A 72,089-nucleotide genomic window follows, 5' to 3' on the forward strand; every position below is an offset into this window, starting at 1 on the left:
TTTTTGTAGTGACGTTAGTGGCATGCCGCAAATGTTTATTTAAATATTCAGACAGCAGTCTTTCTGCCTCATAACTTGCACTCCCTCTAGCATTCACAATCGAGTGTAACGGTATGACAACTTCGTGGACCTTTGCAGTACCACATAGTTTTGGTGTAGTTGGTACACTGGTAAAAGTCGCTCCTCTGTAATTGTATCAGGAAACTTTTCCGTTCTGCTAAAAAACTTTGTTAGCTTCGCTAGGTATTTTGCAGTTAAATCATATCTAATTTTCGTTGTATTATTGTGCCCAAAAGAGTTCCAAATTTCCTTATGTATTGTTTCAAATTTGCTTACTACAGCTGACTCCCTTTTGTCAGGCTATACTATGAGAAGTGATGTTAGGCTAACTTACTATTAATTGATCTTAAAATGACAATGTTCAAGTTTTCATTTTCTCCTTTCGTTTGTCTCATCATTTCCTGTATAGATATAAGCTAATTAACTTTCATAGCGACTTCTAGTCATTCTGCAGTAGACGGTCGGGCACCATCTACAGTGTCCACCGAACGTCTACTACGCCGCTCGTTTACCCCTAGTGCATGTTTTTTTGTGAATCGTAGAATGAACCTTCATTGTAAAAATCTCTTTATCGTCGAATGTAATGTTCCTTAGGGTACATGATCTAGGAGCCACTGTAAATGACATTTTGTGGATTCCAGCGTCCTCACTAGCCCGTACTTTCGGCAGAGCCCTTCAAATTTCCTTTCATGTGTAAAATATAATTCCAACCTCACGTGAGATATATGAATACCCAAGTGATTGTACGCTACATAAAATTGATTACCATCAACCTGGTTGCCGAAAACCAGTTGTGTCAATTATAGTTTCCTATTAAACAAACCTTTCTTATTGTACACAGCTACTATCTGTTATTCTATATTTACTAATTGACATATGTTTACCGCATCATAGTACGCAACGCCATTTAATATATTCCTTGTTGAACCTTATATTAGCATTTGTAATCACTATTTCCTTGCTTAAATTTAGAAATGTCTAATATGCCCTCCTTATGCCGTTGCATTTTGTCACAAAGCGTTTTATACACTCATGGAAATTGAAATAAGAGCACCGTGACTTCATTGTCAAAGGAAGGGGAAACTTTATTGCCACATTCCTGGGGTCAGATACATCACATGATCACACTGACAGAACCACAGGCACATAGACACAGGCAACAGAGCATGCACAATGTCGGCACTAGTACAGTGTATATCCACCTTTCGCAGTAATGCAGGCTGCTATTCTCCCATGGAGACGATCGTATAGATGCTGGATGTAGCCCTGTGGAACGGCTTGCCATGCCATTTCCACCTGGCGCCTCAGTTGGACCAGCGTTCGTGCTGGACGTGCACACCGCGTGAGACGACGCTTCATCCAGTCCCAAACATGCTCAATGGGGGACCGATCCGGAGATCTTGCTGGCCAGGGTAGTTGACTTACACCTTCTAGAGCACGTTGGGTGACATGGGATACATGCGGACGTGCATTGTCCTGTTGGAACAGCAAGTTCCCTTGCCGGTCTAGGAATGGTAGAACGATGGGTTCGATGGTCGTTTGGATGTACCGTGCACTATTCAGTGTCCCCTCGACGATCACCAGAGGTGTACGGCCAGTGTAGGAGATCGCTCCCCACACCATGATGCCGGGTGTTGGCCCTGTGTGCCTCGGTCGTATGCAGTCCTGATTGTGGCGCTCACCTGCACGGCGCCAAACACGCATACGACCATCATTGGCACCAAGGCAGAAGCGACTCGCATCGCTGAAGACGACACGTCTCCATTCGTCCCTCCATTCACGCCTGTCGCGACACCACTGGAGGCGGGCTGCACGATGTTGGGGCGTGAGCTTAAGACGGCCTAACGGTGTGCGGGACCGTAGCCCAGCTTCATGGAGACGATTGCGAATGGTCCTCGCCGATACGCCAGGAGCAACAGTGTCCCTAATTTGCTGGGAAGTGGCGGTGCGGTCCCCTACGGCACTGCGTAGGATCCTACGGTCTTGGCGTGCATCCGTGCGTCGCTGCGGTCCGGTCCCAGGTCGACGGGCACGTGCACCTTCCGCCGACCACTGGAGACAACATCGATGTACTGTGGAGACCTGACGCCCCACGTGTTGAGCAATTCGGCGGTACGTCCACCCGGCTTCCCATATGCCCACACTATACGCCCTCGCTCAAAGTCCGTCAACTGCACTTACGGTTCACGTCGACTCTGTCGCGGCATGCTACCAATGTTAAAGACTGCGATGGAGCTCCGTATGCCACGGCAAACTGGCTGACACTGACGGCGGCGGTGCACAAATGCTAAGCAGCTAGCGCCATTCGACGGCCAACACCGTGGTTCCTGGTGTGTCCGCTGTGCCGTGCGTGTGATCATTGCTTGTACAGCCCTCTCGCAGTGTCCGGAGCATGTATGGTGGGTCTGACACACCTGTGTCAATGTGTTCTTTTTTCCATTTCCAGGAGTGTATTTTGGACATCCACAGCTACCCAAGACAAGATGATAAGAAGTATTCCACTGACAGCGGTAAAGTTTTTGTTTTATTGATGCACAACCGGTTTCGAAGCATATAGTCGCATCATCAGGAGCAACCTACAAAGTAAAAGTATTACATAATGTCCCATCACTGTGGACTATTACAATTAATTAAAATCTAAAATATGCTCACAATGTTAAAATGTCAAAGGTGTACCCATCGCTCCTTTTCAAGATATAGTAGTCAGTGCATATTGTCTACTTTACATGAGTGGTTAAGAGGTGATGCACTAACTTCCTTTGAAAATGGAGGTGAGTAGGTAATGTACATACAGGCCGTTGTTTTGATATTTACGTGCAAATAAAAGAGGAAAAAATATTTTATAGTGAGCGGAGATTAAATAAATTATTTTTAAAACACGAGATTGGCTATGAAATAGCAACTATTAACGTAATTATTTGGGTCTCAATGTAAATTACTGACTGCATGAAGACACGTCCAGAATTGACGGTGGTACAGAGTTTCGCTGTTGACCCTAGACGTAAACGAGTAAAATATATTTTGCATGAATAAACAGAAAGACCGCTTTTTGTATGATTACACTTTCGCTGAACTGGGAAGCAGTCACAGACGATTAGAACAGCCACGAAGCAGGTGGCGTACAGAAACCTCCTTCGACTGGTACTGGGGAATTGCTAGTGAGTGTGGGGCTCATAATAAACATAGCCGACAAATAAAATGACGAAGAGCCAAAGAAGATCAGCCCGTTTCGTCACAGGTTCGTTTAGTAATCTTGCGGAGGTGTCCCGGAAATGCTGTTGCAAGCGTTGTGCGATAACATGTGGTTTAGTGTTTAAATTTCCGATTGCTCAAGCTGCTAGAAGAGTCAACCAATATATTGCCCCATCGCCAATATACCGTATTGTTATAACTGAAGTGAGCTACTCACGGACTTCAGTGTGGACTGTAATTATTGTATGGCAGCGAAGCTCGGTTGATGTGAAGTAACACGTTAAAGCGGAACCGATTTACTTTGGAAATAACTTCCAATAGTAGCCACCAGGTGCAAATGTTTCGCCGTACACTGTCTGAATGACGGTAAGTCATCCACTTTCACCTTTGGCAAGCCATAAAGTCGTTGAAGGCTATCGAGAGGAGAGACCGTGCGCTCTTAACGAGACTGTTTTATGTCAACAACAGCAATTATAGTGCTGCGCTGGAAGAGTATCGTCAAGTGAAAGGTCTGAGGAAAGGTTCACTGTCATTAAATAGTTAAAAAATGATAAAGAAATTCGAAGATACGGGTGAACTAGGTGTGGAACCGGAAGAGAAAGGCGTCGTATCACGTTGGAACTGACTGATAGGTTGCCGCTAGCTGTAGCTGATCACGCAGCATATTTCCCGGGTAGCGCTAGTGCACACGCGGTGCCACGAGAATTTTCAACCCTGTGCTCAACAGTACGGATAGTTTTGAGGTTGCAGCAACTGAAACTCCGTGATCCACAGGAACGTTATGAATTTGCTCTTCAGTTGCTAGCACGGAAGAAAGATGACATGTGGCACGGCAATGTTCTATGGAGTGACGAGGCACATACTACACTGCAGGATGAGGAAAAACAAAGAACTGCCGAATTTGATGTACTGTTAAAATGCCTGTTGAGCAGGAAGAGCCGTTTCGCTCGCCATAAGTGAGTGTGTGGCAACGAATCACTAGCACCTTTATTCACGGTCCGTTCTTCTTTGAAGAGAGGGCCTGTCAGGTGCAACGTGACGTCTGCATGTTATCGAGATCTCCTTGTACAGCTTATGATTCCTGTCTTGGTAGCACGCAACTGTTTGGAAACAACTGTTTTCATGCAAAGTGGGGCAACACCTCATGCCGCCCGCCCAGTGAAAGATCTGCTTAATGCAACCTTCCACGAACATGTTTTCTCCAGCGGTTTTACAGATGCGTGGCATACAAGACCAACTAATCTGAATTAAATTGCGATGAAATGCAGACCTTTAGCTGCTTACTGACGTTGATAAATATCAACGGATACAGTTGAAAATGTGTGCCCCGACCGGGACTCGAACCGAGGAACTTATGCGTGCATGGCAGACGCTCTAGCCATCTGAGCCACCGAGGGCACTGAGGATTTATCCCTTGCGCGCTCCCCGTGAGACCCACATTTCCAACTGAATGTCCATACCCTACATTTGAAGTGCCACTGCCCATTACACTCATTACTCGCGGCAGACAATCTTACAGAAATACCGAAGAGTTCGGCCAATGGGTGTGCCTCTAACACAGAAGCAGAAGGATAATAACCGGTTAAACTCAACTATATGAAGACGGTATCTGTTGTTTCGGACATTTCCGAAAGAACAGATACCATCTTAACACATTACATTTCTAGTGCCCCGCCCACCATACTCATTACTCCCGGCTGTATATCTACCGATTCCCGTAAGAGTTTGGGCAATGTTTGTGCATCCACACTGAAGAAGATCAGTGGCCGGTAAGACTTGTCTATATGGGGATGACATGTCTGGAAGAACGGGTACCATCTTCATATATTCATATAACTAATCTGAATGTTCCGTCTGTAACACTTTCTTCGGATTCCACCGGAACTGATGAAAGCAACTGTTGACCTCTTTGCTTTACGGATGCAGCATCTTGTCAAGGTCCCCGATGCCTCTACTGAACGCACTGTGTAAGCGCTAGTTGATAATTAAATCAATATTATTCCCATCTCACTTGTTTTACATTTTGTTCTTATGTCGCGTTCCTTATCCACTATACATGTAAACACTTCTACTGGCCTTTCTTGCGTTCACGGCGCTGGATTTGCATGTAGTGGCCGATACTGGAACTAATTTCTTCCAGCATAAATTGCCAAACGATAATTACAACGTATACTGAACCTCTGCGAGTTGCTGCACTACATAGACATGGCAGTAGACATGAGAATGACACCTTAACTTCGTATGGGGAATGCACATCACAACGTTAGTATAGATGTAAATTAGGTTCACACTTGGTAGTGATAGACATCTCACGAAAATTACGCGTTCCCTTTTCAGAATATACTAGTCTGCAAACCTAGAAAAATTTCTAAAGAAACAATTCCTCTTACCGGAAAGCCATTGTTATAAATGACGTCACTGATTCACAATGGACTACACAGAACAAATGAAAACTTCTAACAACATTAAGCACAGATCTCATTTTTCTTCCCATATAGTCAAACGAATTTCGGTTCAACAGTTTACAGCTAGAGGAGCTTGTCAAAACATTGCTTCATTCCGAAGAACTCAGTTAGCTGGGATCATAGAAAACCTTATAGTACCCTTAAACGTCTAAAGGACCACATCTTTTGCACAGAGAGGAAACAGTGACATGGAGATGCTGTTGGCTCCGACGGGGCAACCAGCAGCTGGAGCTGTAGAAGAGGTCAGCGAGCTGGGCTACCTGCAGAACTTTCTCCACTGGTCTGGCACGCTGCGCCACCCCAATGCTGGTCCCTGGTCCAGCCGCGTGCACTGCCTGGTCCACGTCTTCACCATTGTAGCCATGCTGCTGTTCATCTGCTCAGAGGTCGTCCTGCTTTGGCGCGATGGAGCGACAGACCTCGACGAGCTCACTCTTACGCTTTGTGTCCTCAACACGACAATCACCTTTATATTCCGCCTGAGACACATAGCGGCGTGGGAGTCTGAGTTCCAAAGGCTTGCTCCACAGGTTAGTAGTTTTGGGATTGAATTGATTTTTCGCTCACTTTAATGTTTTCGGTACACTGATCAATGCGCTGTATAGCACTGCTAAGTAGTGTTTGGTAGCGATATCCTTGAATGAATGCTTCTCACATTCCTTGCATGTCTGAGTTTCATGCAGTCTGAAGTTGTCAACAACTTCCTCCATTACGATCGTAACGAGCAGCGTGCAGGCCATGTAGTATTTTAAGTAGTTCGCTGTAGTGTGTCATGGAGACTTCATGAAGTCCTGAAACTCCCATTTACTATCAGTGATTATGTTAGTGTCTGTAGTGGAAAATAATGATATCATTAGATGGTGAATGATAAGTTATTTCTCTGTTGCTTTTAAGCATTAAGCTCCTGTTTTCATGCACCTCAGCAGTATTTTATAGTTACTTTTTTCCGCAGTGTCGGAGACATAGTTGTGCTGCTGATTTCCTGCTGTTGCTTGTGAATTCAAAAATTCAAGACTTTTGAAGATGGTATATTTAAAAATGCTTACGACGGAATAAAGTAGTAAAAGGGTTTTGCTACTTGGGGAGCAAAATAACTGATGACGGTCGAAGTAGAGAGGATATAAAATGTAGACTGGCAATGGCAAGGAAAGCGTTTCTGAAGAAGATAAATTTGTTAACATCAAGTATAGATTTAAGTGACAGGAAGTCGTTTCTGAAAGTATTTGCATGGAGTGTAGCCATGTACGGAAGTGAAACATGGACAAGAAATAGTTTAGACAAGAAGAGAATAGAAGCTTTTCAAATATGGTGCTACAGAAGAATGCTGAAGATTATATGGGTAGATCACATAACTAATGAGGAGGTACTGAATAGGATTGGGGAGAAGAGGAGTTTGTGGCACAACTTGACTAGAAGCAGGGATAGGTTGGTAGGACATGTTCTGAGACATCGAGGGATCACCAATTTAGTATTGGAGGGCTGCGTAGTGAGTAAAAATCGTAGAGGGAGACCGAGAGATGAGTACACTAAGCAGATTCAAAAGGATGTAGGTTGCAGTAGGTACTGGGAGATGAAGAAGCACAGGATAGAGTAGCATGGATAGCTGCATTAAACCAGACTCAGGACTGAAGACCACAACAACAACAACAATGACGGAATATTTAAGAATAGAGAATGGTGCTAATAGGAAGTTAATGTACGCATTATGGCAGGAAATCAGGAATAAATATAAAAATTTGAGATATCGAAGTTGGTAGAACTAGCCCAGTCATGGTTTGTAGCGCATCTCTTAAACCATGCCTCCTCTTCCCTTTTCTCCAATCAGAGCATAGTATTTTAGCCGCAAAAATGTCGAAAACTGTAAGGGTTGTATTTTAGTGGCCATTGACATTAAACAGGCAACCACAATGGAGCTCTATACCACGCATTTCAGCTGTGTTTAGAAGAACTTAAACGCACTAAAATGACATTACAGTCAATATTCGAATAATTTTTAAAAAACCTCCATTTGCATTATTTCCACACGTAAAATGTGACATCAGAATACAGACAGACAGACACACACACACACACACACACACACACACACACACACACATACAGAGTCTTGCAACACACTTAAATATTCAGAGTTCATAATCTGTATTAGAATCGCATAAAATCGGATATGTCAATAATATATTACCAATTACGTTTGTTAATGTACTATGTCTAAAGAAACAGCAGTGAAATTCATCACAAGCTATAGAGCATTTCATATGGAATATGACAACACATATAAAACATACTCTCCATAATAAGTTACAAGCCTACATTCGCTTATGCAATATAATTATCGTATTAAAATTATGTAGTTGTGCAAGACGAATTTTGTTTTGAGTACTATACCTAAAACTTAAAAAGGTGAAGTAAAATCCACTCCTGCTTTATGCTCACAATGGTATTTTTCACACATGTAACCAACAAACTGGTGTGTAAAACATGACAGTGAACTCTAGGGTAAGGACATAAACGCTGTACCCACATCAACATAGTTCACAAAAAAATGCTAAACAGACAAACGTAGCATAAAAGATCGATGTCAACATGACCAGATAAAATACATGTTACCTAAAAATTACACTAATGAGGCAAACACACAGATAAATAGACAGTCCGAATTACTGGAAGAATGTAACTACAAAAGTGTACCTGTGGATTAAGGCACAAAGCATATTCAAATTTCCTGTCATCCAAAATAGCACCACGACTTTCCCCATGACTGGAGGTGAAATCTTGAACTATGCCAAAAGCCCCTATAGAAATTCTACTGTGGTGAATGGAAACGAGAGGTTGGTGCTGAACGGCAACAGCGAAATAAGCTCTCATGTCCCATCTAAATATTTCAACATTATTACTTACACAAGGCCTACACCAATATATCGACATTCAAATTGTCTCAAATGTACTGTAGGTGGTGTTGTGGTATCTAAATATGTAGAGGAAAGTAAAGTCCCATTCTAATTTTGTGGTATATAATATATTGTCATCAACTAACATGCTTACAGTTCATTCCATAATTTTTCGATTTCAGTTTGTGAGGAGCAAAGATAATGTTTTACTAAAAACATAATCGACATCATTAACACCAAAGAAATAACTTTCAGTGAAAGCAAAAACATTTAAAAATTGTAAGCACAGAGCCAAAATCCTTGGAACTGAACTTCCTATAATCGGCTACTAAAAAATACCAGTACCTAATAAAAATATTTCATGTAGAAACAACACACATAACAATACACCATCTTAGGAAGGAAGGCAGAAGTATTTTTCTTGTTGTTTCCAATTTAAACTATGAAACAAAACAAGAATATATGTTTTTGTTACAGTTATCACCATCAAAAACAGAGACAAAAATCAAACACTACCAGCAACGATGTTTGAAACAGGACATAGTCGATATCTCAAACATAACGTTATTTATCTAAGAACATGCACATCGATGCAAGCATAACTACAGCTCTCGAAAATTTTAGAAAATTAAGAGTGTATTAACTGTCAGATTTCAAAGGCAAAACATATTTTCTAAGCACAGTAGACATTGAAATTAAATATTTTAACATACAACTTGTCTGATTATTTTATTAAAATTCATGTAGTTCACTCGTTGACACTATGATCAAAACTTACAGGTTAAGCAGTACTTATTAACATCCAACGTTCTCTTGCCGTACCAAAATAACCTATAAATGTATTATTTACTGAAGTACAGGCAGTTTACTTATTGAAAATAGTGAAATGAAATATAGGTTAGTAGATGTATGTATTTTGTACTATATTTCTTAGTATACATAAAGACTTATTGCTAAACACACAGGAGAATTACTGCCAACCTAATTTATATACTAAAGTGACTTGTTGATTGGAGTTAGCTAATTAAACAATGTTATTCCTGTACCAACAACTTACCTGATACAAAGTTAATCAAAAATGTTGTTATTCTTTGCTAAGATATTAATTTCATCTTGCAGTAGAAAACCTTTCTCATCCTCCGATACAGCACAGTGGAGACAACATAACACTTCATGCCTCCATACATCGCCACCTTACAGGGTAACTGCAACTACTTACCTCAAAATTATAATAAGCTGTCTCAAGCTACAGCTAAGCTCTGAGGAACTGCTCTCCATGTCACAGCTAAATTGTAAAAATTATGAAGAAAAGCCTGATTGAATTGACCTCCCTGTTACAGAAAAACTTTAACAAATTATACACATTACACCAAACATGTAACTACTTTTCCTCCATGTCACATATTGTCTCATGTTACATATAAACAGTCACACACTTCACTCCGTGGCACAGTAGAAATTTAACAGATTGCGCTTGTTACAGTAAAACTGTGATCACTGCCTGCACCTAAAAGCATGTGACCCACTACATACTGCTTTGTTACCCTTTAATACAAATATATGTAGCTTTGCCTTACTGCGACTTATGACTGTTGATTGGAATTACAAACTACTGTAAGCCCTCCATTTGTTTTGCAGAGTTAACCTTCCCTTTTCATGTGGAATTGTGTCAGTTAGTGAAGTATGTACGTATTGGAAGTAAAACTTGTCAATAACCTATGGGAGTGTCTGGTAGCACAAAATAAAATACAAGAAACAATACCCACACACGAAAAGAGCCCAGCTGTGGATGCATAACAGTAGTATTATTTCGTTAAACAGTTTATGGCTTAAAAGGCTATCAGCAGACTTCTACCAACTACCTTCATCAAAAGGTATAATATACAGATGAATAACATTGAAACACAAAACAATGTTTGTGCGTGTGTGTGTCTTTTGGTGTTCAACCTTAAGATTTTCTTAGTTTGATCACCTTATATTTATTTGCATTTTCAATCACATTTTATTTATACAGTCAAAGATGAGATTTCTCTTTTGTTTGAAGATATAGCACTGCTTTAACGATTTTCATTACATTTCTGTGATGCCTTTCTATCTCTTCCTTTGCATCATTTGTCCCATACTAAATTCAGTGGTCACATAACGCGCAGCCTTCTACTTGAGACGAGAAATACTATAATTATAGTATTAGTTAAACAGTCTTCTGTGGAAAGCGTCCTGGGAACAAAAAATACTTTTATTCATTACTAATACAAGACTTAATCAGTATGATTAACAGCTGCCAAGCGGTACTGAAAAATGTCGTATCACTGCCATCACAATCCAAGATGGCAAGCACTTGATCATGAAAAATGCAAGCGGTACTGTGAGTTGCTTACATACAGTGGCAATCTTATTAGTGACATACTTATCCTTATTAGTTATGTCAGCTTGTCATCGGCCTGCCCCATCTACCCCTGGCGAATCACAGTGTACAGGATTGAGACATTCCATGTCAGCTTAGTATTCTAGTACTATTTAAAGGAAAAAGCTATTACAATGTAGCCACCTAGATCATGTACACAATTATTTGCTCTTCTTTATTTCTTGCACTGTGCTTAAAATCATGTAAGCTTCCCCACCTATATTTCAATTAATGACACTCTAACATTCTCACATGCCTAAATTCCATTACACTACAGTATTTCCACATAAAAAAGTGTTGTAAGATTTTTAATAGAAATTGGCATAGTGTTCAAAATAAAATATTGTTACCATTACAACATTATTTCCAAAAAAGTAATATAGCATCATCAGCAAATTACATTGCTTTTATGCTATACTCGTTTCCATACTTACTGTTTATGTCAGTTAAGATTGCATCATATCAAAATTTCATCTCTCTCTCTCTCTCTGTCTACATATTTCAGTAATGTTCATGTGAAAATACAGTGATATTCCATCTTCGGTTGCAGTGCCTGATCATAAATAACTTTAACCTATGCATATGTAATACAGAGGGAATAGGAACGGTGAAATTTAAAAAAATCTAAATATAATTTTTTTGTAAAGAGAAGGTTACCTGCCAAAGAACGTTAGTTGCCACTTGGTTGACTGTGCATGTTTATCTACAGCTAATTTTTGCATCTGATTTCTTACATTATTTCACACATGTAATAATGTTTACATTTCTCAAAACCGTAAAAATGCTTTAATATCCATGGTGCAGCACTCAACCAGTTAGTTATACTGGAAGAGAAGCACATTTTATGCTATATGACATAGTGCAAATCGCTTGAATTTAGTATATATGCTACTGCATCTTCAACAGAATATCATTTGTTGCAAGCATTAGATTGTTATAATGTGTTGAAATATTTGAGACACATCCACTAGCTAATCTTGACATCTATAAATGCCTTAACAAAATTGAAATGGCACTGAATTGCATTATGGGCCAATTTTTACACTATTAATTATATGTCGTTAATGAAACAATCAATGAATTTGTAATACTGAAACAGACTCACTTAAGTATTATAAACAAATTTATAGTTATCTCACAATTCTAAGTATGAAGTCTTATGAACGTATATAGTATTCCTGTTTGAGCAACTACATTATGTCAACGTTCACTTCTGATGAAGCATTTAGATTTGAACCAAATGGAATGCTTATTGTGTGAGAACTAAACGCACACACAGCTCCAGAACAATCTAATTTCAAACAGCAGACGTTAAAATCACTTATAATTCTAATGTGTGATGCCTAATGAACCTTGCACTCTTTCAGATAAATCAGAATTTCTGTTCAAAATTTGCTGTTGACTCAACTTTCTCTTAAGGTTGGCTGCCGTTCGCCCTTCTTGAATGCTGAAAGTTTCTCGATGTATATTGTGCTTCCCCCATCACCCATGTGCTCAATATTCTGTAATAGGGAAGTAGATGAATCCCTGTTCTCTTGATTTATAACATGTAATTGACAATAAAAATGCAATTTTTTATGTCAGTAGTTTTACACTTTTTTTTTTTTTTTTTTTGTAATTCTGTGATGTACACACAGGGAATGCGTTAACAGCAACACCAGTAGCTATAGCACCAGTATTAACGTAGCTAATGCCTAATGCCCACAAACTGTTGTCTCATATTCATACACAATTTTGTACTACGCCAGGAGTTAGCTATATTTTTCCACAAGGAACAAAGTGCTTAGCCACTTGGTCGGTAGATTTTGGAATCACCAAGTATCTTTTATTTCACTAAGTTGAAATGTCATGAGAAGAAGACTATTGCTAAATGCATAGTGCGCAGGTTACTGCTAGCACCTGACTAATTGGCCTCTGCGTCATATTACAGTAATCTGTGAGTCAATTGCATTTGTGTCCATCATCTGTCTGTGGTGCACAATAAATTACCTTACATTTTTGCATTTTCACACTACGCTGTAGTTACAGTTAACTTTCTCTATCAAAACAGATTGTTTGGTAGATTATGATGCCACATTATTATTCATCCTCAAAAATGTCTAGAATATCAGCTGTTACAGTCAGTACGTTGTTACATGAACACATGTGCGACTGCTATGTTCTCACCTTCCGTGACCACTAAGTTGTAATACTGGCACTACAATTGCGACTATACGCTCAATTCTTCACTGTAATCTACTCCAATAATCCAATGTGTGCCGTTTGATACTTTGAATCCCAAACAAAACTATTGTGAAATGCTTCCAAATCCTTATACGTGGCAAAATGCGCGATTTGTAGATGTCTTTCAAATGATGGGACATCGCATACGCAACTTACCATTCGGTAATTGAGTCTTTCTTTTAGTGTTTATCTGTCTTCTTTCGAAACAGCAATCCCAATCTGCGTAGCGTTTAAGAAATGGGTTTATATAAATGTTCCAGTATAGATTCGGCTTCAGCTTGCCTTTCTTGCAACAGTGCCAGTTACTTGCGGACATTTCGTCGAGATTTCCACAAATTGAGGCGAGGTTTTCCTGTATCTAACTTCAGGCACAGCTGGATCTGAGATGGGAAAGACACAATATCTAATGAATATCTGTACTCATAATGGTAAGAGTTATATAAAAATTGCTCTTTTACACATTGACTCCCTATGTTTGGATATAGATCTTATGAGAGAGAATGCAGAGCGCTAAGTCCACCTCTGGCGCGCTGCTAAAATTGCGTTAGATAGTTGGCGGGTTGCGTGGGCCGCCTTTGTAGGCGCAACATGCTGTTACATCCTTGAGCCCCCGGTTCTAGATATACCCTTGTCCGGTTAATGGCTGACGCTACAGATCAGTTTGCAAATAAACAATTTATTTATGAAAACATACAGTACAATCACCAACAAACTTTACATATTCACATACACCTTTACCTTTTACACAAATGATTACAGACTCCTTTAGAGATATTTTCCTCTTATTACGAGTATATAAAGACAAAGAAGAAGGCGAGATATATGCTGATTTACCAACGTCTTTAGTAGCGAGTTCTGCCATATGATAGGTACGATAAGCAATAATGTCTCTTTCAACAAAACTTTCAAGTCCACCAAAACTACGCCTCTGGAATCACCTCTTCAAACACACTCTACCTTCATGTGGTTTCAAGTGGTATGCACACTTCCTTCAAGAAGAATGTAATAATTTCAGTTCCAAGGAAATCAGCTGCTAACATGAGTGAATACCAAACTATCAGTTTTATGTCACAGTTACAAAACATTGATAGGAATTCTTTACAGATGAATCCAAAAATCTTATAGAAACAGACCTCGGGGTGGATCAATTTGAATTACGGAGAGACAGTGGAACACACAAGGCTTTCTTGACCATAAGACTTCTGTTGGCAGATGGGTTAAGGAAAGGCAAACCTACTTTTACAGCATTTGTAGACTTAGACAGAGTTTATGATAACGTTAATTTGAATACTGTTTCTGAAACCCTGAATGTAGCAGAGGTAAATACAGGGAGCAAAGGGCTATTTGTAACATGTACAAAAACCGGATTTCAGTTATAAGACTCGAGAGGCATGAAAGGAAAGTAGTGTTGATAAGGTAGTGCATGTTGTAGCCTAGGCCCCATCTTATTCAACCTGTGCACTGAGCAAGCGCTAAAGGAAAACAAAGAAAATATTGGAGTAGAAGTTAAAGTTCAAGGAGAAGATACAAACAGATGACACTGTAATTCTGTCAGAGACAGTAAAGGGTCTGGAAGAGCAGATAAACGGAATCGGCAGTGTCTTGAAAGGAGGATTTAAGATGAACATCAACAAAAGCAAAACAAGGATAGTGGAATGTAGTTCAGTTAAATGAGATGATATCAAGGGAATTCGATTAGGGAATGAGCACCTGAAAGTAGTAGTTGAGTTTTGCTAGTTGGACAGCAAAATTACTGGTGATGTGCGAAGAAGAGAAAATATAAACTGTAGACTGGCTATGGCAAGAAAAGAGTTACTGAAGAAGAGAAAATTGTAAACATCGAATATAGATTTAAATAACAGGAAGTTGTTTTTAAAAGCATTTGCCTGGAGTATAGCAATGTAAGGAAGAGAAATGCGAATGAAAAGCAGCCTTTTTGAAATGTGGTGCTACACAAGAATGCTGAAGAACAGATGGATGGATGAGTTAATTAAGGGAGTCGCACTGTACAGAAATGAGGAGAAAAGAAATTAGAGTGGCAACTTGAGTAAAAGAGGGGATCTGTTGAAAGGACACATCGTGAGTCGGGATCATTAGTTTAGTATTGGAGGCAAATGATGGGGAAGGGTGGTTAAATATCGTAGAGGGAGACCAAGAGATGGAAACACTGAGCAGATTCAAAAGAATGTAAGTTGCCCTAGTTACTCGGAGATGAAGGGTCTTGCACAGGATAGAGTACCATGGAAACCTGTCTTCAAAATGAAGACCAGATCAATGAGATGTACACTCAGAAATTGATGGTTCAAATGGCTCTGGGCACTATGGGACTTAACAGCTGAGGTCATCAGTCCCCTAGAACGTAGAACTACTTAAACCTAACTAACCTAAGGACATCACACACATCTATGCCCGAGGCAGGATTCGAACCTGCGACCGTAGCAGTCGCGTGGTTCCACACTGAAGCGCCGAGGACCGCTCGGCCACCACGGCCGGCTCAGAAATTGTGCTATACATAAATTCATATGGTATAAATTTTCTGTAGTGCTGAGTTATATATAAATGCTGTTCCTGATAGAAACAAAATCTTAAACGTTCATACTCCTATGTAAGACAATGACACAAAGCGACGTTTCGTAACGTCGTGCTAATTTGATGTAATGTTCCTCACTGCAGTGTTCCACACTAATGTTCACTGGTCTGTATATGCACTTGATCTGGAGGGCCGAGCTCTTGATTCCGGCGGATTAGCGGGATTCGCCGGTTATCGGGAGGAACCTGCCAGTCAGAGTCTCGAGCAGTGACGTCATATTAATTCCGCAATCTCTGGTGGCGTTTGTGCTTGGTGCCACCAGACGGAGAACATCAAGCGATGGGTAGTGATGGAGGCTCCAAACTGCCGTCTCTTGCGTAGAACTCATCGGAGCGCGGAGCGTAGTTGCCGTCTTTACTGCAGTAACAATTTTGTAAATGTTTATGTCATCTTACGTATACAAAGGGATCACTATAATCAACTCCGAAAAATGTTTCCAATGAACATACTTCTGCAAACAGGTAATATGTAAGACGACTTCATTAGGAGTCTCCACTTTATTAGAACCGCGCGTGCTCGTCAGCAGCTTTGAAACGAGCAAGCTGTGGAGGAAGGTACAGCTACGATTACGCCAGACACACACGCCGCCTGCCGCCACGTAGCTGGCTGTCCCGTTCGGAATTGTCTGAATTTTGCGTCATGTTCAAAAGGATTCAAACTATGTAAATTTGGCGTCAGTAAGCACTACATTCGGAAGTTTCCCTAATGATTTGTTGGATGTTTTCACAGCGCTCCATTATTTGTCGAAGCCAACAATCATACTGTGGATACAAGTTAATTACATATGGTCCGCTGACACTAACGTGACCAACGCCTATGTTTAAAGTCAACGTGCAATACCAACTCACAGACGACAGATGGCAGCAGTAGCAGCAGACGGTGTATAAAATGTGTTTGGGGGAACGCGGAAAGCAGTGCAGTCGCTGTCGTAGAGCGGAAACGAAGCGATTTATCTGCTCCACAGGAAAGCATGTTCATTGACAATAGGGCAACGACGGAAGTACAAGGGCATTTCGAAAAGTAAAGATACAATGGCTCGCAGTCCTTAAGTAGAACATTTATTTAGGAAACGTCAGTTACATCTTATTAATTGAATTATTTCTTAAGTTTCGACATAATCACTCCCGCTATCTAAAGATTTGTTAAGTCGAAGCACAAGTTTTTGTATCCCACAGTCATAGAAGGTTGCCGCCTGTTATCGGAACCACATTTCAACTTCATCTTTGATCTCTTCATCGTCGTGGAATGATTTTCCACCAAGATGTGACTTCAGGTAACGGAAGACATGGAAGTCGATGGGCGCAAGGTCCGGGCTGTATGGCGAATTGTGCAATACGTGCTTTTTGAATTGTTTGAGTAGTGCTTTGATTACGAGCGCTGTGTGAGGCCGAGCGTTGTCATGAAGCAAGCGGACTCTTGTCAGCAGTCTCCTGCGTTTGTTTTGAATTGCCCTTCGAAATCGGTTCAAAGTCTAGCAACATACAGCAGCATTAATTGTCGTTCCAGGAGGCATATATTCCAACAGAAGAATGCCTTGTCTGTCCCAAAAAACAGAAGCCATGATTTTCTTCGCTGAAATCGACGCTTTGCATTTCTTGGCTTTTGGTGAATTCGAATGGCGCCATTTCATTGATTGTTGCTTGGATTCAGGTGTATGGTGATAAACCGACGTCTCGTCACCTGTCGCAATGTGATCAAGTAACTCATGACCTGCTTCGGCATAGCGCAGGGCCGGCCAAACGATGCACAGTGTGCAGACGTGCGGAAGTGCTGCACATGTGCGACAGCGACCGACAGCGACATCTGTTATTAGACATGTTTCCTAAATGAACGGTGACGGCTCCCTTTCCCTGTGATAGAAGCAAGAGCGCAACATATCCAGTGTCGTTTAGCCCTGCTGACCGTAACCTTGACAGAGAAGTACGGAGAAATGGTAAGTACTGTGAAAAAGCAAAGGACGGAAGATCTATGTTCCCAATCATTTAAAAATGACTGGGAACTGCAATTCTTTTTTGTAGCCGTTGGTGAAAACTCACAGTGTTTGCTGTGCCGCCGAATAATAGGCGTCCAGCGCAAGTTTTCAATTGAAAGACATTACAATACATATCACAAAGACGAGTGTAGTGTACTCAACAGTGAAGAACGGCAAGCAAAATTAAATGTCCTGCAGAAAATGGATGAGACACATGAACTCGATTTTACTGTACTGCAAAGTAACTGATACTTCTTGAACTCTTAGTTTCTTGTGTTACATTTATGTCTGTTTTACTGTACGCTGTACAATGTACTGTTTTCAATTTTCCAGAATGACAACCACACTAAATCTTCACAGCGAGCAAATTATAAAATCGCATTAAGAATTGCACAATCTGGGAAATCCTTTTCAAAAGGGGAGTTTGTGAAACAGTGTCTGATTGATGCTGCGGTACTTGTGTGTTCCACGAACGTTAGCAGGTACCAAGAAGTCAGTCTATCCAAACAAACACTGACAAGACGTATCACTGCTATGGCTAGCGATCTGCACAGGCAGCTAATAAATAAGGCTAAATGCTTTGTTGCTTTCTCTGTTGCGCTCGATGAAGAAACAGATCTTACAGATTCAGCCCAAGTTGTGATATACATACGAGGTGTCGATAACGCACTTTGTGTAACAGAGGAGCGACATCTGTGAATAGAAACATGCACTACACGAACGCTAACGGCTGCGGCGTGCACGCTGTACCCGAAAGTTGCACATGTGCAGGAGCACCGCACTCGTGCAGAATTTCTGGCCGGCCCTGGCATAGCGTGTGAGGAAGTCGAGTGCAAAACCCATCCTTTTATTTTTGTGTTCTTCCGTTTACAGTTTTGGAACCCAACGCTCAGACAGTTTGTTGTACCCTAACTTGACAGTCACAACGTCATAAAAGAGTGTGATCTGAAGCCATTCTTTCAATGTGGGACGTCTATTCGCACGAATTGCTTCCTCCATTCTCCGAAGAAGGGCATCAGAGATCACAGATGGCTTACCTGTTCTTTGTTCGTCATGAACATCGGTCCTACTTTCAGAAAAATGACGACACCATTTAGTTACATTTTGTCGATTCATAATGTTCCCATAAACAGAAACAATTTCTTTGTGAATATCCGCTGACCTTTTGCACGAAGAAAGCGTATGACGGAGCGCACTTCGCATTTGGCGGGATTATGAATCGGCGCAGCCATTTTAAACATGACCTACTCCAACCAGAAGCAACGTTCAACTGCCGAACGACCGCCAGGAGAAATCTAACGGTTCAAGGTTAACACCAGTGTTACCAACTTGCTCGCCAAAACTCTTCTGTTCCTCTGGTGTACGGTGTATCTTTACTTTCCGAAATGCCCTCGTATTTCTGAAACGGCCAAGTTTGCAAACTGATCACTAGCCACCGTGGTTAATGTATACCGCAAATGGGAAAATGGGGCAACCCAAAACCAACGCCGAGCTAGCTGTGGTGCACTGCGAGCAGTAGGTGACAGGGATGAACGACAGCTGCGGAGTTGTGTAGGGGCGAATAGGCGTGCCACTGTTGAACAACTGATTGCTCAGATCATCCGAGGGGCTACCAACAGCGGCTCCTGAAAGACCATTCAGCGAAAGTTGTTCCGTATCGGCCTCCACCGCCGGCGCCCTGTTCACGCACCCATGACCACTGCTGTTCATCGGAAACGAAGGCTGGAACCTTAGCTGGCCAACAGAGCAGCTTGACGTCCACTGAGTCGCTACAATTGGGCTTTTCAGAAGAACCACTTTTTAAGCTCCATTGGACAGTTGGCCATTGACATTTACAGCGTGGAACGTCTAAAAGCAATCACCCTGAGACAATCTTCTGAAGGGTACACCCTAGTGAAGGGTGATTCATAGCCTGATAAATCATTTTGGTGGGACTGCCTACGAGATCTAATTCTCGAGGGTACAATAAAACGACACAAGTATACATCTATCTTTGGGGACCTTGTACACCAGTTTGCTTTTTATCTACCCAGTGACATCCACCGGCACGACGGGGCAACAGGATGAGTTTAACCTACTCCCCCGGCCACCAAACTCTCGTATTGAAACCCAGTTGATAATCTGCGGAACTACCGCGACAGACTTTTCTGGCCACAAATGAGAAACCTGGCGGAGCTGGAGTGCCCCGCAGCGGACCACGCTGCAGAAGCTGGTCAGTCAGGCTTTTGACAGGCGGCCACATTAAGGTGACAATTGATGCATAACGAAATCATGCTTGATGTCACTGTATGCTATTTTAATAGGAATTTAGGGGCCCGCGTTCTTTTCTCCAATGAATTTGGCTTTTAGCTAGGCATAATACGATAAACACATACCGATTAGGCTTCTGTTAGGCTGAACACGGACTACGTGTTTTGCAACACTCGGCTCCCCTGAGAAAAGTCCCAATGTAGTCCAGTCAGCGATATATGATATAAACTTGGATGCTGCGAAAGTATTGACTCGTTGACTAAAAACTTGTGCTGGTCCGTATTTCCCGTCAGGGAGAGCATGATTATAAGTAACATACTACTAGTAGTAAAATTGTAAGGGTCTGGTGATGCTGCTGTCCTCTGTGCGTATCAGTGTAATATACATTATGATTATTAAAAAAAATTATAATTATCCTACCAGTTACTTCTCATAAATCAAGAAAGTCGTTTTCTGTAGCGTGACATTTCGTTCATTGTTATGTTTTTTCAGAAACATGATTGCCAGCAAGGTCTATATACATGATTGCCCGGTACAGACAATCGATTTGTTCTAAAGAAACTAAGATCTCGGATGTTGAGTGGTGCTCCAGTTAGCATTGCTCCTTCTGGCTTCATTTTGGATTGAACAAGGTCGTCGGACATAACTTCGGAAAATGCTTAATAGAAAATCACTCCGTCACAGTATGCGCTCATCAAGTTTGTGGCTGGAGACTGCGTTTGATGGTATACATTTACTTAACCCGTTTGAGTCACGTGACGGGTTTCGAGAAAGGGAAGTGGATTAAAGTCCTCTTGCTATTATGAGACGCGCTGGATATTGAGGACAAGGGATGCTCCTCACTTACTGTGCACCAAGCGGAATTGTCTGTTGACAAACATGAACTACTCAGTTCAATGTGTAGTTGTGGTGACATGATTGTCAGTAACGAGATTTTTAAGATGATGTCAATCAGCGGAATGAAACTTGTTTTTTGTACAGAAATGTGATGTTTCCTAGTAATAAAAAATATATGCGCTCTACCTAAAAATGTGTGACAAGATATCCATGATTTGGGTGGATTTGTGAACCTGTGTCGGACTATAATCAAAATTTATACCTAGAATATTTGTGTTCAGGTATTTTTCCCTGCCATATATCTTTTTAATATGATATGAATAACTCATTCAAGCATCGACACACACCTATATATATATATATATATATATATATATATATATATATATATATATATATATATATACAGGTGGAGAGAGAGAGAGAGAGAGAGAGAGGGAGAGAGCGAGATGAATGTATTTCGCTACGCATTTCAGTGGAGTATAAAGCATATAACGTAGAGAATTTTATTGATGGATTATTATACGTGCTTCTGTGCTTTGATAAGTAACAAAAATGTGGAAACAGTTATTTGTGATGCCATGTGGGTGTTATGTGTGTGTGTGTGTGTGTGTGTGTGTGTGTGTGTGTGTAGGTGTATGTATATGTGTGTTTCTGTGTGCGTACGAAGGAAAGGAAAGGAAAATAAACCTTTTTGCACATCAGTGTTTTACTATGTAGGAGAAATAACGTGTGCACAATAGTATCGAATTTTACGCATGAAATACAAAGGTATGTGAATGAGTGTGTATGCAGTTTAGGTGAGGAAGGTTACGTAATTTGTATTTAAAAAGAATAGAATTGACGAATCTCGTGAACATGGAGCTAATTCAACTGAATGTTGCGTATTTTTCGACATGGAATGTACTACAGTAATGGCATATATCTCTGAATATGACATCATTTTTACGCAACTCAGTTGCATGTTGACAGATACAATGCAATGGCTACCTCATTTTAATACCATTGTAGCTTTTACAGTGTGGACTAATAATAATGTGCACTATATTTCCTTGGCTATAATGATAAAATATACATTAAATTATATTCATACACGTTACGCTGTGTGTAATAGTGGAAGTCAGTTAACGGTGGACAAGATTCCAAAAGGTGGCTTCCTGCTCTCAGTAACGAACTCTAGCTAACAACCTTGCCATCGCGTCCATCTTATAATCGAGAGAGACAAAACAATTCGCTGAGATTAATGCAAATTTTTGCCTTATTAGCACAGTTGGTAAAATCTATTTAATGTTTATGTATCAATATGACATGTTGCTACGTTGCGGGCAGAAAAAGATACAGATATACTACAAACCTTACTGTCTGTACTAAAAAGTTTTTTCATGTGGGTCACCTCTATTGTATTTTCTTCGACGGTGATAGTCGGTTGAATACTAATCTAAACCAAGAACAACTTAAAGAAATAAAGTAATATTACTGAAAACCACAATTCTCTGGTTTTCATTTATAATAATAAAGCTATTCTACCAGAAGCCACGGAAAAATCAGTTAGGGTGGGATCACACTATTTTAGATCAATTTTCAGCTATTGTGTCTTAGATCAACAATAATAATAAAAATGTTATATAAATATTCCACTGTTACTAACAGATTTTTTTTTCATGTTAGCTGCTTGCGTTAGCTCCTAATACGCCACCTTTTCTTGATTTAGTGTATACAAGGTATAAGTGACGTAGCGTTTGTTCCGAAAACGACAAAAAATACCATATACTAATATTTATATTTATGATAATGCGATCAAAAGCTGTGTGATCAAAAACCACCACATAACTTTGAACTTTGGAGTGATACAGCCTTTTTTCTTCCTCTTCCGCTACCGGAGAGCGCTACAGGTTACCCAAAAGCCATACATACAACATATACATCCACATTAACTGACATAAGTTCACCTGATTACCTGATTGTAGAGGTTTAAACCTCTGGAATGCATAGCAGAAATTAAATACATTGTAACTTGTAGTTCATCTGATATTCAATAGGTTCTGTGACACATTGCTGCAGCATTCCCTCCAGTACCGTTTACGTATGCAGACGGTACATTATTATTTGCAGGAGCGACGCGACTTTGGCGAGTTTCTGAGCACAGACGACATACAGCTACTTCGCGTCAGGAGCCGATCCATGCGGCGAGTCGTGTTCACCTACCTGTTGTCGGGCGTGATCTCCTCCATCGTGTACGTCGCCACACCCATCAATGCTGACGGACTGCCATTGCGACTGGCGCTGCCATACGACTCTTCGCGCCCCCTCGCCTTCGCGGCCACGTGGCTCTACTCTGCCTACATCGTCTTCTGTATAGTCATAGTGACTATGGCTGCTGACTCCTTCAACATCAGCCTAATGGTTCAGCTGCGGGACCAACTCGATTTGCTCAACAGAAATCTTCGCTGCCTAAACGACAGAACCTCTCGCATGAAATCTTCTTCGCTCCAGACTCTCTCTACGACAGATGTAGAACACACAGATGACCTAATCCACGACGTTCACTATCGGCTCCGAAAAAGCATCATTCATCATCAAGCAATCATAAGGTATGAATAAATATGTATCTAAGACAATTAGAAACCCAGTAAAGAAAAATTTCAGGAATTCATGCATGTTGCAGCTTAGATTTTTCTTACACGGTACTTCCACGTATCCCACTGCTCTAGAATTTGGTATTATCTACTGCAATTTCAGCGTTACGCCGCTCTCAAGCATAAATATTCGAAGCCACGGCATGGTATACATATAATTTAAGATTTAAAGGTATCATTGTCCGGTTCTGTTGCACTTACGAGGGTCAGTCCAAAAGAAATGCACACTATTTTTGTAAAAATACAGTTTTCTTTCTGCATGTGTGAAAGTTTTACAGTGTGTAGATGCATCCTTCCCACTCGTTTTCGAACTTAGTTCAACCTGTTGCCGTGACTGGCGCCGTCACAGCATGTCTTCAAGATGGCTGCTGCACCTGACGTTCGTCAGAAGCAACGTGCTCTCCGAGAATTCCTGAGCTGTGAAAACGAGACAGTGGGAAACATCCACAAGAGGTAGAAAAAGACGTATGGAGATTAAAAAAATATTCAAATGTGTGTTAAATCTTATTGGACCTAACTGCTAAGGTCATCAGTCTCTAAGCTTACACACCACTTAACCTAAATCATCCCAAGGTCAAACACACCCACCCATGCCCGAGACAGGGCTCGAACCTCCGACGGGACCAGCCACACAGTCCATGACTGCAGCGTATGGACATCCTGCTGTCGATCGCAGTATGGTTAGTCGCTGGGCAAGCAGGTTACGTGATCGAAGCGGGCACTGCAATATTGAGGACTGTCCTAGCAGCGGCAGGCCTCGTACTGCACACACTCCAGAAAATGTGCAGAGAGTTAACGAATTGGTGACAGCTGACAGACGCATCACAATGAACGAATTGTCACGATACATTGGGTTAGGGGAACAAAGTGTTTGCAGAATACTGAAAGTGTTGGCGTTAAAAAAGGTTTGTGCTAGGTGGGTTCCCCAGGATGTTGACAGTGGCTCACAAAGAAACAAGAAAAACGATATATAGCCAAGTTTTGGAAGAGTACGAGAATGGTGGAGATGAATTTCTTGGAAGAATTGTAACAGCTGATGAAACATGGCCCCATTAGTTTTCACCAGAGACGAAGAGGCAATCAATGCAGTGGCATCATGCAAATTCACCCAAGGAAAAAAAATTCAAAACTACACCTTCTGTTATTGTCTCAGATGTCTTGTTGGTTACTTGTTTTGCGCTGTTTCAACTCATAGAATACAGCATCATTTTCAGTAATCCATCGAGTGTAGACAGCTTCTTCGTGAATGGCAAATAATCTCCAGAGGTATACAACTCTGCTTTTGTCCATTTATATATAGCTTCAACCATCGCATAACGAAGGACATAAAACGGTTCACTTTTATATGTATGCCGGTATTAAATTCAATCTCAATCCATCTTCAGAACTTTTGTGTGTAAATAAAATCTCCTTCAGTAACATACATCGGTTCTTTGCAAACGAACTATGACAACTTACACAGTGCATGTGTGATCGAAATTCACATGGCCCGACCTCATCGTTGCATACACTGCTGCACAGAAAATGAATAAGCGAAACAAGTGAAACTCAATTGTTACAGGTCTTGTTAAAAGTCTGTGCTCAGCAAATTCTGCATTACTGATAATATCCGAATTTCAGGATTAAAATATCAAGGAACTACATGTACGGAACCTATTATTCGACATTAGCAGTATGCAAGGTGAGTCGCGTAAGACGTAACACCCCCACTATTCCGTTGGCGATTGCACGTATCGGCAAGCGGTGTTCGGCGAATCATAGCCGACTAGGGGCACATACTTTGGTACATCCACAATAAAATGGCTCAAAAGGCCCTGAGCACTATGGGACTTCTGAGGTCATCGGTCCCCTAGAACTTAGGACTACTTGAACCTAACTAATCTAAGGACATCACACACATCCATGCCCAAGGCAGGATTCGAACCTGTGACCGTAGCTACCATGCGCTTCCAGACTGTAGCACCTAGAACCGCTGGGCCACCGCGGCCGCCCATGCACAATAATCACAACGTTTATACTGACCGAGATAATGAGGCAAGTACATGTTTTTAAATGGGACGCTATACTTATCTTACCATCATTCGAGCGCTCTGGAAAAGACGCGATAGTGATGTAACGCATTTTGCTATTGTGATTCAAACTTCGCTTAAAAGGCGCTGGCAAATATTGTACAATCGAAGGTCAAGTCGGTCGGAAGCGGCTGCAGACCGTTAACGCGCCTCGCGCGACCCGCAGGCCGAGTTGCCGCGCTCACCGCCACAGACCGTCAGGTGGCTTGCGGAGTATGGATGTAGATGTAGATGCACGGCCTACGCTACGTAGGTACATCCTCATCCGCAACATGTGTTACATCACTATATGCGATTTTCCTGAGGGTTCGAACGATGGTTAAAAAAGTACAGCGTCCCATGTTCTTATCTCATTATCTCGCTCAATATAAACGTCGTGATTATTGTGCATGTACCAACGTATCTGCCCCATAGTCCGCTATGATTCGCTGAAAACCGCATGCCGATACGTGCAATCGCCCCCGCAATAAAGGGGTGTTACGTCTTACTTAACTCACCCTGTATAGAAAGACGTGATATAATAATTCGCGAGTAACTTTGACCACTTACTCAGCGATGTGAAATGTCTAACAGACGACGAAGTTAACTTCAAATACTAACCAAAGTTTTATCTCCTTGACAATCCATTCCACTACACACAACAACATCTGAATTTTTAACGCTAAAATGGACCTGTATATGTGACAGCGAACGGTAGTGCAACGGAGGGGGAACTGACATGAAGAGAAGAATGAATCAGAACATGTAAGCAAAAGCTTAAATTTCATTAAAAAAGAAACTAATATAAGTAAATTGATTTGTCCCGCATCGAAACAAGAGATCGCATGTAATATGCAAATAACCAACTAGTTAACTAACACCTGTCTACGGAATCTGATCCTAGTTGTTCCGATTCTACTCGGATTGAAATACAACACGTAAATCCTCATCTATGTTCTCTGGAAATCAATAAATGCATTTCTGTTCCATCACACACACACACACACACACACACACACACACACACACACACACACACACACACACACAGTCACATATACGAATTCACACAGACATATACACTGATTTCATGTAATTCGTGCAGTATAATCTGATGCCAGATTAGACACTCGCAGATCGCCTATTTGTTTCCCATCCTAATTTCAGGCACTTGCGCTTGACTAGTAACCTATCGCTGCAGATGGCATTCCTTTGAAAGTAATAATGTTCACACGTTTTAACAAAGGCTACAGCCTTGGACGAGATATCTTTAACATACATTGGTTTTTGAATATTAGACCTCTCATCGGCCTGATGTTCTCAGGCTTGCCCGTGCGTTTCATCGTCTCCATGTAAGCGGAGACATGAGACGAAAACAGTCGTCTGTATTCCCAAGGCTGTTGAATAATTTACTCATTTTCGGCGCCCTTTCGTCGTAATCTCTTGATATGGGCTTCGTTCTTTGAATACACGTAATATATATTTTCCAGAATGTCTGTTTCGTCGTAGTTGGTTAAACAGCTTCATTATGTATTTTATACTCTTCACTAATAAGAGCATACTCGAAAGCTAATCGTTGTTTTTGGCATGTTGGCAGGAATGTTGCGCTACTAGAGCAGTGCTTGGGCCGGATGTTATTGGGACAAAGCCTCTCCCTTGGGACATCTTTCTGCTTGCAGTTGTTCCAGGCCGCAAAGGTAAATTGTGTATCTATAGTTCAGTCGACATAATATACCATCTACTAGGCTCATACATTTCCCGGTAAACCTCCGAACCGATCTGTTTTGTCCACTGACCTCGTCGTCAAGGGAACCGTGGGGCTACGCATTCTTCTTCACAATCGAGAACAGCTCGTCTTTAATATTCTCTGGGTTTCATTATTTAAGTGTGGCCACAGAAATTGTATTTCTTGTTAGGATGCTACGTGGATGCCTGCAGATATATTTGCGTCAGATATTGAGAGTTCATATGGTTCTACGACTTTACTGTACCAGACCCTCATACGAAATTTGCCAGATTTGGTACTTTAGCATGCAGACATCGTCTGAAAGCTACAGCGTGGACAACATTTCACTTGATTGCTAAACGGATCTAGACTGTCCAATTACTATGAAGACAAGACATATGATAAAGTACCGAGGTTGCAGACGACGAAATTATGGAAGCGGCTCAGTATGTGCTGTATTAGCTTCGCCAGGAAGGAGTTTCGACGTGAAATGCACATGTGAATATGAAGCACATAATATAGCAATTGTTGGATTTTAGGGAAAATGAGAGTTTGCCTGTAGAATGAAATTACAGAAATGTGAACAAGGCATCACTTGAGGCTTGGTTGGTTTTGTTTTTAAAGGGACCAAACATCACTTGACGGTCTTCGTGTTTTTTCTTTACAGATATTTATCTGGATCGATGTCTAGTGAGTGCTCACTTATACCGGAAGTAACATTGTTTTTTCTATGTAGCCCTGTGTTATCAGCATAAGATCGGTAATCCCACTATAGGAAGTAACTTTCCGAAAGATATGTATCAGTTAATGCGTTACATTTATCTCTATGTGTAGTTGTTTGTGTGTTGTATATTCGATGGAGAAATGAGATAAATGCTGGCATTTTCGTATCACGCCGTGTAAAACGGTTAGAAACCAAACGCAGGATAGGTAAAGTAATGTGGCAATGGGCCCTACGCTTGCCATATGCTTATGCACCCATTTCGGAGAAAGAAATGACAGATAGAATACGGAAAAACGTGAGGCATGTAAGCTATGGATAAAAATTATAAAGATAAATTAATAATAAAGCTCTGATACTCTGCTTTCAAGATGTACATTTATTAACACAGCTACGTCATCAGTGCTTCAGTTTCTTTCTGAAGGGCGTTCACTGTCATGTACTGTCATGTCCATGCCCCAAATACGAATAGATGTGGGAGAATGTGTTCCATTCGTAACTGAATTTTGAGAAGTTTGCAGGAAAGTGTGTGCAAATTTTCTTGAAACTTACAACAGTCCTGATCATTTTTTTTTTTATTTTACGTCGTATTTACCATCGAAATATAGTAACATTCATAGGTCGTTTAGAATTATATATGAACATACATATTCTTCAAAGATTACACACCAGGTTTCCAGGAATTTTACAAAATGAGTTGATATTCAGGATGACGAGTGAAGTATCATGCTTTGAGAATTGTTTACATAATTTGTAATAAACAAACATATCAATGTTCTAATGTTTACATCAATCATCAGCACGTGTAACTCAGCGAGTGTTCAATTCACGTTAGCTATGTGGAACTCGTTGACATACCACCTCTTCGATACGTACTGCGATGTTTCCGACCACTCCGCAAAACAAGTCATGCGTGATTCTGTGGAGAACTGTTGTGAGAGTCACGTGCAGTAGCATTAGATCACGTGGACTGTCGCGGTAGGCGTCTCCTTCGAAGGCCCTACAGGAAATAATCGCAGAGATTAATATCCGGGATGTATAACGGCCACATTAAACGCCTTGAAAACGTTCAGGATACCGACGGTTATCACACGGGGCCCGAATGTTCGTGCAGTAATTTTAGAATAACATTATTTGTATGAGGGTGAGGTCCATGTCGCATAGGTAACGTTGTTGCTTAACGGTGCGGAAGTTATCGTTATGCAACATGTCGATGTAGCGCACATTGTTAACCGGGCCGTCGAAGGAGATATGTCAAATGATTCCATGCCAGGAAATGGCACTCCATACACTCACTATAGATTTTTTACCCCATGTACATCAGGAGTTTCACCTGCCCTAAATTTGCTATTTTGTCTTCTGCTCTTGCCGTCCACATGATCGTACACGGTATCAGAGAACTATTCGTTGTTGTGAATCACGGCATCACCATTTACTGGAGCTGCTGAAGTCGAAAAATGTTATCGCACTGCCCTGTCATTTTCCGTCAGTTTGTGCAAATATTATAATTTTGTCTGGCAATAATTTCAAGTCAGCATGAAGTTCTCTCTGAAGAGAACGACGTGTAATGACATTTCGTATGAAGCTCGCCTCATGGATGTCATGGGACTTTGTGTCAAAGCCACTCTCATAGCATCGCTATTCTCTGGAGCGCGGAGCGTGTTGGAAAGAAGCCATTTTTACTCTAAAATATTGCCGTCATCTTCATATTTTATGGTTGGTAGATAAATTGTGTGTGTGCAGCGGACCCTGCTCGTACGAAAATGAACACCAAAATATAGCTGAATTTCTGCCGCACTCTTCGGTTCCACGTGAAACAGATCAATCTTTACTTTCTGTTCTAGCGTCAACCGGTCTTTGTTCACCATTTTACTGTTTTGAAGCGGTGGGAACACGCATGCATGATCCTTACAAGTGTTGTGTCCTGATGAACCATAAGTGAACTACGGCTTCTTTCCGATGAACCATGCAGAATCTACGGCCAAATGACCAACCATTCCAACACTGGCAACTTGAAAATGAAGTTATTATTAGGCAATGTCAGTTAATGACATTTTTAGCAAAACAGGTTACACATATTTAACAGCGTATGAGTCATTCCTTCCGCCCTTATTGCCTGGTAAAATTTGGAAAACTGAACTTATAACAAACTGCTTTACTGTTTACAGCTGTACATTTAGTTAACAACAATTGAGCTCGAATTACACTTTTGTACGTAGCTGCTTGTTCGCTCCTTTTTGTGTGAGTACCTGTAAATGAAATGTGTCTGAATGAGAGCGTAAGAGATGCTTATCTTAGGCTTGAGAATTTCTTCTATATTCATATTTATTCAAATTTTAAAAAATTCTGTTTTAAAGGAGTACGTGCTTCGAGATACAAATGTTTCTTCCAAACCTACTCCTGTATTAAGTGTATATATTTTTCGTAAAATCTGTGACCTCTGTCAGGCGTGAATCACAGGATTATTTCAAATGCTTTGCAGTAAAGGCATGTCATTTTCTCTCAGACTGTCTTCCATTTCCTCTATATGCATTACGACAGACACGGTAGACTTTTCTTCTAATTTAGTGTGACATATGTTAAATTCCATATCTTTACGTTTTCAGATAACATAACAAAGTAAAGTTAAGGTGAAAGAGTGGTCGGAAACATAGCTCTCCCACACATACATTCATTGTTCTCTATTATTCATGTTGCTTTAAATTACTATTTCACTATTGAATGAGTAAATAATTTTTAACATATTACAACTCATCTGAGCATTTCTTAATCACCTGCATCATTATACGAATAAAAAGCATGAATATTTAGGTCTCTTTTTAGTATCATGGTAGAACATTTACATTTTACATTGTTGTTGATTACGTACACGGGAGACGAGCATTAGGGGAAGTAAAATGTAATGATTTACATGTTTTGTTGTTTATGAAGGGAATGGAGGCATTAATAATGGATTTACATTATTTTCAGAGGGCTAAGGGTGTGCAAGAAGTTGGTAAGGCTGGTAGCTACCTGATGCTAGTATTCTCAGTGCTGTTTATGTACTGCTGGTTCGGGGACGATCTTATTTCGGAGGTAGGTACCAGTTTTGATAAATGATAAAAAATAAATGGATTAATGTAGCGAGAATTCTTTCTGTTTAGTATTAAATTTTACTTTTCTTTTTGATTGTAGTTTGGTACAAATGTTTCAACTGGCCTTTTTTTGGTGCTTGAGTCAGATGATTGGTGACATAGAATCGGCCACTGTAACTAGTGCTTCTCTAGTGTAATGCTCACTCAGTGTTGTTGATTATGTTGGTGGGAAAACGGATAAGATGAATCTTGTTATCGTTATATGACCTATTCCTGACGTACAGCACCAAGTGTGTCAACCACCTGAATGTTCCAATTGACAAATGGCTCTCTGTAAATATTCGTCATACATTGTTAACTGTGCCAGCTGAAAGATGGGTAACGCTAAGCAGACAGTGGACCGTACAATCTGACCACAGCATGATACATCGTTCTCTGTATGTTTGTAAGCATCATATGTCCAAAAGAATCTTCTTCGGGCACCGTCTCTGAGATATACGAGTAAAGCATCGTGAATCGAACAGCATCTGCCTACGGCACCGTCGCTCTAAGGAAACTGGTTGAAAATTCCTTCAATAGTTTCAAAGGCCTTCTGTTGAGTGAAATGGAAACTAATAGGAGACAATTTGTCGACTTATGCGTACAGTACTTCTTCCACAACTCTACTGTTGTACCCCGTAGAGATTCGGAAGTAAAGTACTAGAACCCAAAAACAGTATAATTAAGCTGGTATCCTTGGATTTTTCATGAATCGATATTTCATGACACTTTAAGTGACATTTTTAATAGTGTATGGAGAAAAATTAGCGAAATATTTTGGAGAAATAGAATAGAAAGAAATATTGGAAAAGATAAAATATATCTCCGGAACTGGATAAATGGGTTCTGTATGATCAGCTGGCTTACCTGGATACTAGAGATGGGAAAAACTGTTCTTTTCAGGGATCAGATTAGAACTGGTCACTCACTGGTTAGCTTCCTACTTCTGCAGAGTAGATATGGATGGAGGAGGAATTGCCACATTCATTGAAAACTGCCATACATTCAAGTACATTGACATTAATAAATTATATTTAGAGCAGCATTTAGAAGCATGTGCAACAGAAGTAGAGTTCCATAACAGGTTCTATATAATAGTAACTATTTACCGAGCACCTGCAGTAAATTATAATCTATTCATAAATCATCTAGAAGCTCTTTTGGGTTATTTAACAGTAAGAAACGAAGAAATTTGGATTGCTGGTGACTTTAATACAGATTTTCTAATTCAATCTTCCAGTAAACATTTACTCCAGTTAGTAATATTGTCTTTCAATCTAACTCACACTGTAAACTTTCCAACTAGGATCACTAAATCCTCAAGGACAGCCATTGATAACATTTTTATAGACAAATCAAAGGAACAAAGTCATATAATAAAACCTGTAATAAATGGACTAACAGATCACGACATGCAGCTCCGTGTTTTAGATGTAAATTCTATGCAGATTATCAAGACTGCTAAATCAGAGTACAGGAGAGTATACTATCAACCAAAAATTGAGTGTTTTAGAAAACTGCTGAAAGATATGAACTGGAAAGATGTTTATAGTGCTTATGACATGAATGAAAAATATAACACATTAATGAACAACGTCAGTACCATGTTTGAAAACTGTTTTCCCATAAAATTTCCTCAAATTAAACACAAGTCTATAATAAAACCATGGATCACACAAGAAATAAAGATTTCCTGTAAGACAAAAAGGAAAATGTATCTGTCGAACAACAATAGCTCCAATGCTGATGATTTAGCTAAATACAAGGAATACTGTAAAATATTAAAAAAAGTAATTGAGACATCTAAATAAATACACTACGAGAAGAAGATAGCAATGTCAGGGAACAAAATAAAAACAATATGAGATATAGTGAAAGAAGAGACTGGTAGAACCAGAAAGGAACAGGAGCAAATAGCACTAAGGGTAGATGACACATTAGTAACCGATGGGCATAGTGTGGCAAATCTATTTAACAAGTACTTTATATCCGTTACTGATAGAATGGGATTGTCATGATCAGTAAATAATGCCCTTGAATATCTGAAACTAGCCTTTACAAATAGCTTCAGGTACATGATTATGTCACTCACTTCACAAAAAGAAATAACTTCCATAATAAACTCTTTAAAAACAAAACATTTTAGTGGTTATGATGAAATATCAACAAAGTTAATTAAGGCATGTCCTTGTGAGTTTAGTACAATTATAAGTTACTTGTGTAACCAGTCAATTATAATGGGGACATTTCCTGACAGGCTGAAATATGCAGGTGTTAAGCCTCTATTCAAGAAAGCAGATAAAGAGATGCCATCAAACTACAGATCGATTTCACTTTTGCCAGCATTCTCAAAAATTTTAGAAAAAGTAATGTACAGGCAGCTTCTCAACCATCTGACCACAAATAACAATTATCAAGAACACAGTTTGGATTTCTGAAGGGTTCTGATATCGAAAAGGCTATTTACACCTACAGTGAAAATGTACTTAATTCATTAAATAACAAGTTACAAGCAGCAGGTATTTTCTGTGATTTGTCAAAGCCATTCGATTGTGTAAACCGCTACATCCTTTTAAATAAATTAGAATTCTATGGTGTCATGGGCATTGCTGCAAAATGGTTCAAGTCATTCCTTGCTAATAGGAAACAAAGGGTGTCAGTGCAAAGGACTAATCAATTAAGTCATCAGTCATCATCAGAATGGGAAGAAATTACATGTGGTCTCCCACAAGGATTCCTCTTAGGGCCACAGCTTTTTCTTGTGTACATTAATGATCTCTCATCAGTTACACTGCCAGAATCAGAGTTCGTTTTGTTGGCAGATGACACAAGTATTGCAATAAATAATATGTCCAGTGTAGTTCTAGAAAGATCAGCTAATGATATTTTCATGGATATTAATAAATGGTTTAAAGCCAACTCACTGACATTAAACTTCGAAAAGACTCACTATACGCAATTCAGTACTTGTAAGAGGTTTCCACCCAGCATATGCATAAAGTACGAAGAAGAGCAGATAGAAGAGGTTGACAGTCTAAAATTCCTGTGATTATAACTTGATAATAAATTCAGTTGAGAGGAGCACACCACAGTACTGCAGAAACGCCTTAACAAATCTGTATTTGCAATTCGAGTGTTAGCAGACATAGGCGACATGAAAGTGAAAATGCTTGCATACTTTGCCTACTTTGATTCCATAATGTCATATGATATAATATTTTGGGATAACTCTTCAAGTCAAACAAAAGTTTTCAGAGTCCGAAAGCGTGTAATACGGATTATTTGTGGAGTGAACTCACGGACGTCTTGTAGAAACCTCTTTAAAGAATTGTATATACTAACTACTGCCTGTCAGTATATTTACTCCTTAATGGAATTTGTCCTAAATAATATATCTCTTTTTTCAACAAACTGCTCAGTTCATACATACAATACCAGGAACAGAAATGATCTGCACAAGGACATAAAAGCACTTACTTTAGTTCAAAAAGGGGTCCACTACTCTGGAACACTCATCTTCAATAATTTGTCAGCAAACATAAAAAATTTAGTTACAAATAAAGATCAGTTTAAAAGGAGCCTGAAAGACTTACTTGTGGCCAACTCCTTCTACTCCATTGACGAATTTTTTAATAAAAATAAATGATGTGTTGCATATATTCATACTATTAGTATTGTTATTTCAGCTTTAAAAAAAAAGTGTTATGATCCACATCCACGAGGATCTCCTCAACACAGATCTATGGAACGAAAAACTAATCTAATCTAATCTAAAATAATCTAATCTAATCTTCTGGAATGATCTACTTCTTTTTTATGAGTCCCCACTCACTACAAAGTAAGTAAAAGGAAGACACGTTGATAATTTAATTCAGGTCAATAAGCCTGCTTTTTTTCTTTGATTTGGTCCTATCTTGACAGAACGTATAAAGAGATTTTGTGTTATGTCTCTAGAAAATTTGACACATAAAATTATTAAACATTGCCTGCCGCAAAAATTGTAAATATTTCAAGCAGATTCAAAAATATTTTTATGAAGTGATAAGATTTTAAGAGTGAATACTGATTCTTGTTACATTTTGACACTTTTATTGGACAAAATGATATGTACAAATTATAACAAAAATGTAATTCCAGTGCATCAGCAGCCATAAGTTACAGTCATTACCATATATGTACCAAAAAGGAAAAATTAATCAGCATTGTCGTATATAAATTAAATTCGACCCGTTTCAATCTATGTGAGTCTGCTTCTCTTCTCAATGTATATTTGTCATCCTTTTGAAAATATTCATTCACCGAGTGCTCTTGTTTTTGAGATACATAATACTTTTACAACCAATTGATACAGCTTGTCCACAGAAATTTTCTTGTTTCTGACCAGTTTAAGGGATCGCTGTTTCTAGGCACATATCCTTAGGCTAAATACTTGTCCAATTCGACAATTGCCATACTTTTTGCGTCGTGACTGGCTCGAGGCTGACCCATAATTCCGTAAAATTTCTCCCACATTGAAGAAGTTTCGTGAATTACGGTGGTAACTTTTTGAGAAATGAGCTGTGTTCTTTCTTGTTCAAAACCACGCAATAGCCTACATATAACAGTCCTGAAATGTTCTATCTGCTGAAAATGTTTGCCTTTTGAATTTGGGGCCCAGCAACGTTGCCTGACCAATCAGTTCGGTCCTGGAGATAAACCCAAACCGCTCTGATAACTCTTTAACCAAATTATAAACCAATGAATCTTTATTTTTTTTCTGTAGAGGATTTTACTTACAATTCTATTAATATCGGCAAGATTTTCATTTTAGAAAGCGATACTATTTTCTCTGAGAACACGTCTGTGGTTACCTCATCGAAAACGTTCAAAATCTGTTAAGCCTGTTGCATTTTCTCCAAGTCTGTATCTTTTAGGTTTAAGGTGATCAATATTCCATCTAACTAGCGAGGCAAGAAATTATGTCATCTTTATTTACAGTAACACTATGCAGCATTTCTTTAGTAAAGTTCCATTTAGTTGGGACATCTTGTTTCAGTTTCAGAAGGCATTTCTTTTTAATTGTGTTACATTTCAGCAAGTTTCTTTAAAGCAAAGGGTCTCTCCTTGAAAAACCCTTTTGACTCGTCAACGGTTTTTTGTATGAACTTCTGTATTTCGTGTTCCACAGTGAGATTTAAAGACTATGCAAAACATGGGATACTTGGAAGTTTGATATGCATGACAGTTAATTTCATATTTAACGCATTATTTGTTATTATGGAAGTGGTTGTAAACTACCAACTTCCGTACACAGTGCCGACGCTCTTACACACATCCTTTCTGTTGGAGACCGTACCGCATGAACCAGAATTAATATATTTTGTTCAACGTACTTAAGTTGCTCGTCCTCTGATTCTACTTCTGACCCACTAAATCCGTCATATATTTGTTTTTGTGAACTCTCAGACTCTGATGGCAATCGCGAAACTATCACCATTCCCTTTGCACTGTCACTAAGTTCCGTTCGATACTATTTCTTGTACATCAATCTCTACCCTGTGAACATCTTCAGTTTGCCCAGTCTGCGATAATCTGCATTCCTCCGCCATCTCCGATTGTCTATGTCTTTCTCGAACTGCTCGAGCGTGAGCTCTTACGTCATAATCAAGTTATATGACCTTACACGTTTGCAGAATATCATAGAAACTTTCTTAGACTACTTACACGTCATTTGCAACGCCGTTCACTGTTTGTAGAATTTTAAACCATCCCAACAGCGCCGTGAATAACTTTACATGCCCCAACAAGGGAATGCACAAGCTACTTTTACACAAACATTACCTTATTTAGTAACGAAAATTTTGTACGCTTTGGATCACACATTTTGCGTATTCTGACCACTATGCATACACATACATTGGCTAATCTCGTCACAAAAACAGCAAAACCAAAATTCTGTAAAGTTTTGGGGACAGAACAATGACCATGTAAGCTGTAAATATTTTTGGTGTAATGTTGCAATCGTTTCACAGAAACATAAGAATTTATAGTTTACATTGTGACATTGTTACTACAGTTGTCAAACTATCGCATCTCGTCCTCAGAAAGTGAAATAATCCTAAACACAACAATGGTAAATTTTAACTAGATGTTCCTTTACAAAATTTTTCTTATGCCTACGTCATGATGTTGGTAAGTATTACGATAAATCATCCGATTCCAGTTCAAAGTTCGGTACTATTTGGGATGACAATCATGTCTATGGAGGACGGTTAGTTTCGTGACAAGTTGAGGAAAAGATTACCCAAGGTCGCTCGAGTTTACAGTGGACACAAGCTGGTCAACCTACAAGTTTACCCCTCTACTCACGGTATTTACCGTAGCTGTAATGAGCTTTCGTCTGCATGGCTGCTCTCGACCTCTAAAATTCCTGTAAAACTAACTGAGACTTTGCTGAATTTTGTAGCAGAAACTCTCTATACGTTTCTCGTTATGTGAGAAAACATGTACTCATCCCTAGTCTTGGAATATGGCGATATGCTTGCGAATGGCTGGAGCACCCTGCATATTAGCAGCCTGCATACTAAAATGCCCTCTCAGTCCTCGCAAGAACAATTAACTAACTGGCTGGTTCGTTTCTACACAGTTGGAGCACAACGAGGCTACAGCTAATATCTAGCTGAATGTCAGCCACAGTGAACGCAGTGTTCACACAAATTTCGCATCTGTGTCGTACAGAATGTTATGTGTCCCATTCTGCGCATGACGCCAGGTCAGAGAAGAGTCCACCAAAATTTCGCTCTTGCGTTTCTCGTAGTCGAACTGTCCCCCCACTTGGGTTCTTTGGTTCTCCACGTCACGGCTTTTTTCGACCAACAGGAGAGAGCCTCTTATTTTTGGGGAAACTCTCCCTGCCAATCGCAAGCTCCCTACTATTAAACTGCGTTGAAATCTCTACACTTTACTCGTTCCTAGTTCGTTTCCACCAATCGGACATTTTGTGCCCACTCCAGACGCCTAAGAGTTACATGTGTACATCACATGTGCCCCATTCGCTGTTAACATGATCAAATGTATGACTGGTTTTGTTCGTATCCATTTGGAATTCCGAAACGAAGTTTTCCTACGTTTCTCTCTGTCCTACTTCTGGTGGCCTGTTACTACCTCTCCAGTGTGCGTCACCTGTCCGGTCGCTGACTCCCACCATGGGACGCCCCTAAGTGGTTTTCGTGGTGCCTCCCATGGTGAGGCCTCTGCTTCTGCCCTCTTCCACACAAAACGTTACCTCCCACTACTTGTTTCACCTTCTGTTCATTGACATGCATTATACAGGTGCGGTGTGTTAATACTGCGATTGAGTTTCATCCCTTTTGTTTAAATATTTATAGGCAAATCTGCTCATTATCGCTGAAGTAAGTTAGGTGTCATATTCGCCGTCTATTCAATATTATATGAATTTTCTAAAACCTCACTATTTAGTGAGTTGTACACTTCAGGTCTACAATATTTGGGTACATATCTCAATGGTCTTATTGAGTGCAAAGAATGTAGTCAGGGCTTCGCTAAAATACATAATGATGAAAGAGTGAGCAGAAGAAAATACTCATTTGCTTAGCATGTAACATTGGCGACTGCAGCATAGTGTAGTGTATGTTTAAAAATATTTTGCGACATTTTAGCAGTGTCATCAAAAAGAGTGTCAACAGTTAGCGGTGACAGGGAAGAGCTTAATATTAGTGACGACGTAGCTGGTGGTGAATATACAGATGAACTTAAAACGTTACATGTTGATATGCAACATAAAGATACAGACTCAAAACATGCTGTTGCATTAAATGTATTACATTTAATATTACTGAAACAAGTGCTGTGCAATTTGAGAAGCAAAAACACATAATCTTTTCTCAACACTTCTGTTCCGAAATCCCAGAGTGGCACAGCATGGAACTCTTTCAGAAAATTCCAGGTAATAGCCCCAAAACTCCTTCAGGATATACGACTACTCTATCCACACAGAACTATATCTGCCCTGAAGTTGAAATATCTCAGAACTCTACAGCCATGTATTCCTCCAGCTTTCCGTGGGTTTAGCAAAAACTGAAATCCATAGGAAGATTGCACAGTGAAGGTAATCTGGATGAGACATGCTGTGGTTTCATTTGACTTATAATCTGATGATAGTATTTACACTCAGACAACACAACTTCAATCACATCAAAACTATCTGATATGTGGTATGTTTTAATTGTTGTAAGAATTATAGCATACAATGCCACAATCAGTGCCATTTACATTAAAATCTTTCCTTTTGCATAATTTACACAACAGTAAATTAAGAAGACGGTAGTTATCCCTTAAGTAGTTGCAGAGCGAAAGCTGGATACTCCATTCACAGACAGAAAAGGTATCCATAGGTCAACAGAATTGTTGCAGACACACCCAAAAGTTACAAAGATAATTCCAGAGATTATGACTCTGTCAAGATCCACTGTTACTGGTAAAAAACAAACGAGTAACATAATGACCAAACAATGCGTATTAGGAAGATTAAGATATTGTAGGAGCTTGATTTAAAAACATGCAGAGTGAGCTAAGAATTCTAATAAATAAATAATAATCCTTTTTTTATTGAAGTATATGTATACATAAAAAAATTGACAACAAATGTTGCTTTATTAAATTCACATCCTGCCTCCATGTTGGAAGAATAAACCACATGTACTAATTACTTTAAGGATAGTGTATGGAACTATGTCTTCTGCAACCATGCCAATGTATGGTGTAATTCGTACAATTTTGCTGTAACATGACGATGTATATTTGTTACTAATTTTCTGTAACTGAGGGGAAATATGGTACAGCTGTCCTGTAACATGATGATGTATAACGCAACTTTTTGCAGTTTTTGTGTAACACAGGCATTTTTGCTATAATATGGTCAAGTATAAAGGTCTAAACGTCTTGTAGTCTCCAGCTTTTCCTGGTGGAAGTTGACTTTTTCGTGCACGTTGTAGTAAATATCCTACCATGGAATTGCCATAGTGTTAGTGTGACTTTGAAAAGTAGTCATAAGCGCATCAACTATTGTTTCTTACGTATAGGAATGTGTAGCATTACTGTTTATTGCGCTGTCCGATGAATGCGCCATGTAGGCTCCACTGGGTGCTGGCACAGGTTAACATTATCAGGAGAATATCACAAACATTCAGTACTGCAGCATGATGTTCATGCCTTAGCAAGAGTGTCACTGTAAGGTTTCGCTAACATCGATGTCGGCTTAAGGCAAACTAAGTCAAGTATGTGTCAAATAACAAAGAGATTTTGGGCTTCGGAATAACATTGTTTACTTTGGTACAATGACCAAACATTTCTAATCAATAACTGCACTTTACTCTCTACATTAGATGAGCAGTAGTTCACATGCGTGTTTTGCTATGTTACAGGAAAATGTTGCTGCATTTGAATAAATAATGCAGAAATGTTAATTTTTTAATTCAAGGTACAGAGATCGAATTACGTTCATCAACAAGTGCAGCTTAGCCTGTAAGATTTATGTGTTGCACTGTTGTATAAACCATGCGTATTTCTCTTAATATCACAGACCAGTAGCATTATAATGGTGGCGCCACATATGTTTTGTAGTTAAAATGTTATGTATTGCAATAAATAATGTTATTTTTGTACATAATCGAATGTGCATTCATTATCAGAAATCTGTAATTGCACATGCATATTAGAATAAGGAACCTGTTTTGGTTCTTATAAATAATTCCACTTTGGTGCAAAGGTTATATTTACAAGATATCACACTTCCATCTCATTGTGAAAGCTTGATCTGTCATAGTCTTTGACCATGGTTACATAATGTAAGTAGTGTACAAACACGAAAATATATAGTGTCATTTACACAAAGTGAGACGTGGGACATTCGCTCAAGAATATGTCTACTCAATAAAGACAAGGCAATAATTACCAATAAAACACAAACTATGGCTTGTAATTTCCAACAGATTTTTTTTAACAATTTCGTGACAACAATAAACTGCTGTTACCCATAATAATACACATAATTACCCTAGAATTTGTAACATTCCAAAACAGACAAAATGTCTACGGGTGTCGAAGCCCACCTTACACAAATTATTTTAAGACCCTCTTTACGTAGATCTTACAACGGCCTTGCCGCAGTGGATACACCGGTTCCCGTGAGATCACCGAAGTTAAGCGCTGTCGGGCGTGGCCGGCACTTGGACGGGTGACGATTCAACCGCCATGCGCTGTTGCTATTTTTCGGGGTGCACTCAGCCTCGTGATGCCAATTAAGGAGCTACTCGACAGAATAGTAGCGGCTCCAGTCAAACAAAACCACCATAATGACTGGGAGAGCGGTGTGCTGAACACACGCCCCTCCTATCCGCGTCCTCAACGGAGGATGACACGGCGGTCGGATGGTCCCGATGGGCCACTTGTGGCCTGAAGACGGAGTGCTTTTTACATAGATCTTAAGAACCATACAGACAATATATTGTTTACTAAGAGAAACTCCGACAGAAACAGGACACCTTTTAAGATGTAACAGCAGATGCAACTCACAATTCCTCTCTGTGAATAAGATATTAAAAACAGAGCATAATGAAAGGCATCTTTCAGGTGTTACCAAATTTCAGTGTCAAGTAATGGACATCAGAGGTGCGCGGAAATTACAACTCAGATCGAGCCTGAAGGGAAGCTGAAAGGAACGGCGAAGGAAGAAAGACGGACGCCTCGGCGTCGCCAGGAACAAATAATAAAATACTGAACTTAAATTCGCCGAAGGATTGGAGTCTATTGATAAACACAGCGACCGCGCTATCTGTTACAACTTAAACTGGCCACCGCCAAGGTGTCGTCCCCCAGTTAAACTACCAGCTACAACGGACGACGCGCACCGCTAATTGTACCAATGAAGCAACAACATAAAACCAAACGGCAACTGGTCCGTAAACAGAATAACACAAGGCTTAAAAAGTTAGAAAAATTTCAAAACAGGTATACGGCCGCAAGGGACCAACAAGCCATCAAATTCAAAATTAAAAACTTTATATATCTGCACTACATGGTCTTTAATAATATGTGCCGACAGGCTTGTTACTGCCAGAGGAGGAAGTGATAATATACTCAAATATATAAGAAGTTGGTCACAGTGCTAAATCACGCACGCGTACCTTACCTCATAACGTAACCCCAGAGCCGATTAACTATATTATATATATGTTCCATAAACACACACTTAGTAATTACCATACGAGAGGACTCTAGCACAGAAATTTTTCATCAATAAGCCCCTGCTTTTTACCTCTGGAAACATTACCTAAATACCAGAAAACAGCCAGATAATCAAACCTGTACGTATTTCTGAGTGCACAGACACGCACTTAGAAGTGCACTCCTTGCCCGTTTCTCAAGTACTTCCGAAACATACGAGCCTCATTCCGACAGGTAACCACTGTTCAATAAGTTGTGCACCATAGCTCAATACGAAAGAGCCCCACTACACAAGCGACACAAAGAGGCAGAGCACGCACAAAGAGTGACCACCGACAACCAGACTGCCCACCGAAGCTCCAACCAACCGACCCAAGAACCAGCCCTCTCCGCACAGCGTCGTGTGTTTAAACAGCCGAAAAGGCTCCAAAGTGGAAACCCGCAGCCACACGATACAGAGTCGATCGCAGGGACCTCAAATGAATACAGAGAAGCGACTGGCGCCAACGGCACCACGTAGCAAGGAGCATTAGTTACGTTGTCAAAATAAATTTTCAGTATTGTTTGTTGCGCTAACGCTGAGGAAAAATATCACATCAGTGAGTGGAACATGAATGGTACCTAACTGAAAGATACACTCAGGATGGAGACTAATTAAAGAAGCAATTTTAATTCGGCAATAATATCAATTATACCCTTCTAAGTAGAACAAGTTGCATTATTCTCTTCTTCTAAAAAGTTGCCTGGTGGGATTAAACACTACCTAGATCCTCTAAAAACACCAGTTGATGGCAGTTCGTGTTTTCAACAACCAGTAACGTAGCCTCAGAACGAAATGCCAATGCTTTTACGTATATTTAAAAATTTTAAATGCAAACTAAACATGGAAATAGCGTTGTGATGCTTAAGAGCCCACAGTCAATGTCAAGCGTTAGACTTGATGAGGTAATACCACTGTGTTGCTTGACATATTTCTTGACATATATTTTAGATGTGCATACTCCCTGCATCACAGCTTCGATCAGATAATGTTTCAGCTTTCGGCAAATGTTCGTTTTTGTATCACGAATGGAACACAACCTCTACTACGCCTAAAATCGAAACAAATAAAAATCTATGTCAGCTCACACTAACGTTGCTTATATTTTTGTAATGTAGAACATGATGCATTCTCTTTTTCCCCCTTAGAGATTCCTTGTTGAGATGAAGCACCACTGAAACATTCTAAAAACTTCAGTTTTTGGAAGTAAGATGTACCATCAGTATCATAGATTTAAGTAAGGCTAACATAGAAATGCAGACACACTGTACGTGCTTTGACAGATAATGTAGAGGTAAAAATAACACTGTAAAGCTCTACGTAAACATTGTGTGTGTGTGTATGTGTGTGTGTGTGTGTGTGTGTGTGTGTGGGCTATTGACGAATTTTTGGCATTCCCTTTTGGGGATGGAAGTACTGTAAGTTACACATTCTATGTACTTTGATGGACACTTTAAACTTGAAAACAACATTGTGAACCTTTACATAGACATTGTGTGTGCTGTTATGTTCTTCTCCCTAAACCGACGCTTGGTCAAGTTCATTTTTGGGTAAAGTCTCACTTACGCCTAACGTGAAACATCTTGCTTAGTATATTACTATTTCGTTTAGCGAGTTACATCAGCAGAGCACGTGTGTCCTACCTTGTTATAGGGCTATTTATACATGGGATTAGCCATCTCGCAAGTTTTGTTGGAGGAGTCAAGTGTAGGGTACACATTGTTTGCGCTGTTCCAGTAGCTGAGGCTTAGTGATCTGTAATAGATACTACCTATTTGTGCCAGCTACCACTGTTTGCCTGATTAGCATACATTTTTTTTCTAGCATGTTTTGCTGTTTGATCGTGTACAGCCTCATTTACTCCTCAAATAAAATATCAAACAAAACTGCATGGCTGTCTTCAGTTGTTTTGTACAGTTATAAAACATATTTAACTTGTTAACGACAGTGAGTAACTTATCTTGAGAGTCCAAATACATGTTGTAGGTATCGGTTTTGACGAATACGTATTTTTTAGTACGGAAATGTTAAACTGTGCCTTACTCTGAGTGTGCTACAAAGATCGAAAGATGCGCGTCCACAAGTCCTGCTCAGCCTGCAAGCTGTAGATACTGTAATTTAACGTGTATTTTGGTAAATAATACGGTCAGCTTAGACCTGGAAATATTTATTTTTTTCATTGTATCTTCCACCAAGTATGGTACATTAATCGAACTATGCTAACAATTGCGACTTACTATTCAAGTCAGGTAACCTTATGTACGAGTAAGTTTGCTGCAATTATCGTTAAACGTTTTGGTATGTAATTGGATATATTATGAACGCGACACCAAATTCAGATTTTTAAGATATTTTTGTATATGGCCAGGATGGGTGCTCTGGGGCTACATTGTGATTAGCTGTTAGGTATCTGTTAAAATATTGGGATGAAGATGTTCGTTTCATTTTAATGAGTGGTAAAATCCTAGACTGTGATTATCTCCTTGAATTTCCCACCACTGAAACTCCATGGAGATGTGATATACGGATGTGTCAGGGGGCGTGGCTTGTGATATTATGTGTAATGTCATGCATTTGCCACTGGCATGTAGACAACCCGAAGGTTAAAAATCAAATAGATCGCCGAATAGCTATTGACTTCCCATTATTTACGTATCCGTAAACGTTAACATTAAACTTGCGTTAGAGAAGCTCTTCGCCATTTAGCTACAGTTTCTCCTGTCTTTTAATCTAGAAACCGTTATTTGATTGTAACAGTAGAGTGGTGTAACAATTATTATTGGACAATAAATGTATGGTATTGAGAAGGCGATGTTATCGGTTGATTTATTGGTAATGTCTGTTGTTTCTTCTAGAGTGAAAAAGTGGCGCTCTCCGCGTACGACGCAGTTCCATCACTAGAGGAATGCCCCACGTCCACCAAACGGTCCCTGCTGATTCTAATGCACAGAGCCCAGCAGCCACTACGTGTAACTGCTGGTGGCTTCTTCTCTCTCTCCAGGGAGTCCTTGGTGTCGGTGAGGATTTTTTTTTTCAGGCGCAATCATTATACTTTACAATAGTTGGTACCAGTGTTAACTATGGTGCTATAAGTGAGAAACGTTCCAATAATTGAAAAGCAGAACGATTTTATTACGTCAATGCTACTTACGTCCACCCTCCACTGTTATCAGAGCTGTTAATCTCCTGTGAAGCTGGGATACGATCAGACAGTTTTAGTCGTGATAATTCTCCACCTTGTCTTGCCTCTGTTAAGACTCCTCGAAAACCAGTTCATCAATAACTAGTTATGCATATTTCTTGGAATAATATTTCTTAGTGACTAGATCAAAATCGACTGATAGCAACTTCGGCTTTTAATCCCAAATACATTTAGCTCAGTGTTTCGTCTTCCAGATGCACATGCTAATTGAGAGTATGGCTTCGAACGGTCTGATCTGCGTTCTACTTCCTATGCGTTTCGTTATTTGTTAATTTTGTAAAGAAACATCAAACGTGAGAACCTTAAGACAAAGCTTAAAAATTTCTACTATTTAGAATTAGAATATTTGTGTTCGTACGATTATGAATCAGTTTTATGCCCTGAAATATACTCCAAAAAATGAGCATGAAATAAAATCTGACTGCCAGTATGAATTTGCTGGGAGTGCAAAACTTTCCCACAACGCTACAAAATAGGGGGGTTGCTCGGAACCTATACAGCAAAATTTAATTCTGAAAACTGATAGTCCAATCATAACACAATAATTTTTCAATAGAATATGTTGATCTTAAAAGGTTTAAATTGGGCTGGACCAGTTTGTCATTTATGACCTATACTGCCTGACAACTTGTGGAAGATAAAAACAATGATGACACCGCCCCTACCGCCGAGTGTCTCAAACTTTTGCATTTACGTCGCCTTACCGAAAATGCTGTTCTTACGGAAGGTGATTGCAAGTGCTGTGCAGTCACGATCCTACATTGTTACAATAACTGCAAGAGAAGTCAAATTCGTAAGTATTCAGGTACATAGATTAGGGACACATGACGAAATTGGAGAACAATTGAAGAGATGCAATGTAATAAATTTGAGAAGTCCAAATGTATGAAAGTTGCAATATAATCATCCCATGTAGGCTTTCACGGCCGGCGTCTTCTACAGTAAACACTCACCTCGGAAGATGTTCTCCGTAGTTGAGAACGAAACGTCAGGGAGAAGAAGTTCTACAGATCGACCACGGCAATTTAGCCCGGAACTGTTTACTGATGTTGCAACATAATGTTTGTAAAGAACTATATACGTGAGGTCATTCGATATAGGCAGATACAAGTATACATCAAACTGTTTCTCATACCCATTGGACATCAAAGAAAAAAGACATAGATTAGAAATTTTCGAAACTAAATCAGAAACATTACTGAAACTGTGAGTCATTTCAATTTGCGGATTACTAGCCCAAAAATGGATAACGATCATGACTTTTCCTGATGAGATAGAAAGCAAGAATAAAATTATATCGTTTTCCAAGGCATGTTGGAAGGCCAAATGCTACGCAAATGGTCACAACACTGCGATAGGTGGATTCCAACTGCCAGCTGAATACTCAGCCTCAGCATACTGCTACAAGTTATCGGTTCAGTCTGGCTATCTGTAAAACAATACACCTCTTGCATCCATAGTGCTGCCAGGATCCAGAGTGACTTGTGTGTAAACTGCTAAATGAATCTCGGCCAGAATAAAAGCTCACAGTACCAGATACCGATTGTTGATAGGTTATCAGTGTATATTCAGTTGTTTCATATAAGCTTCCTTCTGGCTATGTGGATATGGATTTATTTACCCTTACGCTAGAAGTCTTTTGTGTATACTTAACTAAAGATGAAATAACAAATCTCACTGCACCAACAAAGCGAGTTAACTGTTTCCCTTAAACCTATAGCAGGTAGAGATAATATACTCTTGCTTATTACCACTTTAGACAGGAAAATGCAATATTCTCTGATAATTATTGGAATAAAGGTAGGTGTATCGTTGCTATAATAATTCGCACAGTGAAGAAAAGTACTATTCGTTAGTGAACTGAAATTTATTCTGCAACCTGCGTGCCTTGTTGTGTATTACGAAGTCGAGACTGTAGATCCATTTCACCATGTCTTTTTCTTTAACAATCTGTTTACCTTCCTTCTTAGCAGTCTAATCTGATGACAGTACTGTTTTGCTGATCACAACACGATCTGGTCTAATCGTAATATGAGGCAAATCACTAGATGACTGGTGCCGATATGTGTTTGTAAGTAATGCGTGGTTCAAAAATGTTACTGTGGCTTAAATTTCGTTTTCTGGGACGCTTGTAGTGATTCGCCTCTCATAAACTGAGAAATTGCGCTGCCATAATCAAGAGCATTAATCTGGCGGTGTGCAACCACTATCAACATATTTTCGTCATTGTACATTGCAACATAGCTTGACATCAGATTCCCTACACATTCTCTCATGTTCTGAGGTCGTGGCATGATGATTTCTGTACCAGTACTTCCCTCATAGTTCAGTCCCAATAGTATCCTTTCATGAACCAATGACATTCAGCAAAATCTTCATTTCAGGACTATGGTGTTCTTGGAAATGTAATTGTTTTCTAGTTGCTAAGAATTAGTAGGTGGTTGCTCATAGCTCGCTAGTATTTGTTGGTATAAGATGTACACCAAGATGCTTGAAAGATTATTAAGTCTGATGAGGAAATGAGTTGGGGTCTAGCAAAGTATATTAAAATCTGTAGGATGCTCACGAAATCCAGTATGCACTCTTGTTGCACTATTACATGGGAATTACTCCTGCATTGATGAAACTTTTCGTGCTTACATTGCTTCCATGTAGGAACACCGGTGTTTCATTAACAGCTTGTTCCCAAGAAATAAGTAGGATTCTTAGGCACATATGAAATAGCTCTCTGAAGCAGGGTATATTTCCAGATACACAGAAGTATGCCATTGTTAAACCACTGCATAAAAAAGGGGATACGTCAGATGTCAACAACTACCACCCAATCTCTCTGCTGTGTGCCTTATCCCAAATTCTTGAAATAGTAATGTATTTTAGAGTAGATTCACACATTTGTAAAAAACAATGTTTTAACAAATGTCATTTTTATTTTTAGAAGGGTTTTTCAACGGAAAATGCTATATTTATTTTCACTAATGAAATATTAAATGCTCTGAGAAACCGGAACTCACCTATTAAGATTTTTTTGTGATCTATCAAAGGCTTTTGATTTTGTAAATCATGGAATACTTCTAGATAAGCTCAAGTACTGTGGTGTTAATGGGACAGTGCTCAAATGGTTTAAATAATACCTAAATGGAAAAGTGCAGAAAGTTGAAATAAACAGTTCATATAATATGCAAAAACTGGTGATTTCTCAAACTGGTGAAAGACCAAGAATGGGGTGCCGCAAGGTTCGGTCTTGGGTCATGTGCTGTTCTTAATATATATTAATGACTTGCCATTCTATATTCACGAAGATGTAAAGCCGGTACTTTTTGCCGATGATACAAGTATAGCTATCACACCCAAAAGTCAAGAGTTAACTGGTGAAATTGTAAGTGATGTTTTTCAGAAAATCATTAAGTGGTTCTCTGCAAATGGGCTCTCATTAAACTTTGACAAAACACACTATATACAGTTCCAGACAATAAATGGAATGACACCATTAATAAATATAGACATCGATCAGAAATCGGTAGCTAAGGTAGAATATTCAAATTCTCTAGGTGTTTGCATTGATAAGGGATTTAACTGCAAAACACACATAGGATCTTCTGAAACGTCTGAGTTCAGCTACTTATGCTATTAGGGTCATGACAAATTTTGGCGATATACATCTGAGTAAATCAGCTTACAATTCCTATTTTCATTCTCTGCTTTCGTATGGCATCATATTCTGGAGTAACTCATCATTGAGTAAAAGAGTGTTCATTGCACAAAAGCGTGTAATCAGAATAATTGCTGAAGCTCATGCAAGATCATCCTGCAGACACTTAATTAAGGAGCTAGAAATCTTCACTGTAGCCTCACAATATATATACATATATTCACTTAAGAAATATGTTGTTAACAATCTGAAAGAATTCAAAAGTAATAGCAGTGTAGACGGCAGCAACACTAGGAAAAAGGATGATCTTCACTACTCAAGGTTAAATTTAACTATAGCCCAGAAGGGAGTAAATTATGCTGTCACAAAAGTCTTTGGTCATTTACGTAATTGCATCAAAACTCTTACAGATAGCCATATAGTATTTAACAGGAAATTAAAATAATTTCTTAATGGCAACTCCTTCTACTCATTAGATGAAAATTAAAAATACTAAGTGTCATGTAATATTTTGTGTAATGCAATATCTTGTATAGACACCTTTTATTAACCTGACACGTTCCACATCATTACGAAGTGTCGTATTCAAGCAGCGCAAGCGGCTAACATTACTGCACACTGGTTCACCATAAAGTGAACCCTGCTGTACTGGTGAGAGGTGCTTTAGACTCAGCTGTTCTGATGCACGACAGAAATCCACTTCACACTGCTCATAAGATCGCTCAGTTACTCCCTAACGCATCTGAAGAAAACCGAATCTCTGGTCAATCATTTCTAAGTGTTTGGCCACTAAGATCTCCGGATTTGAATCCGTTTGATTTCTGGCTGTCGGATTACCTCAAGGACAGGATTTATCAACGGGAAGCTAATACACAATGGAAGTTGACGATGAACATAGCGAGACAGGTTGCCGCCTTCCCACCTGAGATGTTTCAGGCAGCAATAGAGCAATCTCTAGTGCGGCTCCTGGCTGTTGTTGATGCAGATGGTCGTCACATTGAGCAGCGTTTGTAACCAGGAGCGTACGCTTCGTTCATAATTAAGCAATGTTACCCTCTCAAGTGAAAATTAAAATGTGTTTCTTTCAATCGATTATCCGTTATCTCTCTTCCGTGTGTCCTTAAAAATGTTTTCAGAAATTCTCATTGTCCTAATATCATCAGGTTTTAGTAGGATCTTTCTCAAATAGCGAAAGTTTAATTGTAAACACCCTGTATATAGCGTGCTGCGGCCGGGAATCGAACCCGGGCCTTCTTGCTTGCTAGGCAGAAATGCTGACCATTACACCACCACAGCACGATGGTCAACGCAGCTGCCCGAGTTTGAGTCCTGGCTTCAACACAAATTTTAATCCATTTCTTCTGCTTCAAACGTTAACGTAGATAAACGAAGAGACTAAATATCTCAGGTAAGCATTTAATTACACTATCTATAAAATGATCTATGGTACAGGACTTCCCATTACGTCCAATTCTGCGGTGCTGTTCCAATGTCGGAGAGCCCTGGCAACAGTAACAATGTAAGGGAAAATAAGCAGAAGATATGAGCGTTGGGGAGGACACTCAAGTTAAATAATTCGTTCAGCAATATTGTCCATCGTGCTGTGGTGGTGTAATGGTTTGCATTTCTGCCTCACAAGCAAGAACATCCCGGTTCGAGACCCAGCTGCAGTACAAATTTTAATTCATTTTTTCTGCTTTGATCGTTATTTCAGCCACATACGTTCCCCTCGAGATACATTGCAAGCAACTGGCTGCGCAATACCACTCTTAGATTACTTACACCATCAGGTAATCGTTGCTTAAGCTACAAATAATTTACTGGAAAATAAATTTGTTCCAATGATCTACTTATTCGAATAATTATAGATGTGGAATACGTTATGCGTTTCTTCTCGTAACAAACGTCGTTTAATGTAATGATAAAACACTTTTCTGTCGCTTTACCAGCTTTATGCACTGCGGATCATAAGTTCACTTACACAGATGTTGGAGCATACGGAAATTATAGCGACTCATCTATTTTCATGCAGTCAGTTTCGCATGAATATCTCGGTAGTAAAAATTTAGAAATACTGGGGGAAATCCCCATATGAAACAAGGGAGTACCAATGCCATGTGTCATTGTCCAATACGCGATATTTGGTACATCTGGAAATTTTATGCGTCCAAATGAAGGAATTACTTGTGGTTCAAATGGCTCTGACCACTATGGGACTTAACATGTGAGGTCATCAGTCCCCTACAACTTAGAACTACTTAAATCTACATAACCTAAGAACATCACACACATCCATGCCCGAGTCAGGATTCCAACCTGCGCACGGTTCCAGACTGAAGCGCCTAGAACCGCTCGGCCACACAGGCCGGCGGAATTACTTAAAGAAACAATAAAAGAGCCTTTGAAAACAGACTCTCTTGGACTAAGTCGTGTATAGAATAAACCCTGGGAACATCTTGAAACTGCGTAGCAGGTTAACACTGTTTTATGAATCAAAACTCGAATTCGGGAGCTTTGCCATTCACTGACAAGTACTCTACCGACTGAGCTACCCAGACACGGCTCGCAGCTTCAATTCGTCGCCTATCTTAAGAACTTTACACAAGCTCTCCTGCGAAACTGGAAAGAAATGCGCTTGGAGAAGAAATGATATTGCGAAAGTTTGGCATAGACACAGTGTTGAGAGGGTGCGTGATGTTCCCTGAATGAAATTTTTTCTTTCGCTCTGCAGTGAAGTGTGCGCTGTTATGAAACTTCCTGGCGGATTAAAACTGTGTACTGGACCGAGTCTCGAATCTGGGTCCTTTGTCTTTCGTGGGGAGATGCTCTAGCGACTGGGCTTGCCAACCACAACTCAGAACCCGTCCTCATCTTTTCTGAAAGCGACAATAAGGACTGCATTTTTTCCGCCCCCCCCCCCCCCCCAAGCCAAACAAAGCAGCATTTATTGCCGTAATTAATCATGTTTCATAGCTGCATTGTCAACACATATTCACCCAATATTTGGCTTCACTCCCGCAGATGGTTGGACTCCGTGCCTTTGGTGAAAGTCTTGTGTGTCATACTGTTATTACTGGAAGTAAGGCATGTAATAGTTGGCACTTGGGCTGAAATAATGTTTTTGAAAATTCACATAAATTTTCGAAATGAAACCTCTCTGGATGCATTACCAAGGGCACGAGGACATCGCTCTTGCAAAAGTTGAATATACACACAATTATCCATTGCATATTATCAGGCAGTATTGAACCATTCTTCTTATTCTGTTTTTGAACAGTATTCTTAGATTATCAGCTAGAACAAAATCCTTGTCAAGACGATGTTTTGCCTCTCCATTCATTCACAGAACGATATAACTGCATCATCACGCAAGAGGTGTAGTAGAGGTACAAACAAGACACAGAGATGTCTTACACCAGCATTTAATTTATTTCTTTAAACTCTTACGCATTGATAGGTTTACTCCCATGATCAAATAAGACTGCTATTCTGTTCCTACATCTAGAGTGTTAAGGTCTTATAAATTACCATGGATTCACATATAACACTTGTTGAAGTATTGAAATACAGGTTTGTTCAGAGAGATCTGTGTCTGTTGTCACAGTGCTCCTTAGATTTTCATAATATCAATATGTATTCGACTGCCAGCTCAATCTTTGATAGAGTGTGTACTGTAGGTTATTACTAGCCCGAATTAAATTTTTAAATGTGTTCTCCTGCATGTAACTTTCTTCTATTTCACTAAATAGTTTGTTCATGGGAATTCAGGTGCATTGATCTTACGATCAACTAGTAAAGATGTAGGTGTCTTAATACATTGAGCAAACATATCCACAATAGCCACTGAGTTATCCCTTAATGGACATGCATTGATCTTACGATCAACTAATAAAGATGTAGGTGTCTTAATACATTGAGCAAACATATCCACAATACCCACTGAGTTATCCCTTAATGGAAATGCATTGATCTTACGATCAACTAGTAAAGATGTAGGTGTCTCAATACATTGAGCAAACATATCCACAATAGCCACTGAGTTCTCCCTTAATGGGCACGACTGTGTAGAGGATAATAACACTTTACAATATGAAGAATTTTCAAAAATCTCATCTGCGTAGAATTCGTGGTATGACATAAGTCGAACGCTAACATGTTTACTTTGGCTGGAATTTAGAGTACATGATATGTGCTCTTTTGTGGCATTTTCATCAGCTGTCACGCTAACACGTTACCTGGATATTAAAAAAATTAGTGGACACGTCAGAACACTACTCTCTCTCTCTCCCTCTCTCTCTCTCTCTCTCTCTCTCTCTCTCTCTACACACGCACCACACACACACACACACACACACACACACACATACATATATACAAACAGACAGGCAAGCAAACTCATGTTTACTGTCCTGATGCGAGCGCTTCATAGTCGAGATGCTAACTCTTCGATCTATTACTACTAACTGAAATAGTTCTCTATTTCCAATACATAAATCTGTAGTATATTTGCCTTGCAAAGTGAGTAACTTCTAAAAAACATTTGTGTGGTCAATGTGATACAGTAATTTGTTGCATGTACTGCTTGAACCTTTGCTTTGAATCTGTTACTACAGTTACTGCTGGATACACCACACTGATCACCTGTCTTTATCAAATTATAGCCCATTTCACTACTGGGTGGTTATTGTTACCACACCTCTAGGTTTTATAACTACACTAGTATCTAAGAGTCTGGCGATGGACTTGTCTTTGTTGGTTTTGTGTGAATCTCTGGGAAAACGAAGGTGTTGGATATAATTCGAAAACCCACTAAGTACTTTATTTCACTCATAGGCAGTTAATAATGGAGAAAATGTGTTATTGCGCTGTGAACAGCGACCATACGAAGAATCGGGGAAAAGAGGTCAGCAATGGAATATGGAACACGATCGGACACACCCACAGAGGCTTCAGGCTGTGGGGTAGAAAATGTTTTAGCATTCTAATATTAGCTACAAATTGAATGGCATCACAGAGTGATTCTATCTGTTGGAACGTGCTATAAACAACAGGAAAAGTAGATAATAAACAATATGTGTGTCCGCTCCTAAATGGGAACGCTATAAATGCCCTGCAAGTCTTGACAGAACGGCAGCTGGAATCTTAGTGGCTGAGCATTTTTGTATGTCAGGATGTGTCAGGCAGCAGTCGGCAACATACATCAGGATCGGGCAATCATCACTGTGATTTCACATGGATGGACTACTGTGTTGGAGGTATGCTCCAAAACTGGCGATACAGTGAGCTGTCAGCGTGCACACATCAACTAGTGTACAGATATATCTGTCACTGTTCAGGAATAGTGAGGCGTTTAGCTCAACTGACTGACTGCTCAGGATGTGTGCAACTAGACACAGCCTCAGTGATATGCAGACTGGGATGTGGGTTGTGAGGGTGACGGTGGGGCTCTGTTCTGAATTCTTTTAAGTAAAAACACAATCTTGCCTAACCTATCCAAATGGTGATGACAATCCTTATAACAGCATCAGTTGGCTCGTTAGGGGGATGGGGCAAATTGGTTTTAGCACAAGTGTATTTGTACTTAGAGAAACTGGATATTTTAATAATCCACCATTGTAAACTTAATACAAATTTCTGTACTTAACACTACTGTCCTGTACCACTAAATGGCTACACTAACGTCTATCATTTAGGATTCCCTACCATGTCACTTTACCTGAGGCCTGCCAATTGGACTGTTGGATCATAGGGCATGGGAAAACACAGGAGATCTAAAAACCATACAGCCAGCACTAAGGCCACTCATCTAGGATTGTGAAATCATATGACCTTTCAAAGGTCCCCCATCTAGGATTTTATGCCTATGATAATATGCTAGGTCCACCATCGTGATTTGCCTTCTTGGATTCTGACGCCATAGGACTGTGCAAAGATTCACCATCTTGAATTTTTGAATTTCCCACCATTTTTATAAGGCAGTTGGCCTAGGTCCACTGTGATGTAAGAGACCACGATGGGGGTGTGGGGAGTATTGTAGCAACAATGCACTATGTCATAATAGGCTATATACTTTCGTCAGCAAAGAAGGCCTTGGCCAAAACATAGACAGGCTGGCTCCTGAGAGAACATTTGAAATAATGACCCACTGGAGAGTCTTGGATTTTCAGCCAAATACCAGACGTGGTGTTAGTGGTACAGAGAGTATCGCAGCGAGGAATATTTGCCAGCGTTGTTCCGGTTACAGCATTTGTCGGACAACCCAGAGAAAAGAAACTTCTGGAAAAATTGATCAGAACTGGAGAACGGGATCGATTTTTAACTTTATTCCAGGATAATATAAAAATTGTTCAAATTGCTCTAAGCACTATGGGACTCAACATCTGAGGTCATCAGTGCCCTAGACTTAGAACTACGTAAACCTAACTACCCTAAGGACATCACACACCTCCATGCGCGAGCCAGGATTCGTACCAGCGACCGTAACAGCCGCGTGCTTCCGGAATGAAGCTCCTAGAACCACACTGCCACAACGGCCAGCCCAAGATAATATATCACAGATGAAATTGACAACCTAGCGTATCTGAAGATACATCTATTTTATTTAAGTATGTATTTAACAATGGAAGATTAGGTCTTTCGCAACATCTCTTACATCTAACGAGGTGTTATATGTATTTTACGTTTTAATCATTGTGACAGGCACAAGTTACTTCGAGTATACAACACCAGAAAACATAATTACTCCAGTGACAAAAGAGCAAAGAAAATAAGCACAGTTTACATTTATGGCTACATTCATGACTGCAACAGCAGAGACAATTTAAGGGTGTTAAAGTATGAGATCCAACAGGAGCGGGTGTGTAAGGAGAGATGAAAAAAGAGATGGCAGACGTATTCGATGAAACAGAATATAATGAAAACAGAGAAAAGAAAGAAGCGTGACTGAGAAATGAAAAAAGAAATAAGCGTAAATGAAACAAGATTAATCATTCACTTTACTGTTTGACAAACGGATTACTGTAAATGCGCGTTGTGAGGGTGTGAAGAGCAAGTGTTTCAGTGTCCTCTTAAAAGCAACAGATCAAATTATTGTTTTCAAAGTGCAAGGTAGCTTGTTAGAGAGAGGGATCAAAGCATTTGTTTAAGAGTGCGCAGGGTAAAGTCGATGACAGTCGATGTGATATTTCCACTGAGAGTGGATCGATGGCTTTTTCCTTTTTCAGTTTTCTGCTTCAAGGAGAAGAGCTGTGTTGTTTGACATCTGGTCCATTGAAAAGTAGCGTTTCTCTCCAGCCAAATGACCCAGCAGGCTAGGAGTGGGACAGGATTAATCCTTACCTGTAATATATTGGGAGGTGTCGTGTAGTTCTGCCAGTCGTCTGGTAACAAAGGGAAACCTCCAGAAACGTTTGATCAGAGCCAGAGGGCTCAGATTATTCTAATTACTTCTGGGACAATGTCATCAGTTATTCCAGACACACTTCGGAATCATATCTACGTATATGGTGCCTTACATTTGCGTCTATACAGCAACGGATTGAAAGTGACTGAGATCATGAGTACTGATTTTCATACTTCAGAGTGAGAAAACTTTATAAACGTGTAAAATCACTATATGTTGTACATTCATGGCTTTTACGTTAGCCACATTTAGTCGAAGTCAAATTTCTCAGATACAGATGATATTGAATTTTCCCACATACAATAGGCACACATAAAACTGGTTTCCATCTTCAGCGAATTTTGTTGGTGACTTTATATTAGGCACAGACAAATTCTTCGTCCTCATTGTGTAACTGTATTAAAGTTTATAAATTTCTATAGTTTGAGATGATAATGACTTAAAATTACTGGATGGATACTCCAAAAGTACATCCTCATTTAAGATCTGGGCAAAATTGAGTCAGGAAATTGCTGCAAGGCTTCTTTAAACAGTCTCTGGTCTGTTATATCCGTTAATGTTTCGGGAGTTACTACAGTAGTCCTTGTCCCGTGATTTATATGTCTCAGAGATGACGAACTTTAAACTTTAGTCTGCGTTTAATATCCATGTAGGTCTCTGGTACCGTCAAAATACGAAATCAAGATGGGTCTAACTGCGTTAAACCGTTTCCGGCTGCCACTAATATTTTAAGGTGTGTTTAGATTAATTTTTTGCCGAAATATGGTAGGCATGAATATTTCATAATTATAGGTTAAAAGAAATTCGTGATAACTGTTAACAAAAATTGTAGTTCGACGTAAGAGTTATCGAGATATGGTCTGACGTTAAGAAGTTTATATTGCTGTTTCCAGAGGTAGCCGTATAGTTAATCTTTTGGATGTTACATTTAATATTGTAGAGATTGATAAAGATGTAGCTGTTAATTTTTTAGCTTCAACAATACGTAACACACTAACATTTGATTTATGGTTATGTAATATAATAAATAAATATTTCACAATTAATTCAAATTGCAAAATGTTTTGTTTCTTACACGTATTGATTTTCTTACAGGTTTTAAATGTGTCATACTCTTTCTTCACAATTCTACGTAATTTCAAGGATGATTAGAAGTGTCTGACGTCTGTCTGCAATGTTCCTGCCTACGAAGTTAATTACCTATCAGGCTGTAGGATTACAACGAAATATTTGTATTCATGATTTCACTGATCAATAAAGTGTTATTACAAACGCTTCATTTTATTAAACTAAATGAGTAGAACAAGCGTGGACCAACTTTCCTTCTACCCTCTCTCTCTCTCTTTCTCTCTCTCTCTCTCTCTCTCTCTCTCTCTCTCACACACACACACACACACACACACACACACACACACACACAATATGCTGATTCCTCTTGACGCCAGTCAGTCGCAGTTCTTGGAAACAGGTCAGAAAAGGATCTTCGTGTGGAAATAAATCTGCAGAGATTCCTTCACATATTTCTAAAGATGAATCTCAGAGACTAGACGATATCTCAGTGGATAGATCATCGACGAAGCGAAACGCCATTAGGGAAAGAAATGAGACCCTCAAAGAATTTAAATACAATCTCAGAATGCGGTTTGCTGCCCTGCTTTCCTGAACAATCAAAACTTCTTTGGAATGCTGAAGAATAAGAAATGCACGTGTGTGACGTGTGAGCAACTGCGATGTCTATGAAAAGCGGACGGTACCAGCTACAGCCACCGTTCTCTTTACATGAAGTCGACACATTCCCTACATGATATCATTGCCCAAGACAAAGACTGTATTCTGCTGGCAAGAGTGTTTTCTACGTTCTTTTCGACACACCCATATCCTGAAATTGCGGCTTACCGCTAGATTGATTGGATATTTATTCACACTTCAAAGGAAGAGAGGAGCAATGTTTCGTGTTAAACGTCTCGAAGATTATGGCACAGCTTCAGATCCGTCAAAGCTGTATCTGGAACTCAGCGGTATCCTTTGCAATGTAGTCAAAGTTTATAGTCTTTAGATAAACAGTAATTGCTGAGCCGTCTCCCTCACTGCAATAGTACATCGACGTACTGCACGCTGCCGTAATCTTTGTGCTATCCAGCGATGTGCTTTATACCGTACAGTACGAAGGTGGATTTTAAAGGGTCGTTTACAACAGAAAACGTGCTGACGAACATTGGAGGGTAGTGTTCACTACCATTCGCTGCTAGATTTGAACAAGCGTTTGCGCAGAAAGAAACACAACAGACTCTAAAAGACAGTAGTGTGCCAACACTACGAAATCTGCATTATTGTTTTACTACTATCTGCACTAGTAATCTGTACACAGGTTTCACTCAATAAAACGCTAGTTACAGCCATTACACAAAACTAGTATTTACATAGCAATATTTTGCGTGGCTAAATCTCAGCTTTTGATGAATCAGGCAATATGATGTATGAAAAAATAGATATCTCAATTTTTATGTAAGAGTGGAACGCGTTGGGTGGTGAATTTTATAACTGAAATGCTGCTCCTGCCTTTCTTCACCGTACTGTAAGACCTTGCTTATATGTTGGCTGTCACATTTCACCGGCTTCTCTTTGCAGTTCATCTAGCAACGTGGCATACTGGTTAAGACAGTGTAGTGTCGTTCGTGAGGATGGCGGTTCAGAAACCTCTCGCCCGCCCATACATCAAGATGTAGGTTTCCCATGATTTACCTAACTCGCTTAAAAAAATGGTTCCTCTGAAAGTTAACGGACGAATTCCTTCCCTGTCTCTGGAACAATTCGACCTTGTACTTGCTGACTAATAACCTTGTCATCGGCGGGAAAATTTCCGTCCTTTATTCAAAAAATGTTCAAATGTCTGTGAAATCTTATGGGACTTAACTGCTAAGGTAACCAGTCGCTAAGCTTACACACTACTTAACCTAAATTATCCTAAGGACAAACACACATACCCATGCCTGATTGAGGGCTCGAACCTCTGCTGGGACCAGCCGCACAGTCCATGATTCCACCGCCTAAGACCGCTCGGCTAATCCCACGCGGCTGTAGTCCTTTATTCCTTCAGTGCGATTGGAAAGGAAAATTTGAAAGCAGGACACTAGTTTTCAACGAGTAACAGAACCTGAAGACAGGTTAATAACAACAGACCGATTCATCTCAGTTGGACACATACACTTTAGTAAGTGTTCTGTATTTCAGTATCTGCTATATATAAAATAGTTCCTGATGTCTGAAGCGAAACATGTGAAGCACGCAAGAACTTTTTCCGGTGTATCTGCGTACAGGGAATAAAATGTCGATGAAAGAGTGTAATGTAAAATAAGACACAGACTCTCTTATAAATCTTCTAGGAAGTTTGTTGTAAAAGAGACAGTGATATCGAGGGAAGAACCTTATTTATTTATTCCGTTATTTTATGAAAATCTTAAATATTGCCACTTTAATCAGATCTGTCGTACGTCTTACGTTAACCTTCCGACTGGTGTGCCATCTGCTGTCACAGGAGCAGGTGAGTGTTGTAAAATTTACCACATATAATTTACTAAGTTCTTTTAGTATTAGTAATGCTGTAGGTTTCCCCATACTGGTTTCAGAGCGGCGTCTCTAAAGGCTGCACCTATAGGTCTCGTTAGTGATAAAGAGGCAAAATTAGATACTAAATTCTGAAGGAAAGAAAAGTCAGCTAATTCTACATGAATTCCCCGATTCAGGATCAAAGAAATGTAATTCCAAAAACAGTGTTTTGAGATATTTTGACTTAAAAAATTTGTCCAAAGAACTGAGTACTTTCTAATAGTTATTCACAAATATTTCTATAGTAAATAGAAATTACACTTCATTGACGGTTGTTTTCTACTACGTGTTACGTATTCTAGTCATTCGGTGGACACTAATGCAATACTTTATGAAATTATGCACGTAGTTACGTTTGTCCGATCCTTAACTTAGTGGCTGCTGCTGTATAACGTATGAATGTGAAACAAGTAATATGTAGCTTTAAGCAATATTATCATATTAAAGATTACCGTATTTGCGTTAATAATGTCTCTATAATCACAGATTACGTGAAACAGGTTATGGGAATGCGTGTCATTGCTATTCAATGAGCAAGGGAACTGTTTCTCACGAAGTTTATTATCAGTCTTGATGGAGAATACATAAAAGCCATTATTATTTTGAATATGCATTATTTGCCTACAGTAACACTGAACATACAATAAACAATTCGCAGGTAACAGAAATAATATTCTTGTATTTAATCTTCACATAACGAAATTGAGAAAAATCGTTTTGACAAAACACAGAGCTTCCTCACAACTGTTTTTCTGTTTGTGGATTACTATTTCAAAAATAATACAACACAGACCGCTCGGGTAACCCCTCGCGGCGGGCCATGTTCAACACTGCTGTCTGTAACAGTAACATAACAAGTGTTCAGAAAACTAAGTGGAACTGCTATCTAGTAATTGTCTGGATATTCACCAGAATCGGTAGTGTTGTCTGGCTCATAGGAAGGGTCATCATCTGTATCTGAACCAGTGAATGTCCTGAGCATCTCCACATCAGTATCTTCCACAGCTATGAATAATAATAATAATAATAATAATGACAACATCAGTAATAGAAATAAAAATAATAATAGCACTTACTACCGAAAAATATATACGCTTAGAAACAGGTTCTAATACTTACGAGATTCCATTAAATTCTGTTCCTTCTCCCGGCACATTTTCACCATCCTTCTTCCTCTGTACACCACAGCGCTCCTACTTGCTTGTAAACCCATTCACAACTGACACGATATTAATATTCATTGACAGAAAGTTGCGTTTCATTGTTGTCACAGAGCGACGGCGACAATGCGTCAAAGAGAAGTAGCGGGCCGGCCGAGTGGCCGAGCGGTTCTAGGCGCTTCAATCTGGAACCACGCGACCGCTTCACTCGCAGGTTCGAATCCTGCCTCGGGCATGGATGTATGTGATGTCCTTAGGTTAGTTAGGTTTAAGTAGTTCGACGTTCTAGAGGACTGATGACCTCAGATGTTAAGACCCATAGTACTCAGAGCCATTTGAAACATTTTTGAGATGTAGCGGGTGAAGCAGGTTCTAACAGTTCTGTTAGGATCAGAGAAACGTAAAAGCTGTTTCGTTTCAAAAACTAATTCTGCATCCTGTGGTCTAAAAACGGACCAGCTGTTCCATCTGTCTGATCATTATTATTTTTTGTAAAATGTAGATACGGTCACAACTAAAAGGGAAACCACATAATATAGAGATACACTTGTTTGATCGTAACGTAGGCCTTGATTCCGTTTACCTTAAGGTACTAACAACTCAAAAGTGGCAAAAATGTAGTCACGCCTGACTGATCCTAAATGGTCGCATTGTAAGCTAAAATGTAGAATAGTTATTTGAATTTGTAATCGATGCAACAGGGATTTGCCGACAAAAAACGATACTCCTGAGAAAGATATTTATAGAATTCATGTACATGGAAGACTTCCTGAGAAAAATATTTATAGAATTCATGTACATGGAAGACTTCAGAAAGCGTCATGATGTGTTTCATATGAAGGAGCTGAGGAGACAGCTGCAGCTCAGGTTGTGCATCGTGTACACACTGTGAGATGCAGCTGACTGACAACTCGCCATCACACGTGAGCTGTCATGTTCATATGTACGTGGATTTTTAGACATCTTCAAAACTACCCGAACGAGCTGCATTTTGCGTGGATTGATATTATGTTCAAATGTTTTTTGAACGATTTGCTACAAGTTTTGATAACACCCTTATTTATCACAATCAACGATCATGCTATGGATGTAGGCTACTAATATGTCTCATGCTTAACAGAGTTAGGGCATTTTGAAGGCTAATGAGCAGCTCACGCATTTTTCGCCAATGCCTTTCACCATTGGTTTGCCAGTTTCTTTGGGTCAGCTGACAGCCATCGTCAACTAGGACGCATTGAGTACGCATTTTGCAAGCCTCAGCTTGTTCTGGTTCCTCCGAGAAAAGCCCAGAGGCATTTTGCCGACTGAGCTGCATGCAACCCAGTTGGTGATTGTCCTAGTGCTGACTGTGTCAGTGCTATTTCGTGTCATAACGTGTCGCTTAGAGACGCAAATTGCGGCCCCATTAATAAAAAATGTGTAAATACAGACAATTAATAGCAGAAGCAAGTCGTTGCTGTTGTTGTTCTCTGTGTGACAGTATCACCGAATTACAAATACAGAGGACGTCTCAAAAAACACCGACAATGCCTAGTATGTTGTATTGGAAGGTACCATGATCGGTTTTCAAGAAGAGACGCATATCTAGAAATGCACCCCCTGGACACTGGAGAGCATTGAAGTTTCACGTGGATGTGCATTCTACATTACACAAATAAACCCAACGTGGGTAACACATCACGCTGTCCACATTAGAAACGGACATCGAACTGTGTACCTTCTACGTCAATGCTGAGCCTGTCAGTCCTGCTGAGACTCACACCAATGAGCCATTTTGTGTGATAGTCTTTCAAGTATTTCAGTTTTCCTGTGGACTCTAGTAGCAACGTCCTCCACTGACATTACAGGAGTGCCAGTACACCATAAACGTCCTATGTCCCCACAGAAAATACTCGAGAGACGTCAAAGTTGGTGATTATGCTATGGAACTGGTCCACCTCTGCCAGTCCATGCAACTTTGAGGTGATTCTGCATGTCAACATCAAAGTGTGCTGAAGTTCCATCTTCTTGCAGTCCCATTTCCATCCGAAAATTCAGTGACACCACATCCAACAGGGTTGGCAAACCATCTCTAATAAATGTGAGGTAAGTCGGTTCTGTTTGTTTGGCAGTATACATGGTCATCAGTTACATGGCCCATACGTTAATACCGACATTGTGTTGCTGATTTTAAATCACCTGTGCATGAGGATTTTCGTCCTCCCAGATATACATCTTGCACATGTTTAATATGCCATCGCTAATAAACATACACTCAATTCTGAATAGAAACAAGTTCGGGAAATATGGCTGGAGTATGCATTTTTGTAAATACCACTGCACAAGCTCTACACTGCAGGGATACTCTCCCTCTCATACTGCCTGGACTTAATGCAAATGGCATGGATGGAGCTGGTGTTAACAGACAACATGCCACATGGCACATTTACCTGTGTGCAGCGCCTGTGCCACCTGCCAAGAGCTGGTGGCTGGTTCCTCTTTGAACACTGCCAGCACATCTGCCTCCAATTGTAGTGTTTCTGACAAGCAGGGACGATGTGAATCACATTTTGGCACCTACAAGACGACAAACAGTAGCATGGGTTAGTTATTAGTGTGTCTGTGTGTGCGTGTGTGTGTGTGTGTGTGTATGTGTGCGTGGATGTACGTGTGTGTGTTTGTATGTAATATGCAGTACTACAAATAAAATCTATGTTTTTCTTAAGTACTTGTTACTGCATAGCAGTCTACTAAGAACACTCCATGTATAGTGCAGTCGCCTTCTTGAGAAAATCTGATAACGTAGCAGACTAAATACTTGAGTTTGGGCTCACTCACAGTCATAAAAATTTGGAACAGTTGACCGCAGCTGCTGATAAAAAACTTTGTCTTCGCACTACGCAGAAAAAAAGTGAGGTGTTGGAGTATAGTTGCAGCATCACGAAAACCGAGGAAGTTGCCTTCGTCAAGAATTTTGTCTACCTTGTGATAGAAGACAGCAAGGACAGTTGTTTAAATTCTGCAATGAAACTTCTTATTCGTTAATAGAAATAATTATTTAGTAGACGGAGGGGACGGGTCCCGAATGCTAGCTTCTAGAAAGTTCTAACTTGGAGCCCAGAGCATATGTTAGTAAACTCAACTGTGGAAGTCACAGAGAAATGTTAAGAACTGCATACCTCTGTACTTTAACACTGCAAAACTGTTACTAACTGAGAATTCTGGTGTTTTACTTACTACAATACTGAAAAGCCATCTCAATTGTGCACAAAACGTTGTGCAGGATCAGAAGCAAGACCTAACCCAAATTGCGGACAATAGTCACCTCTTTATCAGTGGGTGGCGACGGAAGTCTTCTTCCTTGGTAGTCTGTGTGTGTAGACTTTTCAACCATTGGGCAATGTGGACGGACTTCCTCTCTGCCGTCTGCAATCATCAGCAGATTGCAGCAAGAGTTAATCTCGGGAGAGGATAAGAATCACTTTCTTCTCTGCAGACAACAGCGAAGGGCTTCCTCCGCAGTATGCAGTGCATGAAGACTATTAGCTCACTGACTAACACGGAAGGACTTCCTCTCTGCCAGCCACAATCAACAGCAGATTATGGCACATGCAATATTCAGCTCATTGGCTTGCAGAATTTTGTGATATTATTCAGTCTTAGTAAATGGGTAAGGAGGCTTAGATGTTGTTTTCAGGCACAATAATAAGTGTGAGTAACTGTTGCGAACATTGAAATATTAAGTAAACAATCCTTTCAATGAAATCATGCAACCACTATGCGCAGAAAGTTTGTACTTTCACAACTGATCCTTGATGGCAATCTCACAGGTTGCCATCACTTTTTGATTTTTGAATGACATTTGAATCACTCACATCAAACGATTATTCATTTTCTTTTCTCAATGTTCTGGAAATTCATTTAGATCTTCTGATCAAATTTATGTGCATATATTTAACAGCAGAACTGCTGCAATAATTATGATTGTCTTGGAAGCCGTATCTCATGTTGCAGTCTGATTATATTCTTTTACTAATTGTATTTGGCAGTATGGTTGTAACATGACTCATGCTTCGACTGAGATACACCTTTAGAATTAATTGCACAGAGTTTTAACTGAAGCACTTGAGCCTACATAAGCACGCAAATAAAACAGCCACAAGCATATTTGGCGACCCTGCCAGGATCCTACCTACATTGGATCTCTAATCTGTAGTTGAAATTTAAAAAAATTTCATTAATCTGCTTTCAAAATTAATTAGCAAATGTTCTTCTTTTGCAGTGTTCCTATTAATTAATTGGTTAGCACTCTTCATGTTGTTTCTCAGTGTTGTCCTATTTTGGGGTGGAATTTATTTTTTGTGACAGTATGGTGAATTGTACTATAGTTTCTGTGTCGGCTTTTCGTTGTTCAAGTGGTAGTTGCAAATGTGTCTTTGGACCTTATTAAGTAATGCCCTGATTGACCAGGTCCAGAGAAAGGAGTTTAATTAGGATGAATGTAAGAGAACAGGATGTATGTAATTTGGAGACTATCCATAAAGAGTTTAGTGTATGAGGAATTAGTCGGAGATAAATTTGCAGGGTGTCGTTAGTGAAATGCAGAGAGTGATCAAATCATTACATATGGATCAATAAATGCTGCAGGCATCTCAGTACTTGGCCCAAAATGAAGAACACCTATGGTGAGGATTATACAGCAGACATCGTGAATGAGGAAGTAGCGTGCACAGAGATGGTTTGTGGAACTGTTCCATATGCCCCTCCTGCGTTTGACCTTCCGTTCTTCAGGTATTTTTAGTACATATCGACATAAAGACTGACTATCGGTATAAAAAGAGTGACGAGAAGTTTCAAAATGTAGATAAGAATGGTTAGTGCGTTAATAGTTTAAATGAGAAAGCTGGTGATTGGTTCAAGAGAATGATGAAGAGATAAAAGTTTAAGTACGAAGTATCAGAAATTGTCCACGAAGATCGATTAAATGTTTCAGTTGCAAATTAAACTTGAGGAAAAATTATTAAGTCTGAGTATTCAAATACAAGAGAACCTGGCACAGAAAATTAAATAACAAACAGAGAAGTATAAGGCATTGGTAGATGAAAAGAAGGGAAGGAGGAAGGAAACAAGCACAGATTTAGCAGATTTCGTAAGCATCAATGTGAAATGGCGGTCCAAGCTACAACTGAACATCAAGGTGAAGCTACTGTGAATAAACCAACTGAATATCTGATGGCCACTCCTGAAATACGACACTACAGCTATGGAAAATAAGACACTGAAAGTATATGAGCATGTCAGAGGACTGACTAGAGCCACAGAGCAGATTGTTTTGTGCTGTGACACGGATCAAATAGCTCTCGTCAGTTTAAAACACCATCTAAAATTCAAAGAGTTATTCAGATTAAAGGTGAGCCAGACGAACACAAACTGCAAGCATCAGGAGATGTGGCTTCGAATAAATTGACTGAAGGACAGTAACGAAAGTGCAGAAAGTAATACATATTAATCTGACACAAGAGAAGAGAGAAAAAGAAAATAGGAAGAGCAGTTGCATTTATTAACTGACTACTTGTGTCACATTAGAGGGACACCACTCAAAATGACTGCGAAAATCGCTGAAATTTATTAAACCTATGACATAGATGACAGTCATAGACAACTTGACTTCACGCAAATAATTACATGTTCCTAGATCCTACGAATGAGTTTTGGGATTGGGTGTAGTTACTCTAAAGCAGCTTAATACGTTGTTCAGCGGTAGGGCTGGGCTAGAAAGCAAGAATACAGAGTTCTCAATTGAAAACATCCATAATCTTTTATTTAAATGAAAATCAACAACCTTCTGATGCCAGTAAAATAGCTTTTAAAACCAAATAAGAAATTAAACAACTTGTCAAATGGTAATCAAGATGTGAGATTAGTAACTGACGTTATCAAAGGATCTTCTAAAGAATTAAGACTAAGCAATTTGTCACATATTAACGGGTACAGTGGGGCAACTGAGTCCCAGGTGTCAAACCTGACTTATCAGGCTACCCGTAACTACTTCAGTGCAATGTTACATTCTTATTTTAGTAGAAATCAGCCCACAAAATCTGAGGGTGTGTAAACTAACAACCAAACCATATTGTTTTACAAATGAGTGCAGTTAAAAGACACTCAGTTAAGTTACACGTCCCTATATTTAAAAAGAAGGACTCATAGTAGAACCCTCAACATGATATCAGGTATGCCACTAGAAATAGGACTAATTTAAAGACGCATTTCTGATTATTGTGACTCCAGTGGATCTGTAACAAAGACCGCGCAACTACGACACATTTCGCAAACAGCTGCGACTAACGTCTGTAATGAAAGGGAGTTCCTTCCATTAAAATAAAGTTAAGTTCTTTTGAAGTTACCCCCATAAACACAAAAACGGAAGACCTTGAGGGAAGAAGAAACTAGTCAAAGCACCACTACATTAGCACAACAAGGCGCAGAAGCCACAGATGGTGTTTCTTTGACACCAGAGTCAACCGAAAATATCGCCTTCGTGGGACGCGGTATCTGCTCCGGAAAAGCTGTTTACTATCGGCTCCGGACAGCAAGGTAGGCCGGCCTCGCACCTAGCAAGTGCCCCTTACAATTCGGTCCGAAAATTCAAACTACCATCGTTCATGCCAGTAGGGGTCCTCATGTGGAGAACCATCAAAGATCGTGCCCCACTACTACTATCGACGGATCGATAAATCGATGCGAGCCGGCACAGCTCAACCATCCCCACTTGAACTTAAAACACCACTGCCTTCCCCCTCCCACCCCCCCCCCCCCCACCCCAAAAGATGGAGAAAGGGGCATAAGTTTACCCAAACAAACTAACTTGCCCTTTTAACGTGGAAAACGTGGACTCTGGAAACCTGGCCAATGATGAGGTTGTGCACTGAGAGGCTGACTGGGGTCAGCAATCGGACCACCTCTCAGGTTCCTACAAAGCGAGAAACCAACTTACCAGATATAGTTGCGTCGCCCCATTCCTAGCCACGAAAGATAAAGGTGAAGACGTCATCACCAACTTCCTCTTAAGATGCTCGGCGGCCCTTATTATATAGCTGTCCATGCTCCAGGCGTGAAATCTCTGCGTCCTTCCTGGCTCTCTTCCAGTTTAGCTGAATGACCTCAGGGGTGACTTACGACGCAGTCCGACAAAACATCATTCACAGACCACAAACTGGTGAGCGGGAAATTGAGAGGGTAACTTAACATCAGCAGGCAGTTGTTGCGTTCAAAACTTCGTGATGGGCCGAAATAAAGGCTATGTTCACCCAGATTGACGACTCGTTCCACCTGTGCTGCAACTCAGCGTGGAAAATTATCAGTGCCGATTTCAAGTTGCCGTTCACTCTTTCGGCAAATGACGGCTGAGGGTAATATGGTATGGCGATGTGATGGTCGATGGCATTGTTAAAACAGAAGCGCTTAAGTTGCCTCGACAAAAATGCAGGAGCATTGTTACTATCTAACGACAGGAATGAGCCGAAGTTAGAAAACGTTCTAGACAAACGCCGAACAGTTATGGACATAGTCATTCCAGTGCTCAATATCAACCACAAACAACCTGCTTAAGGCACACACTGCTACGAAAACGTAACGATTCCCATGTTTCTATATGGTTGCAACCCGACGTTATCAATGAACATTATGCTCATGGGATTACTTTTACGCTTGGTCTGAAGCGACCTCTGCCTAGGATTGGAACTGTTCTTGCCAATCTTACAATCCCCATACTCCCCCATTAATTTACGCACGTCGTAACATGCCCGGGGTACAATGGGTGGGGTGGTACCTATAAACTGTTTTTACTTATCAACCGTGCGTCCTGTCCACACCACGAACCTGATAATTAAGCGGAGGTCGTACTTTTCTCCTCCACACTGCTGCTGGCTTGTCTGAAATTATCTGTCGAAATATGCCACTCAACGTCAAACACAACACTGTCCTACGTCTGGTATGAACATCTATATTCTGAAACAATAAGGAATCACAGGTTGCACTGTTTACATTCCAAGTCGTAAATGTTTATCCCAATTAACAATCTTCATGATTATCTGTCCACAATATCACTCAAGATGAGCGTACGCGTAACCGACACGACGCAGGGGCTTGTTGATGATGCTGAAGCCGAATGATCGAACGAATGTTCTTACGCTCGTCACAGATATCTGGTAAATGTCCTCCTGGACACTAGTAATGATATAACAGTGTTCGTAAGGTTAATTTTTCAGTTTGTTAGTTCTCACTTGTAAGAGCGTGCACGTTACTGTCGCGGCGCGGCTGGTTGTTGATAAATGCGGAACGCAATGACCGAACGCACGTCCTCACCCTCGCTGCAAGACACTGGCAGTTGACTGCACTCCTTTATGGTAACTAAGTTTTACTGATTCACATCAGTTCATTCCGGGATACCGAAGACGGCGCGGATGATTGATGCTGTGCGACACGCAGCGAGAGGATACACAAATACGTTATCACCAGCACTGTTCATTTTTAAATTACTTCTTGACGCACTTTCCTCTGAATCATTTGTTTATTTTATCACTTTACTGTAATAGCACTTGTAGCAACACTTCCACTTCCATACTAACAATGCCTCTCACATGCAGAACTACACATTACACAACATCACAGTTCCGTGACCCATGCTCGACTCGAGAGACGAAACTGCACGCAAAGATACTCCACAACTAAGCCAGTGATATGACAATACGCTTAAAACGTCCTTCCGCATAGTGGCCCACGTCAGTTGCTGCATAAATTTTTATTCACCACCAAATGCCCCCAAAACTGGGAACTATGAACATATTTAAAGGTACCCAGAACTAATCTCTCTGGTAAACAGATCTTAAAACATTTGTCACTCTCGGTGTTATAACCCACAATGCCTTTCCTTAATTTACAGCCAGGCACCAGTTCCTCAGCAAGAAGCCATTGCTTGACCCCCTGAGTTACCGGATCCTGGCTCTGCTTGTATCGAAGAGCTCAGGTACCTGCGTTAAAACGACAGAAGCCACTTCAGCGCTCAGGGACCCTTGACACGGCTGCTGCTCAATTTCATTTTCTTGGAACATATGTCTGAGGGCATGCACTACCTGACTCTCGCCAAATATACTTGACGGAGAAGCGAAAGACAGAAACACACACAGACCACCTGGCCACGCGTTGCGTGGTTTACTGGGTATAGCCAATACGCAGCTCATAAAGTGATTGTCGCTTTCGAGGACAAAATGCTGTACTCCATATAAAATTTAAACTTCACCAAAGCGAACATTACTGCAAGTAGCTCTCATTCGTACACCGAGTATTTCAGTTATGTTGGCGACAAGGCACCGGATGCATATGCTATGGACCGACGCTCTCCATCATGTTCTTGTAAAATCGCGTCAGCTACACAAAAATTGGATGCGTCAGTTTGCACAATGAAAAGCTTTTTCAAAACCAGGAATGGCCAAAAAGGGTGAATTACTTAAAGCTACTTAAATCACGTCAAAGGAGGCTTACTCTGTGTCCTCCCACAGAAAACTCACCCCATTCTTCCTCAAGTCATTCAACAGAGCCGCCAAGTGGGCAAAATTTGGCACAATTTTTCTGAAACAATTTTCCTTTGCTATTCTTAGGGGGAGGAAATTTCTGAAGATCCCGATTCCTTTCCTTGTCTGTCTTAACCCCTTCGTTAGCAAATGTCCTTGAAAGGATATCTCACTCCGAGCCAAATTTATCTTCACGGTTTCACTATCAAACCCGCTTTCCTCAGACGAACGCGAAATCGCTCAATATGCTGGAGGTATTCAGAAAACGTAGCACTATACACGACTACATCATTCAAGTAATTATAAACAGACGTGAACTTTAGGTCACGCAAAAGGGGATCGAACAGACGTGACAATGCAACCGCACCAGTGGACAAGCCAAACGGAACACGACTCAATTCGTATAAGTTCCAGTCGGTGCAGAACGCTGTCACTTGCTTAGAATGCTCAGTAAGAGGAATTTTTTGATAGGCTTCGTTGAGGTCTAAGTCGCTAAACCCAGGTAAAAGATTTATGCAAGTCCGGTAGTGGTGCAGATTCGGAAATGAATTTGTTGTTGAGAACTCTACAACCCAACACCGGATGATATCTACCAGTTTGTCCCTTAGATACCAGAAACATGGGTGACCCATAGGACGAGGCTGAAGACCGTATCACGCCGTCGCAAAACATGTTGTCAATCAGCTGTCACAAAATTTTCATTGCGGGTGACGACAATGGTATGGATGTTGCGGATAGGAATCTCACCCGTCAACCTGATCTTATATTGCCTTCTGATAGTGACTCAGTTTATTGGTCATTACATCTGGAAAGCGCAAAAGTACTTCGAGTAGAGCTTTTTCTTCACGTTACCCAAACGACTGACCTGGAACTGAGTATCCTGCATCGCGACACGAACTCTTTGTTCAGGCGTGCACTCAAGTTGCTTCAAATTGTGCAATGTATTAATCCAATGATTAAGATGTGCCTAAAGCGGAATACCTGGGCACGGGTGGGATTGTTATCCTCCGCAAACTCTATATTCTTAAGTACTCCGGAGACGGCCGCCGAAGACCAGTATCAGTTGCAAAGCGATTTAGAAAAGATTGCTGTATGGTGTGTCAGGTGGCAGTTGACGCTAAATAACGAAAA

At 40.0% G+C, this 72,089-nt stretch overlaps 1 protein-coding gene and 1 non-coding gene across 2 annotated transcripts; one reads left to right on the plus strand and one right to left on the minus strand.

Moving 5' to 3' along the window:
• Positions 1-5,905: 5,905 nt before the first annotated feature.
• On the plus strand, positions 5,906-57,796 carry LOC126278839 (odorant receptor Or2-like). The gene is made up of 6 exons (XM_049979114.1): positions 5,906-6,247; positions 22,997-23,475; positions 27,166-27,265; positions 30,986-31,090; positions 45,247-45,408; positions 57,740-57,796. The coding sequence occupies exons 1-6, from the start codon at positions 5,906-5,908 to the stop codon at positions 57,794-57,796; spliced, it is 1,245 nt and encodes a 414-aa protein (XP_049835071.1).
• Trnaa-agc (transfer RNA alanine (anticodon AGC)) lies at positions 50,466-50,538 on the minus strand. Its single transcript has one exon. It is a non-coding gene; the product is annotated as a tRNA-Ala (tRNA).
• Positions 57,797-72,089: the final 14,293 nt, after the last annotated feature.

Source organism: Schistocerca gregaria, chromosome 6 (genome assembly GCF_023897955.1).
Source record: "Schistocerca gregaria isolate iqSchGreg1 chromosome 6, iqSchGreg1.2, whole genome shotgun sequence".
In the NCBI taxonomy this organism is placed as follows: domain Eukaryota; kingdom Metazoa; phylum Arthropoda; class Insecta; order Orthoptera; family Acrididae; genus Schistocerca; species Schistocerca gregaria.

Coding starts and splice junctions, on each gene's coding strand:
- LOC126278839 (XM_049979114.1), top strand. CDS start 5,906: ATGGAGATGCTGTTGGCTCCGACGGGGCAACCAGCAGCTGGAGCTGTA. Junction 27,266..30,985: donor AGTTGTTCCAGGCCGCAAAG/GTAAATTGTGTA, acceptor CATTATTTTCAG/AGGGCTAAGGGTGTGCAAGA. Junction 31,091..45,246: donor GGGACGATCTTATTTCGGAG/GTAGGTACCAGT, acceptor TGTTTCTTCTAG/AGTGAAAAAGTGGCGCTCTC.